The sequence below is a fragment of the Uloborus diversus genome, chromosome 1, assembly GCF_026930045.1.
Source record: "Uloborus diversus isolate 005 chromosome 1, Udiv.v.3.1, whole genome shotgun sequence".
NCBI classification, from domain to species: Eukaryota; Metazoa; Arthropoda; class Arachnida; order Araneae; family Uloboridae; genus Uloborus; species Uloborus diversus.
In genome coordinates, this window is record NC_072731.1 from 151,557,141 (window position 1) to 151,629,229 (window position 72,089).

The following is a 72,089-nucleotide window of genomic DNA, read 5'->3' on the forward strand; positions in this document are numbered from 1 at the left end:
TTTCTATGCAATAAAGGGTATTTCTCAACCTGGAGGGTGCACACTCGTAGGGGCATGGACTGAATAATATTGTGAATGCTTTTAAAAAAAATATTTGTTAAATTTTTTTTTTCATCCATAAATATTTTGGACACTGTAGGCGGTTTTTAAAGCTATTTACATCCACACATTTTTGTGAATCTGGATTTCCACATTAAGTCAAATTATTGAACAAAGCTTTGAAAAGTAACTTGAGGTGTGTTTTTTCTATACAAGCAACAATCTAACATACAAAAACTATGAAGAAACAAACAGAGGCAGCCTTCCCCACTGATTTTGTGAAAGTGATTGGTATAACATCCAACCTCTCCTAGATCACCTCAAATTAGTTCTTATGGAGAATAGTGAAACTTTTTTTTTTTTTGCGCTTAATTTTCAGCAGAAACCAAATAAGCATGTTTGTACATTAAAGCTTTAGTACATTAGATGACCAAAAATGCAAAAAAAAAATGCAGGTACTGCACTTTACTTAAGTTATCTTAATCAGTTCCAGTTTCAAATTCCAATTGTAGTATTTGCCCTTGACCACATAGGGGTAGTAATAATAGGGGAGGGAGTGTGATGTTACTTCAGTGTTTAAAGGAGAATGTAGATGTTCAGAACCGCTATGCCAAAAAACATAAAAAAAACAAAGAAATGTTCTTCCAATAAAGCCAAGTTAAACTAGTCCTAAGTTTTAACACTTTGGCACTATGGTGTGCAAAAAAAAGATTAAAAAACAACAACTTTAAATTCAGTTGTTTCAAAAGTAATGTTCAAGTGATTCTCCTAAATTGTGTACAGTCCCCCCCCCCCCCCCCCCGAATGTGTGCAACTAAAGAGAAGCGTGATAAAATTAATCTGGAGTTTACTATACATGGTTCCGGCTCACTTTTAGCAAAGAAATTTCTGGAGTTTTCCACAAAAAAATTTCCATGAAATTGCACACTTGATTTTTAAATTTGCAGCATTTTTTTATGGCCCCATCTGTAAAAACAATTGCTTTTCTTGCATTTTGACATAGAATTTGATGTTTACCAGGGAACAAAACAATTAATGTAATAATAAAAAAGTTTAAAAAAGTATCAATTGAAAGAGCGTATAGACATTCTATGATGCAAAAATTATTTGCCCTCATGCCCCTGTTATCAAGCTATAAGGTCTTAAAATCTGCCAAAACTTCAAGTAAAATGTCAAATTTAAAGACTTGGCTGAAAATTGAACATACCAGATTTTACCACCTGCATGTTGGTAGAGTCAGCAAAGTGTGAAAGATTTCTTCCATTACTCACCTAGTTGTTAAGTTTGGTGACTTGTCTCACATTTTCAGCAGACTTTTAAGACCTTATATTTTGGTAATGGGGACACGAAGGAGATTAATTTCAATACAAGAACTTTAGCATTTGCGATCAAAACTGAAATATATTTGAGTTAAAATTTTTAAGGGACTAAGCAAATGATGAGATTGGAACTTATTGCCCTTTTAGAAGAATGACAGGTTGTCCAAATAAAAAGCAAAGTATTTATATTTTTCATTGCTATTGGAAAGTAAATACAAATGTTATGACACGTAAAAGCAACTGTTTCCTTAAAAAGGGCTGAGACATTTTCTCCCCTTTCTCATGTCGAGAGTTCTTCCAATACAGAGGGCAAATTGTTAAGAGGCAATCATTGGTGATCAACTTGATTTCGACAAGTGCCTAAAGGGAAATCGCTGAAAGAGTTAATCTAGTTTTGGCAAACACATGTGTCTCTAACAGATGGAGTGGGGAGACCATTATGTACCATTAGTCCAGGGTTTCCTTCCATCATAATTTCCTGTATCAAGAGATGACTTTAGTATGTCTAGTCCCAGTTGGAAAAGGTTATTTACAACATGGATGTTGGGGATGCCAATGAGAAGGGGTCCATGGAGACTGTGCCATTGAAATTTTTAGTAGGGGGTGGAGGATTTAAGAGGAAATTTGACGTTTTAAAAATCTTTTTGATCTGAGGTGTGCACCATCATGTTTGGGAGAGGATTTGGCACCCCTGTGAAAGTTACCCATAAAAGAAATATGTTTACTATTTTCATGACCAACCTAGTGTCCCAGAAACACGTACACAAGGAGAGAAGTTAATTGCAGATATAAGTTTGAGTAGATGTGTTTTTCCCTTTTTATTTATTAACATATACAGCAAGCATTTGATCTGTATTTTAAATACTTCACAAAAGTCTTAATCATGGAAGTTTTTCAGACTTATCCATCCCTTGGGCTAACTGAATAAGTACTCATTATTTTGTGTGCAGCTGCAGTTTGAATATTTTTTTAATAGACTACAAAATTCTTTGAAGGCATTTAAATAATAATTATATGGTTTTTACACATCAAAATTTTGAAGTGGAACAAGAAGCAACTTTTTACATTAGTTGATATCTTGGCAAATATTAATTCCTTATCAATTTTTATTGTAACAGTGAATATAAAATATACTGACCAAGAAACTACATGATAGTGTTATAATGAATAAAACTTAAATACAGAGCAATCAAATGAGTGAATGAGTATTGTAAAACATGTTTCTGGATGCAAAAATGATTTTTCCTTTTGTCTCTGTTATCAAAATATGAGGTCTTAAAAGTCTGTAGAATTTTACAAAAAGTTGCCAAATTATACAAGTTTTAGTGGGTAATAGAAGACATCTTTCTTACGATTTGTAGGTGCATACAGACAGTGAAATTGCGTGATCAAATTATTGCCAAGTCTTTTAAAATTTAATGCTTTTCTTAAAATGTCAGCAGACTTTACGACCTTATATATCTCGATAATGCGCAGATGAGGACCCAACTTTTGTGTCAAAAATATGTCTCAAGATACTCTATCGATTGCTGCCTATTTAAACTTTCTTCATTGTTGCACTATTCGTATGGCGAGAATACAGCAATAAATCCAATAACACTAAAATTTTGATAACCATTTTGAGTTTACACAAAACATGCGATAACTATAAATAAACTTTATTGTTAAAAACCAACAAATGAATTCTTTACAGCCAAATTCAATTAATAAACTAAATTTCTATGCCAAAAAAAAAGCATTTTTAAGGTCATTTTGCTGTTAAGGTGTTTTTGAGCATCAATATAAAAACCAATACTTTGTCAATCAATATTCATTCTCTTGAGAATAAGTCAACTAAAATTAATATTGCATGGTCATCTTAATTTATTGTAGCTGTCCGTAATTTAAAATAGTAATATCCAACATTAATAGTTATGAATAATCAACATGAATCAGGAGCATCATCTCCACAAAATAGTACACAGTTCTAGTATCCGAATGTTTGGGACTCTTTCTTCAACCAAAGACGTTACATATTTGAAAATCATGCTGATAATAAAAGTTACATAAGTTTCATTGCTAGGGATTTTGAAATTAAAATCAATTAACAAAGTATGCATTTCAAAAATAGCTTGAGTAAGAAATTTATTCAACAAATAGCACTTCAAGACAAGTTAATAGCCAAAGGAAACAAAATATTGCACTGTAAATTTAGCTAAGACACATATAAAACTCATGGAAAAAAGAGAGATTCCCAAAATAACAATTATTTACAAGATGTATTTTGTTTAATAACATTACCAAAGATGCATAAAAATGCATTATTTCAAAATATAATTGCATTTTGCATATTATTTGAAGTTGTAAAATGGTGAATTTATAAAAGAAAAACTATATTTGCCATTTGTTTACAAAGAAATTGCTAAAAGATGTAGCACATGTTTATACACTATAAATTCTATAATACACAAAATATTATAGAAAATATAATTATCTGCACTTTAATAGTACACTAATTAATAAAACAAATTAATTATTCATTATATTTCAAATCACAAAATAGACCAAATCAAAAACAGCACCTGAGCAAGGCTAGAAAGTGCATATTGTCTTATACTAAATTTGTAATGCTTTAATATTGAACATTTGCAAATTAACTACATACCTTGCAAACTAGCATATTGATTTATTAAATTGCAGATAGTAATATAAAGCTCAAGAGCAGCAGTACTTAATATTTTATGTCTTATATAACTAATCAATCTGTAAAATAAAATTTTGAAATAACTTAACAATACAATATTAACACTTTAAAACTTGAAATATATAAGACAAGTTCAAATGTAATTTGTTTTAAAAAATTGAAATGTGTAAAAAAGAAAATATTCTTCAAACTAGGTGATGGAAAACAGATAGCAAGAGTTGAGCATTGACAAATAATTTATCAATGGGGTGCTCACTTTTAAAAAAAGTAGTTTTTGCTTTTACATATTAATCTTCCCTACTGAAACATGATACACCATCCAAAACAAACACTTGTGATTAAATATGTTGACAACCTTAATGACCTGAATCTTTCTACATTTTCAATTCAATCATTAATCTTTAAACCATCATAGATGACTACAAGCTTCCCAACTACTACCAGAGGAAAGCATTGAATCTCTAAAGTCTAAGGGAGAACTGATATCACCTACTGATCGGGAATTCTCCCCAAAGCTTCCACTAGCAGAACGGCGAATAGAAGAGGAATGAACGTTTGGGGTGTCATATTCATGTCTAGAAGCAATGGCAACTGAATTCACGATCCAAACTGGAATGTGTCTCACATTTCCATCAACAGAATCTTGTCCTTGAAAGCTATTTCTATTGCTCATAGTCCGATCATTAACTAAAATGTGAGAAGAAGATGCACAGCGAGATTCAGAATACCTGTTTCCATCTGAAGAATGGTTTGAGCGAGGAAGAGTAGTTGGTGAAGAACCAGCAGAACGATGATGTCTCCTTTCTCCTGTTTCAGAACAAATTGATCCAGATCTTGAAATACCTTGTCTATTTAAAGAACGAGATGATTGGATTATGTGAACCTCTGCTTGTGGTCTATGATCTTCACAAATAGAATCTGGGCTTGATGCATTACAACACATAGAGCAGTTGTCACCAACTGTGCTGCCAGAAACTGTGACAACAGAAGAACAACAGGCACCATCTCCATAAGATAAATAACTTGGACCTGCTCCATCACTGCCCCTCAAATGTTGCCTGTATGAATGGCCAGGGATGTTTATACTTGTTGGTCTGATTTGTGCTCTTAAACCACTGCTTGCAAGTTTATGTCCAATGTGAGGATTTATAGCTTCCAATGGACGAGAAATATTTTCAGCAGAATTTCGCAATGCAAGATCCACACTCTCTTCAAACACTGGCTGATGTGTAGAGTGCAAATTATCAGCCAGCGACTGACATACAAAACTACAACTTATTTCATTCAATTTCTCCATACGCCGTTTTTTCTTTTTTCTCTTTATTAGAGAAAATTTCTTTAAATTAGATAAAGTTTTTTGGAAATTAGGAGGCTTCGAAACATCATCTGCTATGTCTTTAGTTCTTGAACTTTCAAACGATATTTCATGAGTTGAAGTCCTGGTAGGAATTGTACAACACGCTGTAGTCCCGGGCAACTTATCCACTCGAGAAACACGTGGGAAATCTGCATCAGCTGAACTTGAGTCACTAGTACTGGGACTTAAAGTTGGCTGATCATAAGTAGGACTAGAGCTGCTTGAAGATTCACTAGCTTCTCCATTCCATGAAGTAGGATCAGGGTATAAATTATTATTTTCTTGATTTCCAGATGGATGAAGACTATAATGTCTGTTGTGCCCAGACTTTCGAGATTTATTTTGCTCATATTCAGTGCATGAATGGCGTTTGTATATCTTGCCTTTCCTGGATGTTAAAGAGCAAGTACAAGAACTGGTTGTTGCTACAGCATTATCATCACAAGAATTACTTGAACATGCAACATTAGTATTAGTTTGATCTTCATCTCTCACATCTGAATCAATGACTGTTATCTCCGGTTGAGATGAACAAGCCACAGCATTACTTAACCCATAACAAGATTCTTCATATTGAATATCAGGAGGTAATACTGCTCTATCAGAAGAATTGGCTGCATTGTTCATTTCAATATCTGCTGCTGTACATAAACTACAATTTGGACCCGGAAAAGTTTCTACAGTTATCATATTACTATTAGCAGCTGATACATCAACTGAATTTGTATTTTGAGGAAATTCTTCCAGATTTTCTGCATGAATGATGGCTTGTTGCTGAGTAACATCAACAGTCTCTGTAGGTGCATAGTTATAGCGAGCACTGCTTGAATAAGGAGCTGTCAGCTGAACAGAAAGATCATATGGAGGAGGTGCCTCTCCAGGAGGAATATACATTTCTGGTGGTTTCCATAATGTGTATGGGGGAGGTGGTTCATCATATCGACTGAAATCTAACTGATCATGGCCAACAAAATAACCAACACTACCATCGTCATCCTCAGAAAACCTTCTAGATAGGTGAGCATTGCCGTTGTCCATTCGCCGAGCATGAAAACCTAAAATTATAACTTCAATATCAATATTGAACATATTACAGTTTAACAGTCAAAATTCATAGAATACAGAACTTATGGAACAAAATTTTTTCTTCCATCAATTTATTCATAAATATGACCGAAAAAAAAAGTGAGACAAAGATAAAGAAGAGATAAATAATACCATATGGGCAATTTTTGTCTTGTAAAACAATGAATTAAGTGTGATATAATAAGATTCATCAATTGTTAATATGACAATGAAATGAATTTAATTCCACTTGAAGGATTCATGACCAATTATAAAAATTCTTCAGTGGCATAAGAGAGAGAATTTTTTCCAAAGTAAGCTCACAATACATTTTCGGTTTACCACCTGACACCTATAGTTTTTTTTCTCTGGAGCTTGCAAACAGTTTTTGACATTTTTATAATATTTTACAACATTTTCTAACTCCTTCCAGTTAAACATGGTTTTAGGTGCTGGCATAGGGTAGAACGGGCCATGTTTACACATGGTGAACATTTACGCAGTGCCCTTTTTCCAAAAAGAGTTATAAGTGGAGAGCTAACAGTCATACCAGATTGATGTTGCTCCTTAGCAAATATTCTCACAAGTTTTTGAGCATCAGTTGAGCTTTGGTTTAGCAGGTGGAGAGAAAACTCTGTTTTCTACCAAGCCAAGTAAATTTTGTGTTGAACGTTTTGAATCTTATTGTGAATAATAATATTTTGCTAAAAACAAATAAATATATAAAAATTTGCAGAATTTTATCCTTTTTTGCGAATTGTAATTGTATGGACAGAAAAGTTATTAAATTTTGTTGCATGTCAAAAATAAATCCGAACTTGTGGACATGGCACGTTTACGCATTTTCATTGGGGGCACATTTATACACGTTCTTACTGTGTCTTACTACTCTGTTATACTTCTAAATGGGTCCCCCCCTCATGAACTCGAATTTACGCTTGTTTTGGGTTTGCAATACCCGAAGGTACAGGCCAATTTGACGAGCGCCAACATACCAGTTTGGCTACTGCGGCTGCAGTATTTTCAGGTTATTTAGTTTTGAAAATCATCATCATTTTTAATTAAGTAACAGATTCGTATCTTATAGCTTACAATCATATAGTGTTGTCTTCATGTCTGTTCAACTTTAACTTTATACACTATTCAGCCTGTAATACATTTTCTTTATTTTAAAGATGGTAAGACACTACGTTCAAAAATACTAACAGAACAACATTAGATGTGGAAATAATGAAAAGGCTTATCGATAGTGCAAGTAATTGATAAATTGCCAAAATCATGAAACTACAATGTCTAAACTTTCCTAGGTTCAAACAGAAAAATTAGAAAATTCGTTAAAAAAATCTGCGTAAATGTGCCCCGGTCGACCCTATTGACTATTCTCAGAATAACTTTGATATGTTAACAAGGATATGTAAGCAAAAGTTACATTACTCTCAAGACTACTACTGTTCAAGTTTTAAGTGACTTTTAAGGACTCATAAAATGCTTTGGCCTTAGACCTGTCATATCCATTCTTAAACCTACACTTTTGACCTACACCCTAAGCATATGTTTCTTTTCTTTTTTTTTTTAACTTAACTTGAAGTTTTGGAAAATAATTATTTTTTTTGTAACTATACTTAAAATTGCATACCAAGAAAAGTGGCAACTGATTGGGTTAATTTGACGTAAGAGATTAGCAGACTTTATTTGTTCACATTACATTACAAACTTAGGCATCCAATTTCCCGCAATACAAATATAGAAAGCAAATCTTTTAATTAATTTTAATTATAACCACTTTGAAAAATTTACGGAATTACGACATTTAAGCTAAAATGCTATAAATGGCAGTTGCAGTGATATCGCCATAAAAATTTTAAACGCCTTCGGCCATTGATTGGCACTATCTGCAGCTATAAACTTGGCAAAGTACCAAGTTTTTAGTATGGTGAATAATACCAGCATATAAAAGAATATTTTTCTTAAAAATCAATGCAGAGTCAAAGGGAAAACGACTGACTCCAATTCCCTTGCCTCGAAATCAGTCTCACTCGAACTCTCCAAGCACTGGCAGAGTTCTTAACTTTGATGGAAAATAAGACTATGACTTGCGGAATTTTTAACCTTTGACTCCCGACTCCAAATCCTATACCTCAAAATCTGTTCTACTCTGCATCCCTGGTAAAAATAATCAATTTTTAGGAGCATTGGTGATATTTACAATTAGGTTTCTTTCATATAAGGCAGTTGAACCAGCTCTTTGAATGGGCCGGGAGTATAGCCAATAGAGATGAGACTGGCCCAGCCCTGGCCCGAAATGGGCTCGGACTCTAGAACCGAAAATAGGTTTCGGGCTCGGGCTCAAGCACAGATATTCAATCACCAATCTCCATACAAATTCAAAGCAAATAAACATTTTCCTATTATGAGAAAATAAAAGAAACATTTAAATCAGTTCAGTCAAATTCCCCCCCCCCCAAAAAAAATTAATTAACGCTTTATTATAGCGTTTTTTGCTATTACTATTGCAATATGTCATACATTAATGCATTTGAAGTGGAGCATTTTAAGAAAATTTAGAAACTTCTCTGTTAATGAAGAACATTTGACGTAACATTTTTCAATGACAGAGAGATCATGTCAGATTGTAGAAGGCTCGGTTTTTGATACAAGAAAGTTTCCTTCATCGGGCTCGGGCGGGCTCGGATTTTGGTCTGAGACAATATCACTCGTGCTCAGGCTGGCTCGATTACACATTTTCGGGGTCGGGCTAAACCGCGCTCTCAAAAATGAGCCCGAACTCATCTCTAATAGCCAAGTAGCAAATGTTAAGGAATCACTTGAACGTTTTCACATGTGGTCAACTCATTCCATACAACAGGCCCTAACGTTCTCATCCCGATTAGTTGAATCAACTAAAATGATAATTCTTAGTACATTAGATCCTCATTTTATGTGAATTTGATTATACATGGTCTACGATTTGACACTTGTATTTTATTTTAGATGGATAAGTTTTGATTTTACACAGATGTAGCATTGAAAACTGATGAATTTGCCCCTCTTTTAAAATCCAAACTCCTGAAACTGCAGATAACACGGAAGCAAGCTTGCATCACTGGAGACATTTTTTGCGATTGATTCCATAGCTCTTTCCAAAAGTAAATTATTAAACTTGCACAATTCAGAGCTCACTGGAAGATGAGCTTTTAGAAGTGACAAAGGAGAATCAAACCAACAAGGATACTGGCATTGATAAGATATAACCAAAAGCTTTCACATTGAAAACTTTGAGTCATTCCTTAACAATGGCTAATAATGTTTCTAATTTGTTAGTGTAGGAAGATAGATCCCATCATGGAATGACACACGTGATGATGGATACCTTCATGCCCCACAAATTACAGAGAAAAATAACCAAAAGAATATCATAACTAGCCCCTTTTTATAAACACTAAGTTAATTCATGTTTTCTTCATGCATGTTATGCATATGCATTGACATATATAAATACACATTACATTTATTATATATATTTATCCATCACTAGAATAAAGTTTATTTTTCCTCTACAGCACCTAACCCCTATTTTAACATTACTATTAAATCTTAATTTACGCAGCACTTCAGTGGAACAAAAGTCCTACTCAAAATGAGGGTCTACTGTATTAGCTCTACATACCTGTCAACTAGTTGAGTCATTTGGTTCATAGTCCAATCAACGAGTGCTCGAAACAGGGGGTGTAGCGTGCATAGAATATGCGATAATTTTTGACTTCAGAATATTGTTGGGGGTAGTTAGTAAGTAAACATGCTGAAAGTCCCCGCCCCTAGGGGGTGAGCTAAAGGTAAGAGGGAGGGGGGAAGATAATTTTGGGTTTTTCGAGAAAACGTCGGAAACGGTGGCAAAAATGCGTTTAAAATAAAAATTCAAGCCAAATAAACTTTCTATTAAATTGTTTTTACACATATTTGTCAAATTTACCATAATTTTCCGGGTATATGTTATGAAAAATAGATGATTTTCGAAAAAATACTCTCTTTTTGTCAAAAATTTGCTCCTAGCGCCTTCCAGGATCAGTACTCATGAAAATTGTCAATAGCAAAGTTTTTGAACTTTAAATTTCCTTCAATTTGATATGCTATTTTGTTTACTCAACCAATCAAAAGTTACAGAATTTCAAGCATGCACTTTCACGGCAAAAAATTAAACACTTACCATTCACAAATTTCGAACTTACTCGAAAGGATCACACACTTTCTCTTTCCTCAATGAATTCAACAATCCTGATGGACAATAAATAAGTATTTGTGGATTAGTACAACACAAATGATGTTTAGGGGGGGGGTCGTGAAATTGTGACAAGGGGGAAGGAAAGAGTAAGAAATGTGACATGAAGCATTTGTTAATACGAATATGTTTATGAAAAGTAGCTTATAAAACGAACTTTGTGACTAAAGTGGGGGGGGGGGGGGGGATGTTGAAAAAAAGTGTGACATTGTTTATAGACAGCCCCTTACCGAGAAATTGGACGAAGATTTGCAGAACTACGTATATGCAGTATGAATTAGGTCCATACCCATGGCATTATTTAATGAAAGTGAACTGAGGAAGTGTAGAAAGCCAGCAAGCACTTCCTTAGTAAGAAATTTGTTAGAAATAAATAATAAGTAAACATACTGAAAGTCACAGATCCTAGGGAGGAGGGGAGTTAAAGGTGGGAAGGGGGAGCCAAATTTTGTGGTTTTCGATTATATCTCGGAAACGGCAAGAAAAATGTGTTCCAAATAAAAGTGAAAGTTAACTAAATTTATTGTGAAATTGTTTTCTTACATATGTGTCACATTGCCAGTGGTTTTTTTTAGGTATGGCGTTCCTGCAAACCAATACTTTTAGAGAGAAAAAAAATTACTTCGTTCTTTTTGTCTCAGAGTGTTGTGCCAAGCAGGCGCTCAAGCGATCTTGTGCAGCAATTATGTAACAAGGACCCTGACGGTTTTCTGTGTCGTGAAAATCTACCGACTGAGCACTTGAACTGCAGATTCAAACCTGATACAGAAGAAATACGAAGTCTATGCCCAATCATCGCAACACCCAGCTGAGAAGCAATCAAAAACTATGAAGTTCTAGCATGTACTCAATTTCATTATTCTTACTGAAATGAATATGTGACGCTATAGCATGATAATGAAAATTTTAATAATAGAAATATGGTATATGTAGCTGACTTGCAGCACTTTTTAATAATTACAGTTTTTATTACATAATTACCAATTATATTTTGAAAGTGTGAATATGGAATAAGGACTGACAGTAATTAGAAAATTAAAATATCATCTTTAAGGTGACATCTTGGTTTTATTCTGAGGCGGAAGGGTCATGTCACCAGCAGTGGAAAAGTTGTTCTAAGAAAGTGGTAATGTATTGATGTCATTGTCGTTTCCTTTGTCCTGGATAAATATTTTGATTCCGTTGTTGCAACTGCCCTTGCAATGCAAGCTTGTGACAGAGAAATTAGACGATGATTTTCTACAAGTGATCGGAAGGTCATTTGCAGAAAAGCAATCGGTCAAAATCGTCAAGATTCCGTCAGAAGCAACATCTGATTCCGAGAGTTTTGGCAAGAGTTGGTGAAAATTCTCTTTTCCCAAATCCCTAATCCGGAACTTTTACTACTACGTTCCTAGCTACAGGTGTACCTGGTGGTACAGCAGAGTTAAGAGATCAGTCTTGATGTTTGCAGCTACTTTGATAAGTGATCTGTAACGGAATTCGTAGAGGGACTTTTCTGTGGCTAAAGCACCATAACATGTGAGATAGATATGACCACAGAAGCCTCAATGGATTTAGGGGAAGAAGAGCTGTTGATATACATCTTAGATACATGTATGATTTTAGATTTCTGACAGAATGTTGTGATCAGTTGATGATTTGGCTATCAAGAGGACAACATCATTTGTGCTGTAGTAATCCACAAATACTTCTTTATAGTGCATCAGGATTGTCGAATTCATTTAGAAAAGAGGAAGTGCGCGATCCTTTCGAGTTAGTTTGAAATTTGTGAATGGCAAGTGTTCCATGATTTTTCATGAAAGTGCGTGTTTGAAATTCTGTAACTTTTGATTGGTTGAATAAAATATAATAAAATAGTATTTCAAATTGAAGGAAATTTAAAGTTCTACAACTTTGATACTGACAATTTTCATGAGCACTGATACTGGAAAGCACTAGGAGCGAATGTTTGACAAAAAGAGAGAATTTTTCCGAAAATCATCGATTTTTCCTAACATATACCCGGAAAATTATGGGAAAATTGACAAATATGTGTAGAACCAGTTTCATAGGAAGTTTATTTAGCTTGAATTTTATTTTAAACACATTTTTCCCACTGTTTCCGGCATTTTCTCGAAAAACACAAAATTTTCTTCCCCCCTCCCTCCCACCTTTAGCTCACCCCTAGGGGTGGGGACTTTTAGTATGTTTACTTACTAACCACCCCTAACATTATTCTGAAGTCAAAAATTTTCGCATATTCCATGCACGCTATAATGTGTTCATTGACTGGACTATTCAGTACACGGACAAGCACATTGTGCAGCAGCTGATCAGGGACATTTGGTTTAGTTCAGAGGTATGGGACATTAGATATGATGAACTTAGCGAACAAATTAAGAGAAATTAAGCCTAGAGGGAAGTGTTAAGCAAATTGAGTCCAACTTAACTAATTACTTGGAAAACCTATACAATTTGATGCCCTCTGGCTGTTTTATGAAAACATTAACAGAGGACATCTTTGCTTGAAGATCGGTTTTATGTTACTTTCAAACAGAATCTGTTGGGTTCATTGACTTGAGGTTATAACCAGGTTCTGGCAAATCCAAGGTGACTGAAAAAAAAAATGCCTTGCTGGCTAGTTTCAAAAAGACAACAAAAAATCCAAATAAACTGGGAGAAATAATTTGTCTTGGGCCTAAAATTTTTTCCAGGCACTTGAAAGTTCAGTTTTTGCAGAACCCTGATTATAACTAATGTGTCTTCAAAAGAGATGTCATTATAAATAAGTTTAACAGTGCATAAAATAGCAGCACATTTATTTCCCCCATAAATTAGCAAAATATTAAGAAAAAAAGGGAACATATGTAGACACTTACGACGAATCATAAGTAGAAGTCTTCTTTGACGCAAACGATGAATCATGAACAACAAAAGAGCAAGAATTAAGAATGATGTAACCGTACTGGCAACAAGTCTTAAACCAAGATTTGTGGTGCTCAAGGCATCTGTATCTAGAAAGAAAATAATAATAATTTTGAATTAAGGCCGATAAAAAAATCACTTGACATAAGCTACTCATGCTTTATAGCTTTGTAACGATAGTAGAGCAATAAATGATAATAAATTTTATTTCACTTTTAAAAAAAAATGATATTTAGAAGAATGAAAAGCTTTTTGTAATACTTCACAACTCACTTATCACTTCATACAAAATATAGGTAAATAAATAATAAATAGAAATAAACATGATTACTTTATATTAAGGAGCTGATGTGTGCATCACATGACTTCCTTTTACTTCAATTTAATGTTATTTCCCCATTGCTGTAAATTTTAATGTGATTCAAGTTTTCTCTCAAAATATCACCAACAGTGGTCAAGTTGAAATCAGATTTAAAAATTTAAAAAAAAAAATGCCAAATTTGTCGCCAAGTTGGGAACCAAAAGATTAGCGATGTATCGCTAAGTGTCTGCCAACTTACAACACCACTTGAGTTTACAACCGAAATTAACAATGATTTCTCCCCAAAAAGGGGCAAAAGACCCCTTTAGAAACATCCAAATGCAACCAAAATGGGAGGTGCACAACTAGACCCCACTAGGAGTCTATGTACCAAATTTCAACTTTTTAGGACATACCGTTCTTGAGTTATGCGACATACATGCGCACATACAGACGTCATGAGAAAACTCGTAATTAACTCGCGAATCATCAAAATGGATATTTCGCGTGTCTATATGTTCTTAGGCACTTATCCACATGTAGTCGAGTCGAAAAAAAAGCTCAACATTCATTCGGGGGTGAGTAAAATGGAAATTAAGGTCGATTTCTGGATGAAAATTTTTTTGCGAATACAATACTTCCTTTTTTGTAAAAGTAAGTAAATATATATATATATATATATATATATATATATATATATATATATATATATATATATATAATAGGGTTATTCTTAAATAAACAAAATTTATATTACCAATCAGTTTATCTCCATAATCCCTTATCAAATATCACTCTAAAAATAATTATACAGGGTAATCCAAAGTCAATCAACTCGTTATAAAATAGTGTAATTAAAAAAATACTATTCATTTTAAATGCAAATTGTTTTGTTTCCTGGCCATCAGAGCTAGATAATGTAGATGCGCAGATACAGTGGCTCCCAAAAGTGTTCGTACACCTTGAAATTTTGTAGTAAAACTAAAATAATGCAAAACTGAATTCGAATATGAAGTCCAATTTTTTTTCACACCATTTCTATGCCATTCCAGGGGTCGATCCAGGTTTTATTTTTTGGGTCCCCTTTTTTTGTGAAAAGGCAAAATATTTTTGTGAAATTTCGTTATTTTTGTGAAAAAGCAAAATATTTTTGTGAATTTTCTTTATTTTTGTAAAAAAGACCTTCTTGTGATTTTTTTCTTGAAAAAGATTATATTAAAGCATTTTTAGCTGTCGTATCGTTATAGAAAAGTCCTAGACAGGTTTCAGGGGTGATTGCAAGTTCTTGAAGAATACCTGAAAGCTGTCAAGAGAAAATGCGTTGGGGGAGGGGGGAAGTAAGACCCTTAACATTTTATTCGTAATTTGACACATACATTACATTTATTGCTTTTTACAAATAAACATATGCAAGGCACACTTTCTTAAGGTGAAAGTCTCACAAGATTTCCTGTTTTCCCCTCTCAAATACTTTAAGAGCAATGAAAATTGCACATGCTGCTGAACGTAATGATAACTCCTAATAAATACAATATGAACAGACTCAAAGATATCACATATTTCTTAACACAGAAGTGAAATACTCATTAAAGATTCCATGTGTGTGTTTGAAAAACTTAAAAGTAATTAAAACCCAAAATAATACTGCACCAGCATTCAGCGTTTAATTTTTTGACTTTTGACGTTCTTACAGAGTAGGTATTTCGTTTAAAACTTTGCAATTTAATGATGTTAATAAATATATAAGAAATTTTATTTGTTTGCCTCTTAACAAGGTACAGTAAACATCAAAAATGCGAAAAATTCGTTTACCATGTCCGATGTAAGGAAATCAAGATCTTCAAAACAAATAAAAATATAAAAACAGCATGTAAAATAATTTTATTTTAAGTAAAGTTATTTTAGAATTGGATTTTGAAACTCAACACAAATTAATACTAAATATATATTGCGTAATCAAAGTAAAATTTAGGATTTTCCTGAAAACAAGCTACCAATCACAAGTGTCCCTCTCCCGTCCCCCCTCTGATGCTCTCAAGCAAAAACACCTCACGCAGCAAGCAAAAAGATAAGATGGGGGAAGGTGGAAGAGGCTCCCGCATAGATGCGTACACATTTGCGGTTAAAAAATATTGTGAAAAGGCTGCCTTTTTATAAATTTTTGTGAAGGGGCTGCTTTTACGACGTGGAATTTTGTGAATGGGGCCGCTTCTGCGACGCGGAATTTTGTGAATGAGGCCGCTTTTGCCATGCGGAATTTTGTGAAGGGGCCGCAAAGCGGTCCCAATTTGGCGCTGGATCGACCCCTGCATTCTGAATAAAACCCAGTAGTTTTTTTCAAAATATTGCCAGATTTTATTTTTGAAATTTGTCAAAAAACGAAGAGAAAGAGAAAAAGTACGCCACAAAAGTCATCGTACACTGAAATATTTTCGGATAAATTCATGAGTAAAATTATCACACGTCATTTTTTATTATTTTTGCATTGTGTTGACCCTTAAAGGTCATTTGGCTTTAATTTTTTGTGTATTTATTCCTTAATATTGTGCTTATTACTTTAAAATGGCTGGTATTCGAAAAGAACCACAAACACCATTCGAAAGTTGAATTTTTCCCCCACAGTAACGGTAAATTGGTTTGAAATGTCTCTAAATTAGTTAATTTATTCTATTCTATAGTAAAGTGCTTGATAAAATGCTTTAAAGAAATTAATCGGATCGAAAACAAGGTAAGAAAAGGTCAACTGGCAAAGTTAACACTGCGTGATCGGAGGTTTACAGTTAAAAAAATTACGAAAAATACACATTTGAGTGCTGAAAAAGTTTCTGCAGAATTGAATGAAACATTTTACATTTAATTTTCACCTAAAATTGTTCTCCAAGTTCTCTGATTAGCTGGATTAAATGGGACCTCTTCCCGCAGAAATTTTCTTGTTCATGCGAAAAACAGTAAGCTTACGCTTTCCGTCATAATATCAATGATAAATAAGCTCAAAAGGTTTTGGAACAACGTCTTACTTATAGATGAAAATATATTCAACATTTTGGGTTAAATTGTTGTACAATTGTAAATAAAAGAAAAAATGAGGAATTTAATCTTAAGAACTTAGTAGGATCATTAATCAGGACGGTGAAGGTGTTCTAGTGTGAGGGTGCATTACAGCATCAGGCCTTGGAAATTTAGAATTTTTTGATGAAATAATAAATTGTGCTGTTCCTTTAAATATTTTTAAAAACAATTTTAAACTATTAGCCCAAAATTTGGTAATCGGAAACAACTTTGCTTTTTTTATCAAGATAACGATAAGAAGCACACGTTTGTGTTTGGTGCCTCAAAAATTGTCCTTAAGCTTAAAAATATCCCCTCAATCGCCAGATTTAAACTTAATGGAACATATTTGTAGATATCTGGTAGCTAGATTACGAAAATACACCACTGAATCGAAAAGCGAACTAGAAATAGTAAGACTTGAAGTACGGTGGAACACTTACTCAGAAAGTGCACAAAAAAAGAAAAATAAATAAAAAAATTAATTTGAATTCCTTTTTTCCTTCTGTTAAAAGATTACTGAAAGGGAAATCTTCCCTTCCTTTCTCGTTTTCATCAATTGGTGATAACTGGCTGAAGCTTCATTTTAATTCTTTATTACCCATGCATTGCAACCTTACATTTGTTTATTTATTTTCTTTTTTTATACTTTTTTTAAACAAGAAAAGTATTCAAATGTTAAGTATTATAAATTTTGAAATGCATAATTTTGTACTTGAAATTTCAATTTTTCGTGAGTCAAAATAAACACACATTTGGAAAATAACTTTTCACTCTTAAAATTTCCAGTTTTTCCCCAACCATTCCCATTTCCAGTCTTAATGCTCAGGCTGCAACATTGTGAAAAAAAAATTAGTTTGTTACTTATTATATTCTAACAAGCAATAATTAATTTGAAACATTGCTATACATAAAATAATAAACAATGAAATAAAAGAAAAAGTTGAGTAAAACCATCTCAATGCAAATGGTTATCTGCAATCAGTTTCTTTACATTCCCAATATGCTTTTGACTTACGAAAAACCACAGTAAATCCTACACTGAATTGAGTTTACAAAAAATGAGTGAAGAGTATGCTTTGACTTGAAAGTGGCCTTATGGTTGCTGGGATTTCAGCAGGGACATACTAATCATTGCTGCTTACTTTGTGACTGGAACAAATGTGCCACTTTATATTACAACCGAAAAAGTTGCCCCTTGCCCTAAAATGTCTGACAGAAGGAAAAATTAATAATCAGAACTTATTGCATTTTTATGTGCATGAAATCATTTAGTTGGTTTTACGCACGGAATCGGTGTTCATAAACCAATTACAGTATGAGACCCCTAATCTGAAACATTCAAGACTAACCTTTCCAGATTGTCACTCAAAAAATAGCGAAAATTATTGTGCATTATTTAGCATTTTTTAAAAAGTTTCCAGCAATGTTAGAAAAATTTCTTTTTTTTTACCCCTTGATCAACCTCAATGAAAAAATATTTTAGTACGCTAAATAGGGAGGAAAAATCACAGATAATTTGCAGCTACATACTGGGGTCACACTCAGTTAGACAGAATTGTAGGCAGGGAAAATCATGTTTTGGAGCAGTAAAAAAATTAGCAAATAACTTTTAATGTTTTCAAAACTTAAAAATATACATAAAAGCAAGAAAAAGAAAGAAAATTGAAAATGTTACAAGTTTCAATATCTGATACAGAAAACAAAACTTTTTGACATAATATCTCAAATGCACATTTTTTTTTTTAGTTTCGGTTTTCAATGATCACATGATTCTTATCATTTCATCATAGTAATTTAGCTTAAAATTTTTTAATGCAAAGGAAACAAATTAAATCAGACTTTATGAAATGAGACAGTGAGAAGCAAAAGGATGCAAATGATGTAAGAAAAAATAAAAATTTGAAGATAATCAGCACAAATGGTAGGAAAGGCTCTTCTGTTTTGGGGAAAGAGATTGTACTTGTAGTCTTGGTAGGTGCTGCTATACAGCATGATTTTGAGAAAATTTTCAATGAAAACCTGCCTAGGATCTTAACTTTAAAAGTATGTTATTTGAAACTTTAAAAAATCCACTTAAATCCCTTTGCTTCTCACGGCCTCAAATGTAATCAAAACCTTATAAGGTTTGTGCTTGCTTGAACTAACTTAAATGCAATTGGATTGGAGTTTGCAAATGGATATGGCAAAACAATTTAACTGCTACTTTTGAATGGAAGATATAATATAAGCTACTTCTGAATTGAAGATACAATACAATGAAAATTGAAAATAAGTTAACAAAGCAGAGAGAATTCTAAGCATTAGAATTGCAAAGCAGATAAAAATCATCAAGTGTTACAGAAGCAGACATAAAACGATTTTGAAAACCATAAAAAACAGTGCTTAACTTGAAAAGCACAACTAAGACCAAAAATACCTCAACATAAAAGTAGGGCAGTTATATTATCTTTAAAACAATAGAATATTGCAAAAAATAATAATAAAAGGTTCATTTTTGAACAGAAAATGCCAAAATAACTTTTGCAGCAGCTCGTAGATTTTTTCTGTTTGGTACTATTTGGAATAGAAGTGTGATGAACCCTGAGCGCATGATCCGAGGATGTTGCATTTTATAATATCAGTCACACTTTTTGCTTCCAATTAAACCACGAAATTACATAAATCGACAACCATACAAATCACCCCAACAATATTTGAGAGTAAGGTCTTTAAAATAGTTTTATATTTCAAATAAATATCAGAATAAGTATAATTACTTCCAAATTACAATTTACTTTAAATCAAGAACTATGCATTGAGTCAAAATTTAGCATTGCACACCATGAACTGTAATGAGAATAATGACGCTTTAAAAAGATTTTAAAAAATATGAAATAAATATTAGAATCAATTTGGTGATAGGATATATATATATATATATATATATATATATATATATATATATATATATATATATATATATTACTCATGGAATTCAGCTTAAAATTAAAATATAATGAAATGAAACTATCTATGCAGTATATCTTTGTTATGCAGAGTCCTTCACTGCATTAAAGTACTAACCATCCTTGCCTGGATATGTTCCATTTCCTGATGCTTTGTTAGGAAAGTCTCGATCCAGGCAAACAAATTCACAGCATTTGTCACTTAAAGCATGATACTGACGACAATTTTCGGGTGGTGAGCAAAAAACGGCTATGCACATCTGAGGTTTGCCATTCAGACAGGTACACTGAGTACACGGATCGCTACCAAGAGGAAAAAATCTATCCCCATGAGATACTTCTTTTCCTTTATGATCCAAACAGGGCTGATAATTCTCAACTTCAGCTGAAACATAATGAAAGCGTAGACTTCAAATATTTTGCAAAGTTTGTGTTTCCTTATGACAGTCAACATAAAAACTGAACTCAATGGAAATGCAAAATTATCACAGTAAAAATGAATAAACATTAAATGCATGGATGTGTATTAAAAGTGTATTAAAAATACTTTATATACATATAAATTGACAAGATAATGAAAACAAATAACATTTTTTTAATAAATATAATCTAAAAAAAATTAATTAAAAATAAACATAATTCAAGGTAGAGTTTAAAATGAGCAAAAAAGGTAAAATTCAAAAAAAAAAAAAAAAAATCTTTAGCAAAATGCAAAAATGTCAAGCTTAATGAATATGTTCACATATTTCTAAATGCCTTAACATGTTTCATCTCTAGTTGAAAACTAATTCAAAATGTGACCATCACATCAATAATAGATAAAGAAGGAAATGCACAGTAGCTTTTTTTTTTTTGAAAGTAAAAAAATTAAAATTGTAAATTTCATCGGAAGAAACCAATTTTATTTTTAAAATGGTACCCATAACACATTTATTGGAGGTACATAATGTGAATTAGTGAATTAGACATCAAAGAAAAACGTGCGAATGTTAAAAACTAAAACATTGATGATATCGATATATCACCACAGAAACAAATAATAATAACAATAATGATAATATAAATGAATTATTAAAAATATCTTAGTTTTAAATCAGTAACTCATGCAAAGTTTTAAAACAAAAACATTGAAAATCAACATAAACTAATTGGAATAATTTTTAGAACATCTTTTAATGTTCCATCCAAGTAATACAAAAAACTAAAAAGAAATCCGTAATATTTTTTAAATTAGGTAACACAAAAAATAAAAATGAAAAAAAAAAGCATAAGAATAAAAATGTGTTTAAAGAAGATTTATATTCTACTGAATTGAATTGTGCAAAATATACTTAAAACCTAAAAAAGAGTCCATGTTTTTTTAATACTTAGAACAATTTGAAATATGTACTGCTTCTCACAGTATGATACATATATAATGCAAAACTATAAGTAACTTATTTGAATCAACAACTTACTGCGGGAAAACTATAAATAGTGTAGAACTACAATAATATTGAATACTATAGTTGACAATGTGCTAGGAAAAAGTTAACTTTTCTTCAATGTAAGTGTACTTCTTCAGACAATTAATTTTAGAAAACTTGGTCTAATGTGAAGCATGTTGTGATTATTCATAATGCAATTTTTATAATTACTTGTATTTACATAAACATCATCGTTCCTTCTTGTTTTTGATATGTTTGGTTTGGCTATAAACATAGACATCAAAGAAATATCAAACACAAAACATTGATTTTAAGAAAAACATCCATGTTTAAACAAAAACATTCATGTTTCAAAAACATCAATATCAAACACAAGTTCAACAATACTTTCATTAAGACTTAAGTATTGTTGAACTTAATAGTAATTTAAACATCTCAGCTAAGATTTATAACAAGATCAAGTTGAATATAGCCATGCTTGTTTCTCATTAAGATCACCCCCCCCCCCCTCTCTTTTTCCCCCATTTTTAGCCTACTTTCCCAGTAAAAGTCAGAAAAAGAAGAAAAAAGCATGAAAGAAGGCTTAATGCTTCTTAAAAATATCGCGAAAAACAAAAAAAAGTCGAAAATAAATAAAATAATTAAATAAATATCGAAAAATTAACAATTGGAAAGTAGGGTATTGAGATGGGGAAAAATGTCTGTCGGTCTGTCCCCCCCCCCCCCCAATAACTTTTGAATGAATAGTCCAATTCGAACAAACTTTTTTTAGTTCGAAAGATCTCGGCAAGGACATCTCATTCCCGTATTTCACTTTTTGATTTGAACTATTTTTTGTTCAATTTTGAACAGTTCGAAAAAACTTAACATTAGCGCCTACGGGGAAATTCAAGGTAATTCCGAACTGTGTGGCGAATTTGCTTCAAACAAACTTTGTAGGAAAAAGCTTTTGATGAAAAACTTGTATATAAAATAGTTTTTTGATTTGAACAATTTTCCGTTCAATTTTGAACAGTTCAAATCCCTTAACATTAGCGCCTACGGAGAAACTGAAAGTCTATGTAGATTCCGTACTTGAAGGCGGATTTACTTCAAACAAATTTTGTTGGAAATAGCTCTTGACGCGAAATTCCAGACTCCGACTCCGAGAATTTAGAGGCACCTGACTCCGACTCTGATTCCTATACCCGACAATTAATTGGACTACGACTCCTCGACTTAAACTCTGACTTCGTAGCTTTGGCAAAAATTTATACACGGAGGACAAATGACTAACTCCGATTCTTGGATATTCGACTCAGACTCCTTTATCTCAAAATGAGATTGACTCCAACTCCGCAGCTATGGTTTTAACTGTGAAGTACTTATTGTTGATATGACTTGTTTTTGTTTTCACGCAAAAGTTTAAATTTAGGTATTCAGTTATCGGCGAATAAACTCGAAGTCATTCATAAAGTCCACATAAAGATATGCGCAGACGATTTTTTTTTTTTTTTTTTGAAAAAGAAATTTTTTTCTTTAAGTTGACATTTTTTTTTTTTTTTTAGTAAGTGCATTAATTCATTTTAAAAAATGTTTTTGGCAACAGGGCAAAAAGAAACGATTTTTTTTTTGATATGATGTATTTATTTTAATGAGCTTATTAATTTTAATTATTAATTTTTCGTTTTGAAAGCTATTAAAGATTTTTTTTATGTAAAAAAGTGTATTAGCTGCTTTGTTTAAAAGTTGCTGCTATTTTATTTGTTCGTTTTCTTTTTTCTTTACGCATCTAATTTTTTTAGATGAGTGAGGAATATTTTATCCCTAGAAATCAGATTAAAGTATTTTAAAAACATGTTTGAAAAAATTTGCAATTTTAGCTATTTTTGAGAATATTGATCAATTACTAGAAAGTAGTATAGGTATACGGGAAAGTAGGCTCGTCTAGTTCTAGATAGAACTTCTTGTTTTCGTTTGAGCAAAGAAACTAAAATACCTTGCTTTATTTTTGTAATTTATCTCCATATGCAAAAAATGTGATTGTAGTGGAAATCCTGATTTGAGGTATCATACATTGAAACTTCCAACTTCAAAAATATTGTAGGATGACAAAGAAATAAAATCTGAAACATGGCATGCTACTTCGGTGAGGCATGCATGAATGTTGGCATGTTTACAAGAAAAAGAAAAAAAAGGCTTCCTATTCTAGATCCCCTGACATTTTCATCCCAGCAACATAAATTTCCACTGATGATGTTTAAAAAAAGTACCATTAAAAAAAATAGTTGTATTTTGTTCATAACATTTATCATTTATTTTAAAATCTTAAAATTTACAGTCAAATTCTGTTTATATAATGACATTCTATTTCCAGGGTTCATATACTATTTGGATGAGAAAATTCCAAGACTTTTTCATAACTTCATCAAAATTTTCATGATCTTGTTACATGAAGATTATAGTATTATTTGCCAATTTTCTGCAATGGGTATTAGCAAAACTATTATGTGAATGCCACTGCCTTAAAAAAAGCATTTATTTATGACAGAAAAAACATACAGAAAGCACACATAGTACAGAAACTAATAACTATTTTTATTTATCTTTTTAATTTAAGTAAAGTAAAAATATAGTGAATGCTATATTATATATAGATGCTTAAATTAATGAATATTTAATAAACAGAGCACAATAGTAATAAATAGGACAGAGGTTGAATGAGTCATAAAAAAGTTTTCAAAAATAAATTTACTTCATAAAAATATTTCTCTTTGGTGTAAACAGTGTATCTTATAATCTTTGTAACTTGACAGTATTTTCGTTCATTTTTTTAAGTATTAGAATTTCCTATTTCTCTGCTCTATTGCCTGACTAAATGTTTATTTTCTAAAGCCTTCAACAAATTAAGATAAATTCTGACAAGTTTAATAATGATTTTTTATGAGTGGTTGAAACAAACTCAAATGTAATTGAATTATACTTTTTGAGTGGGTGTGGTAAAATCTAGAATGTGCAAGTCCAGTTCTAAAATATATAAAATATAAGAAGCTCTGAAAATAATTGTGAATTCCAAATAAGTGATGTCTTAACAGTAAAACCACATTACAAAAAAAAAGAAAAAGAAAGATGGACAGCTGTTACAGAAGTGGATGCAACAGGATTCCAAAACTCAGATTTGTTTTTGGGATGGTTCAGTTTTCCAGTGTAAATAGCTTTTACATGCAATACTGTTAAATCACTGAAGATTCCTAATGTTCTTTTAGCTTCTGTTACTTTCTTACTGCCCAAGACATTTTTCCATTACTTGAAATAAATTTTCAATGAAAATATAAATTTTCCATGACTTTTCAAAATCTGAAATCTGTCCCCCCCCCCCCATGACTTTCCAGAATTTTCATGACCCGTACGAACCCTGTATTTCACTTTTTAAACTGCACTTTATTCAAAGAATTTAAACTGCTATGATATTTTTTATACCTTAATTACCAATACTATTACATTTTAAATAAATTTTGATTTCTCAATAAAACTTAACTAATTTTATAGGATCCAATGTTATTAATAATAATTTTAACTATTAATTCATAATATATTCATTTTATTACGCATTCAAATCCAAAATTTAATATGCTGAGCAGCTGAAGCTTCAATATTTGGTGCTTTAACAGGGTTCATACCCTTTAGGCAGAAAAAAATTCAAGCACTTTTCAAGTACTTTTCAAGGTAAAAAATTTTGTTTTCAAGGCAATATCATAAATTTGTACTAAAAATATTGCATGCAGATTTCATTTACTACAAACACATAGAAATAAGGCAATAATACAAAAAGTATAGGAAAACAAAATTGCTTTTTCTACAACAAGAGACGCTTTGATGAAAGATCTACTGCGTTGACAGTTATTCTGAAAATGTTTGAAAAATTCGATCATAAAGAGAAGCAGACAGCAAAAGGTTCAATTTTGAGGTTTTTCAAAGGCTGCAGCAGTCAGAGGTTTGTATATTTTCTAGAATCAGCAAATTAATACTTTAAAAAAAAACCTTTCATAAGTGCTTTTAACTTTTATAGGAAGAAACTAAAATACCCAAGTTCAATGGCATTGCCAGAGAGGAGTTTTTGAAGTCACTCCCTCCCCCCCCCCCCCCCCCGGGTTTCAACATTTATTTCCAATAGTTATACAGTGGTTTATTACAATATGAGGGCGGTTAGGACAAACACTACCCAGAAAGTTATTTCAGTTTGCACTATTAAGTTCTAAAAATATTAGGTTTGCAAATCATTTATAAGTATGCAAATCAATTATTTGTATGTAGTATGTATTAGTTGTTCAGCTAATAAGGCATTTCAACTGTCTTCGAAAAATTTAAAAATTAGGAAGTAAGAAAAGTTTATGAAAGGTCCACAGTCCAGTCTCTACACCTCAAAATATACAAAAGCAGCTTAAGCAGTGATAAATACTCTGAATGCAAACTTGAGCCTATTCAGCTTTCATTGATTAACTTGCAATAGTCAATAAATGTGCAAGTTCAGATTTATAGAGCCATATTTCAAAATTGAAAAGATTCACAAGAAGTTGACATATATTATGACAAAAGTAGTTTTATTTTGGGAACAAATGGGTTATTGCTGAAATTAGAATTTAAATTTAGAAAGGCAATAATCTTCAGGTGTGATTGTGAAAGGTGAGTTCATAAAAAATTACCTGAAAGTTTCAAACAGCAAAATGGGGCGAGGGGGGGGGGGTAATTTTTAAAACTAAGACCCCTATTACTTGAATATACATACTTACAACAATAACTTTTGCTATGCATACAATTCATAAAATAGTTTATTAAGTCAAAATAGTCTGCATAGAAATACCATGCCCAGTGCCTGTTGATAACCAGCAACAGGCACTGGGCCTAGCTAGGCTGGTCCTGGTCAATTTATTAGATCCAAATGAAGATCAATGACCCTCCTTAAGCTATCTACCCCTTTGCTGATTAAAGCCTCTTTCAGTAAGCTGCTCCAAATACCCACAACCTTAATAAAGTAGTAATTTTGAACATTTGAGGAAAAGGGGAAAATTGGAGATATAGGGAGGTAAAAGCATAAAAACGAACACTACTGAATTTCAAGTGAATAATCATAACACAACCAACCCTTTTATACACCTTAATTATTTTAGCACACATAAAAAAAATGATGTACTTATAAATAAAATTCAACTCAATAAAATTATATAAATCAACTTTATATTTAAAATACAAACTTTAAGTTAATTTGTTAGGTGCTCAACTACTGAAATTTGAATTTTTTTCAAAAAATCTGTTATGACCAAAAATTAGGTAAAGATAATCAAATTCAAAATTGCAAAAATAAATAAGCAAATAATTAAACATGACCAAGGTAATAAATTCTTTAACTCTTTAGTTATTAAAATAAAAAATAAAATAAGCTAATCTGATGTAGCAGTGTCAAAATAACTACTAATTGCCAAAAATATAAAAATATTTACAAAATGCAAAAGGATTGAGATCTCAAACAAGGGAAGCAAATTTTCGCGAATTAAGTTTAATGTTGTCATGTTTCCCATAAAAAAAACTTATATTTTACTAAAATTAAACATAAAATATGCTAATCTAGGGTAGCAAATATGAAAATAACATCTGATTAGTGAATATATTTAAATATTTGCAAGATGCTATAAGATTAAAATTTCAAACACGAGAAGCAATTTTTCGCGAAGTCTGAGTTCGTTCGACGTGGCATGTTTCCCATGAAATAAATTTATTTGTTTTTTATTAAAATTAAACAAAAATATACTAATCTAAGGTAGCATATGCGAAAATAACATTTGATTAGCCAAAATATTTAAATATTTGCAGGATGCAAAAAGATTGAAATTTCAAACACGAGTAATTTTCCGCGAAAACCCGAGTAAGTTCAATGTTGTCATGGTTTCCAAATTAATTTCTTTGTTAATTAATGAAATTAAACAAAAAAAAACTAATCTAAGGTACCATATGTCAAAATATCTTTCGGTTGTAAAAAACATCAAAATATTTACAAGATGCAAAAGGATTGAAATCCCAAACACGGAAGCAATTTTTCGCGATGTTGCATACTGAGCACATGTTCAGAAAATTGCATTGGTGAAATACTTTTTTAAAACTTTTGAGCACAAATCGTTGATTTTTGAGAGAATTTAAGCACTAAGAAACTTTTTCAAGGTTTTAAAACTTTTTCAAGGTTTTCAAGCACTTGAAAATGAACTTTTTTTTTCAAGCACTTTTCAAGGTTTTTCAAGGGCGTACGAACCCTGTTTAAACAAACTGTTTCATCCCATCAACAACAAATACTTGTGTACTATACAAAAATTCATCTATTAATTAAATTCAATCATCTAACCTCAGAAAAATATTTTCATGCAAGTTGAATGTTTATGCAAGTTGAATAACAGCAAAGTGAAGTACAATTACATAGTAAATGTCTTAAACACTTATACATGTCACTAAAAACTTACCTTCCTTTGCCATATCTGCAGTTACCCATAGTAAAATACTTTGTAGAATTACTATAATTAAATTCATATTAATAGGATGAACAAACATTCTTCATGCAGTAATTCTAATCCAGCTGCATTTCATGGTAATTCTAAAACAAAAGTATAACATGTTAATCTTAGTTACAAATGATAAATCCACATAATCTTATTTGAAATATTATCTCTACCAATTACCAGGGTGAGTATAAAAATTGTTTTTCTTTTCTTTTTTTTTTTTTTTTTTGAAAAAACCAAAAACCTTTTTTTCTAAAATTTAAACTGGGTATATTTGGTTTTTATTACTATTTGTAAAGAAAAACAATTTTATTTCAGGAAAATCATGAAAACTTTATGCATTGAGTGTTAAGGAATGTTTGATGTCCATGTTTGTACCTAATTTCTTTGTAATTAATTAAATAATTAAGAGTTAAATCTTGTAATTTCATTTCCTCATACTTAGAGATTTCTATAGGAGAATATTGTATGAAAATCTTTTAACTACGCTCTTTAAAATTAACTATGTTCATTTATCTTTCACATCAGTGGTGGTCACAAACACAATGAGTTGAAAAAGAAAACTTTGTATGGCCCCAAAGCTTTCGACATAAAATTTGGTACCTAGGTTTGCAAATTTAGGCCTCAAATAAAAAATTTCAGTCTTGAAATAAATGACCGCTTATTTCTAATACAGCATAAACTGCTTTACTTACCTCCCCCCTAAAAGGATTAAAAAACATACTAAGTCGTACTTTAAAAGTTAATGAACAAAAATTAAAAAAAGAAAAGAAAAACTTCATTTCTTTCAGTTTGACCTCAAATATCATTAAGATTTTTGTTCTAAAAAAATAAATAAATAAAATAAAATAAAAACCTTGGTTTACTTTTCTATGGAATAACCCAAAACAATATTTGAGGACTGTGTCAAAGAAAAACTGCTTGTTTTGCAAAACAAAAAAATTATTCATAGCAGGGTTGGCAAGGTTTTGGACACTACGGTAAAAACCCTGGTTTTTACCGTCCTGTCCAAAACCCTTGTGTCCAAAACTGTCTAAAAGTGTCCAAAACTATGTTTTTAGAAAAATTGTATTTTGTGAAAAAACATTAAAAACAAAATAAAATGTATTAAAGTAATGCTTTAGATTGAACATTTATTCAATAAGAACATTCAACTTATTTGTGCAGCTGATTTTAATCTAGTTACATAGAAGTTGAAAAATAGTTTTGGACACTTTCGGACACAAGGGTTTTGAACAGGATGGATAAAACCTTGCCAATCCTGCTTTCATTTGCACACATGCATAAACATAGGGAAATTGTAATTACAATTTCAATTTGTATGCATGAGTTTATGTTATTTTTTATTTATTATTTTTTTGATAATAGTAACCAAATTTCCCTATGTTTATGCATGTGTGCAAATGAAAGCAGGATTGGCAAGGTTTTAACCATCCTGTTCAAAACCCTTGTGTCCAAAACTATTTTTTGAGAAACTATATTTTGTGAGAAAATATCAAAAACAGAACAAAATGTGTCAAAACTATTTTTTGGACTGTTTAATACATTTATTCAATGTGGATATTCAAGTATAAATATATAACTTATTTATGCAGCTGATTTTAATCCAGTTATGTAGAAATTAAATTCTTCAATAAAAATTTCAATTTGTAAGCAGGAGTTTTTTTCTTCATTAACCAAATTTTTCCACATTTATGCATATGTGCAAAAGAAAGTGTTCAAAATATAGTTCAATAATTGACTTAAATGCAATAAATTACAATTTTTGTAGTTACAGAATGTATTATATTTAAAATATGAACTAAAAAAAGAATAGCACAAGAGTTTTATAATTAAGTGTTTAATAATCAATTTCTTGTTCTATCTATGATTAAAAAATCATAGATAGAATGTATGTAATAGAATGTAAAAAATGTATCTATGATTTAAAAAGTAATTTTTATTAAAACATTACATAAAAATTATTTCCAAAAACCATTTAAAAAAATTAAACTTTTTTTTCATCACAGTTTCGGACACTTTTGGACGGTAAAAACCACCTGTCCTGTCCTAAACCAGTTTTGGACAGTCTAAAACCCAACCCTGATTCATAGCTTTCTTGAGAAATGATTTATTCTTCATCAGCAAAAGAAGTGAAGGGGGGGGTGAGGGTTTAGTTTAAAAAAAAAAAAAATAATGAAGATGGGAACAAAATGGCGACGATTGCACACCTTTGTGGCAGAAAGCTGCCGACACGGGGACAATGTCGCAGAATGAGAGAGTTTGTGCAAAGATTTTGCACTAAGGGGGGAAAAGTCGGCAATAAAACCATTCTGCAGAAAAATACCTAAGGATAGCTGTTTCGTGGTAAAAAGTGTAACTCGAATAAAATTAAGGAAAAGGCCTGATTTTCTGCGAAAAATAAAATTATATTATTTTACAAAAAAAAAAAACTTTGAAGAGCCCCAAACAATCGATCATTGATGACCGTGGTAGTCTGTAACATCAGATTGTGGGAAATAGCATGGATAAATAAAGGTTCTATCCAGAACTTCTCCCCAAGTGGAGCGATTTTGAAGCAACCTTGTGTTGATCCAAGAACAGTGGTTCCGCATTGGCTTCTCAAGGCACATGTTTGTGTTTGTATTAGTAAAAGACATGTGCTGACTTATTTTCAAGCTTTTTTTCACCTTTGTTGAAAAATTAATTTAAGCCCTTAAAAAATGGCTTATTTGCAGTGTCGTAGGTTTGCGGCAACAGATGGAATACTTGATAAATTGCGTGGTATTTTGGGCTGACCAATCGTTATTCAGAGAGAGATGCTTATATGAATGAAAATCTTTTCTCTTCGGAGGAGCTATAGATTTTTTTCTATACATGCATATTCTAACTATTTTTTTTCCTTCGTATGGAAAGGGAACTTTTGTTTGCTTCCGTACTTGATTTAAATTCTTTTTTTCACATGAGGGAGAGGGCAGAGTGGGATTTCTTTTCTGCTTCAAATGCATAATAAATGTTGATTTTAATAAATCCTATTTTCTTCTGAGGGGGGGGGGGGGTGAATTTTCGATTTGTTCTAAGTAAAATGTGTATTTTAATTAAATTTATTTTCCTTTTGGGAGGAGGGGGATACTTTGTTTATAATATTATGCACTACATCCATTAAGGTTGGTGACCTTTACTCATTTCCCCCCCCCCAAGTCACATGCATGTTTTAGTTTCTTTTTTCTATCAACCTGTAATGCATATTTTACTTAAATTCATTTTCCTTTTGGAGGGAGGGGGATACTTCGTCATATTTCTGTAATGCATATTTTAATTTAGTTTTTATGGGAAGAGGAAGGGTGATCCTTATTTATTTTTTCAAATCACATGCATGTTTTAGTTTTTTTTTTTTTTCTTTGGCGAAGGGCTTCTTCCCCCTGAACGGTAATGCATATTTTTTTAAAAAAAATCCTTCGGATCTCATTTCTTAGAATACTGAATGGATGTTGCATCTGTATTTTTCTGGTATTAAGAACTACCTGATATGTGCTAAGAGATTAGATTAAGACTGAAAACTTAAACATGAGAGTAGCAACTCTGTTTAAGCAATCACCCCTACTATAACCTAATAATTTACATTAGCATTACATAAATTACCATAATAATGTACATTGCTTTTAGTTAGCTTTGATTTTTTTTTCTCCATTTACCAATTGCTGTTACCATAATGTTAATATTTTTAACCATATAGATTTAGCTCAAGGTCCCTTTTTTTCTCTAGCTAAAACTGAAAATCTGTTGGAAGCCTTGATACTGAGCTTTGGCTTTAATGCTTTTCGTTTTTGTCTTAATGAATTTACTTAAAAAAGAAGTTGTGAGAAATTTGTTATTAAATAAATAAATTTTTCACTTTTGAAATGAATTGCACTTAAGTTGGTCTATTAGTTCATTTTTCACTTCATAGAGCATTCTTGCCGAAAGAAATTAGGTCCAGAAAATTTGTCACGGAAAGTAAAATAAAATTCTGCCACAGGGTTGCACACCTGGTTGTATGTAATTTATGTATTTATCCATATGCAAGTGTGCTTAATTTATTTTTCAAGTGGTGAAAATACTGCTTGACATTTTTCAGAGCTGTGCAATTCAGTTTGGAGGCATGAAATGTACGAAAACAGTAAAATAGCCATTATAGTGATCCATTACAAAAAAAAACATCAGGGCCGTAACTAGCCTTTTGTTTCAGAGAGGGTTTTATCAACACAGTTCTCATGAAATCTATAATATGCTCAACAAAATTCAATTTCATCCATATATTCTATTGGTTCTTGTTACAGTTAAGTTGTTTAAATGAAGAGATGCTACTTTAAGTGCATTTTTATGGGCAAATATAAGAATGGACATATCTACTAAATGACAAAAAGATATGTATGTTTCGTAACTTCACCCCTGTAAAATATTTGATACCTTTTCAATAAATAATAATAAATGCAAAAAAAAGAGATGGTGTACTCATGTACTTACATTTGAAATAATTTTTCTGAAGTCATATTTTTTAACACATAAAAAATGTGTAAAATGTAGAGCTTGGCCCTTTCAAACAAAGAATTTTGATAGTTTTGTTAGAGTCAAGTCTTCAAATCTGACTTTTCTCATTTTTCCAACATGATAAAAATGCTCATTGTTTAAAATACAAAGAGCATGAAAATGCACATGACTAAATTTATGATTTTCAATGGGCGAAAATAAGTTTGTAGGATGAGAAAAATATCATTAATTGAATATGTATGCTATATATAGAATATTGAAATGATAGGCCTATGTAACGGATATTCTCATGTGCACTTTTATCAGTCAGTCTGCTCCATCCCTGTGGACTTTTTTCTTTTCCTTCATTTAATGCACACTATAAAAACTAAACCATTAAAAATATTACATTAGAGCAAAAAATGCGAGCAAATACAGTATGTAATGCGAGTTTAACGGAAATATTAGAATTAAATGCCATCAATATTTAGACAATACTAAAACTGAAAAACACAAAGGAAAGCTACTGCATATGATAGGTACGCATTATGAAAATCATTCAAATATTTACATTGCTGAAAGGATACATAACACTAATAACCAATCAAGTGCTATATTTTCCTAAATAATATTTTTCATCGCAGTTCTTAGGTAAAAAATAATCACTTTTAACAACAGGCATAGACACGTTAAAAATAAGCAGTTTTTCTTTTTAGGAAAAATAAATAGAATATTTTAACTTACACTACAAAATTAGCTGCCTTTGAGTAGCAAGAAACAATTATGTATTCCATCTCGTTTACCAAAAATAGAACTAAAGAGCAACTAATATCATGCGTAAAAAATATGAATTCTTCATATATTTGAATTGGGTTAATATGAAGAGAAACAAAAAGAATAAAGAGCTGAACTAATTCCGAAAATCTAGGCTGAAGAAAATCAAAGCCACACTGACATTTCCGATCCCTAGCCTAGCTTTCACAGACACTCGAACAAATAAGAAAAAACAAACGGCTTCCTAAAATTTTTTGCGTTCTGAAATGAACAAATTAGAAAAGAAAACCGGGAATGAAATCTAGCAAAGGCAACAGTTTTTAATCTATAGACAAATGATTAAAAAAATTCAGCAAAGATCCATTGCATAAACAAAACAAAAATCAGCATTTTGATTGTTGCCAGCTGTAAAATTAAATTTATATTTTTAATATTTAATATTACCGCCCCCCCCCTCCCGCCCCCGCTGGAGAAATAGACGAGATCAATATAAAAAGTTATAATAGTACATTGACATGCTTCACATTAGTCGTTTTTTTTTTAAACTGATTAACAAACAGCAACTAAAATAGAGTCCCAATTTGAAAGGGGACAAATGCGGAAAAAGAGGGGAACAAACACGAAATAGCATTTCAACGAAATTACCTGAAATAAGCATTTGTTCGAAATTAGAATACATTATATTTTTTATACAAAACAGTAAAATTGTGAATAATTTTCAAAAGGTCTCACAACTGACTACAACTGTATTTATATCGAGGACTGCATACTAAGTGCCTTGCCTCCATTATTTTATATACCTATAGATGGCAGCACCATCACCGGATCGAACAGTTAATGAGAATTTAGAACTAGTCTAGGAGCTAATAGCTACCTGGAGGCAAGGCACATAGTATGCAGTCCTCGACATAAATACAGTTGTAGTCAGTTGTGACTCTGAATAGGAATAGGAATAATAGCTACCTAGGGACTCTAGTGCTAGCACCCCCAGAGGTATCGTTTCACTTGGAGGACATTGAGACCACGAGCATATTTAACGTCGGCCAGTCCCCTTTAATGACGACGGTGGCCCAAGTAACATAAATCACGTACATCACGTGGCTCTGAAGCGTTGACATCACGTTACTGGTAACGTTGATAGAGCGAAAATAGGTCTCGTTGCGAAACGCAAAAGCAACGGTTTTAGCAACGTTACATCAACAGTTTCAGTAACGTTACATCAACGATTTTTGAAACGTTACATCAACCTTTATTTATCACGTTACATCACGTTGCTTTTAAACGTTGTATTAAGAGTTTTTTTTTTTTTGTTTAAAAGCTTGAATAAAGTTTTTTTTCCTTGGTGAGAATGGAGGTGAATTCATTGAACCCTTAATTTTTGATACAGTAAGTATTCTGCATTTTTTGTTAATGCAATTATTGTTAATATACTTTTATAAAATCTTTACATGTTTTATTTTTCTTTTTTTTTTTTAATTTATAAAATGTCTCATGCCGTTTAAAGGCGTTCGAGAATTCTCACACTGTTGCTTCATGTACAATATTTTGTAAGAGCATTCCTGACATTTAAAAATAAACAGAGCATGACATAGCATAGCCGAATTTACATCAAGTGGAGTTCTATTAATCGTCAAAATTAACGGTATAACTACAAATTAAATAAGAACTTCTTTCATACATAAATCCTTGAAAAAAAAAATTATTATTATTACTAAAGAACTCCAGAAATATTTTTCGAAAGGCATGAAAGTTATGAAAAAATCCTCTTACATCAGTACTTTAACAAAAATTTGCAGTATTATTACTAAAGAAAATTTCAGTTACATAACAAAAAAATTTTCAAAAAATTGCTAAAATTGTTTCGTCAAAATCATTCTGCAAAAAGTCGATTAAATGAGTAAAAAATGGTATCATTTATCGCTTTTATAGCTTATTAATGGAACATATCGCCAAGCTTCAGCATCTTTTTAAGAAATCAATGAATAAATACTCAAATAAAAACATCAAACATTATTCTTCCAAACAATATTTTAAATAAAAGTACGGTGGGAAAAATACTCAAACTCCGACCAACGGTGGTTCATTAACTTCATAAAAATATGTAATAACAATTTTTTTAATTAAATAAGTATATCAACAATAATACACTAACAATAATACAAAGTACTTACCGCTAAAAGTGATGAGAGATCGCGACTGCGAAGCTGCGAAACAATGGCGGCATAGCAAGCCAGAAGTTGTTTACTGAAAATGGCCACTAGGATTCGGAGGTTGCCGAAGGCGAGGAAAGGTGCAACGAAAAGTAACGATAAGTAACGTTTCTTTTGCAACTGTTTGTCAACGTTACAAATTTAAGAAATTTGCAACGTGATGTAACGTTTCAAAATTACGCTTTTGTAACAAATCGATAAAGCAACGTCATATCACGTTGCGTGGGAAACGGTAACGATATTTCAACTAATTGCAACGTGATGTAACGATGACGTAACGTTTCAATGTTACTTGGGGGATCTTCGACCATCGAGGTTCGAACCCAGGACCCTCCGGCCCCGAGTCCGACACTCTACCGATCGGGCTACCACGGCCCCAAAAATATAAACCAAAGACAAAATCAAACCTTGCGTTCGACGAACCTCACCGGTTGACCGGAAAGTAGCCGGTTACTAACCGCAGCGTTCTATGATCAACCGGTTACCGCATCGTGATCATTAGCTGTCACGTGATTAACTAACCGGTTGCTACCGGTTGTGCTCGTCGAACGTAAGCAATGTGAGGACAGACATTACAGAAAAAAAGCAAAATTTGGGATTGAAAAACTGAGCAATGCATCACAAAAAATCTGGATCTCAGACTTTATGCTCATAAGTGCCCACTAGAGTGCCGACCATGGGCTTCAGGGGGGAGGGGGTCATTCACCCCCTTCACTCTGCCTTCGCTTTTATTTTTTCAATTTAGCTTTTTAAATTTTGACATCATAAAATGCACTACTCTTTTAAATCTGCTGCCATAAATCAACGATCAACGGCTAAATGATTTTCAGTAAATCATTATTTTAATTTTTATCACAGATAGGGGAGACTGGGGTTACTTAATACCCAATTTCGTTTCCAATTTTTTTCTCTGCTGCAAATTATCAGTTTAAAAAAAAAGTACGTGAAGAAAGGTAATTTTTTCCTCTATCTGACAGCATTTTTTTTGGTCGAAAATAAACAAATAGTTTTGATAAAATATTTTTTTTTCAAAAATTTCATAAAGGGATCATGTATCTCCACATCTAGGAATACATGATCCCTTCATGGGGGGGGGATGCTTGATCCCACTGAGAAAATACATAGACTTTTCATTATTTACTTGTTCTTTCAAACAAAGATTTGACATGTATTTCAGCTTGTTCAAGCTTATTTGGCTGATCAGAACATAATTTATCAGTAAGTTAGTTTACGTTTAGATGTTTGAGGCAGGGATGTCCATCCCCCTAAAGCTAAATGGCGCAAATCCCCCCCCCCCCCAAAAAAAAAAAAATTCTCGCTTTCGAATCGAGTTTTATAAGTTTTTAAAGTGTCTAATTTCCAGTCGAATTCACGCGAGGGGGGGGGGGGGTAGCGCTAAAAATACCATTTGAACTTAAATATTGTTGGATTGTTCCGCCTCGCCTTCCCAAAATTTACAACGTGGACCTCGAGTAAACAAGTTTTGGAGACCCCTGAGTTTTGCTGCACCTTTTTTTTTCTCTCTCTCAAACGTATGAATAATTACAGGGAGAGTGGATTCAGCTTTATGTTTAGGGATGGAGTCATTACTAGATGTATGCAATATGAACCTTGAAACGGAAATATAATAGTCATTTAGCTAGGGGGTCCGGGGTGTCTTCCAAGGAAAATTTTCGAAATTGTAGTTTTAAAACCAGTTTTAGACGATCTCTGGTGATGTTTGGGGGATAAAAGGTTTGATCGCCTCTTTCCGGTAATTTTTCAATATTGAAACTTCAAATAAACGCAATTGTAGATAGTCTACCGTTGTGTTAGAGTGAGTGGGGGAGGGGGCTGGAAGGGTTTCGGGGGCTCTCCTTTGATAAGTTTTCAAAACTGTAGTTCTAAAAACGCAGTTTCTGACTATCTGTGATAATGTTAGGGAAAAAACGAGATTCGGAGGCTCGCTCCCGAAAAATTTTCGAGATAAAAAAGTTTTAAAACCCCTATTGTAGGCTATCTATGGTTAGAAGAAAGGCAGTTTTCTGAAACTGATCCTCTAAAATTACAGTTGTAGCCGACATTTGTTACGATAAGAAAAAGAGTTTTCGGAAGCTCTCCCGGAATTTTCTCGAAATTGAAGCCCTGAAAATGAAATTTAAGACGATCTTTAATAATGTTGACGAGAGTGGGGAAAGGGAGAGGGGAGCTCCACTTAAATTTTCGAGCTTGTAGCTTTACGTAAAAACGCAGTTTTGATAGATCTTGATAATGTTAGTGGAAAGTGAGTTTCGGTGTCATTCAACCTGCAATTTTTCGAAATTGCTACTCCAAAAGCGCAATTCTAGGATTGTCTTTGATTGTGTTAAGGAAAGGGAGGGGGGAGGGAATCAGGGGCTTGCTCTTATAAATTTTTCCAAATTGCAGTTCTAGAAACGCAGTTTTAGATGACTCTTGATGATAGAGATGGTGTTATTCGGGCGTTACAGTGAGGGGCGCTCTGAAAGTTTTCCAAAATTGAAGTTACACAGTCAAAAAGGATGGATAGCACACAGACGCCCTGTGACAGATATTCTTCGGAAATCCTTAAAAATGGATTCAGCTATTCAGCTCACATGGAAAATCACAACTCGAGAATCTTAACGAATCAAATATCCTTCTATGCATATCACATACCTTTTTTGCTTCCATCAGCAAAAACCAACATCACTGAAAGTTTTAATAAAAATCATCTAACAATAAATTGTACCAATAAGTTTAAAAATGGCAGAGAAGATGATAGTAAAGTGAAATGAAAAATTCTACATAAACTTCACTTAGTTTATGAAAAAACAATAGTAATTGTCGATCATAGGGATTAAAAATATGTTATTCGCCAACTTGAAAACTAGTTTTTAACGATTATCAAGGGCAAATGAATCAATGAAAGACTAGTGCATAGTGGTCAGAATTATTACACACAATAAATTAAGGAGAGGGGAAAACTTTTTATTTTAGTCATTTTTTATCTCTCTCCCTCTCATCACTGTCACACACGTATTCATCATGCAGAATTGTGCTACTTCCGGCTAGATTTATAATAAATTAAATAGAAAGCAATTCGTCTGATCAAGCTTTGAAACGGGCACCAACTCCATCCCGTCTCTGATGTCCCCTTTATTGAAAAGAGACAGGGGTATTAAATTTTAGACAGAGTACGTGAAAAAAGTATTACTTCTGCATCTATTACTTGTTGAATGAGTTTAAATATTTTTTCCTTCCAAAAATCAAAAATTTCATGTGTTCTAAAGAAAATCAAAACTTCTGAAACCCCCCCCCCCCCATTTTGATGGCGCAATTTGAAATAAATAAAACAAAAATAAAATAAATTTAAAAAAAACCAAAAATAAATAAACTATTTTTTAAAAATTTTTTAGCGATTTACATGAAGGTGTACCCTTCTGCATATGATTCTGCCGTCCCCCATGGACCAGATTCAGAACTTTTATGCAAACAAAGACAAAAAATAACGAACTCTTTTTATTTTCTTCAAATTATTGATAACTTGTCACATTTCCTTTGAAACTAAATGAGCAGTAATTTAAAACAAGTAATAATTTCTGTGTAACAATGAGAAGACATTTGAAGACATTTTTTGAATTAAAAAAAATATTCTTGTAACGATACATGCACATACGTTCACACACAACACACAACAGTGGTACAACTAGAAAACAGTTTTTAAGGGGAGGGAAGGGGGAGCATAACAGGAAAAAATCTCATCAGTTTGATTTAATTTGCTCATCAAATAATTTTGAAACTTGTAGTTTTAAAAAATCGATTTTAGACGGTCTTTGGTGATGTTAGGGGAAAGAACGGTACAGGGGACTCCGCGGACATTTGTAGAAGTTGAAGCCTTAAAACGCGGTTATAGGTCATATTTTTTAACGTTAGGGTTAGGGACAGAACTCCATTTATTCTCCCCAATCGTTTCTTTTTTCTTTTAAAAAATAAGTAGAAATCAATTCCTCTCCCCCCCTCCCTCCAATTTTTTGAAGTTGCAATTCAAAAAACGCAATTGTAGACAATGTTTGAACATTTTTACGGGAAGGGGTTCTAGAGCTCTCCCCTGGAATTTTTTTTCAAAACTGAAGTCCTAAAAACTTAAGCACAATATTCTATGATATTATGAGGAGAGGTTCAAAGACTATTTCACTTAAATTTTTCATAAGTGGCTTTTTAAAAACCCCATTTCATGATGACATTAAAGGAAGACGGTTAGGTGGCCCTTGCCCGAATATTTTCTGAAAATGAAGTCTTAACTACGCGAATGTATTACCATATTCGGTAACATTAGGGGCAGCAATCTATTGAAATGAAAGCCCCAAAAACGCAATTTTAAGCGAATTTCGAACGCAATTTTAAGTGATGTTGTAAGATATTCGGAGGCTTTCCTTGGAAATTTTGCGAAATTGAAGATCTGGAAATGAAAGTTGAGATGTTCCGTAATACTTTTAGCAGGAGGGGCAGGGGGATTCGGTGTATAGAAAGACATTTTCAGATGAAACTTGAAAACAGAAGGAAAGAAATAGGATGGGGGGGGGGGGCAACTAGCTGGCCAATTATCTCTAACTATATTTAAAAAATTTAACTCAAAGATTTCTTTTTGAAAGAAATTAAGAATTGCCCTAACATTTTTTTTCCAATTAAAATCTCTTATGCTCTATTTGTGTTTCTCATATACGTTTTTAGAAGTTTCAAAAACGGCAAAATGCTCTTTCGCTAGAAGCAGATGTTCCAGAATGCGTAATCGGAAAGCTCGGAAAGAAGAGTAAAACTTGCCGAATGTTCTTGTTGTTGAAAAAAGACAAACTTGAGTCTCCCCTCCCCCCTCCCCTTCTAATATCGCATATACAATCCTTTTTTTTTTAATTCAAGTACGCTCGCTCGCACAAAAAGGAAACGAGATGATGTGTACATCACATGACTTCTTTTTACTCTAATTTAATGATAACACTGCCTTGGACTTGGAGTATAAGCAAAGAAACACTTCAAATATTTTGAACCCAAGTAATACCGAAGGAAAAGAAAAACGTTTCAAACAGATTAATTTTCCCAATATTGGCAATTTTAATGTGATTCAGTGGTTAACTCTTAAAATAACGACAATAGTGTTGAAACCAGATTTTTTTTTTTTTAAAGAGAGAAAAAAAAAAAAAACGCCAAATTTGTCGACCCTCAAAACTAAAAAATTCACCATCGCCGAATTTTAAAACACCGTAGTTGATTTTTAATGAATTTTTAAAAATCCTCGCGCAAAAGTGCGCTCTTCTGAAACGTCACGAGCCTACGTCACAGGGCGGGAATGGGCAGCCTTCCGCCGAAGATCCCTTGTTTTCGCTAGGAACATTTTGAGCGCGCTGATATTTTTATTTTTTAGAAATTGAATAATCCTTTTGAACACACTATGGAGGCCGGATTCGTTAAAGAACAATCTAAATAATCTTCCTCAAGTAACACTAATGAGATATTCGAATATTTTCGAGAGGATGAGAGGTTTAATGTTCCAGAAACGCGAGGAGTTAAATGCGAGGAGAAAGCCTCTTACGTTTCGTCTTCGAAGTCGAATGCGTGACCTTCGCTTCTCCCCTATCGGAAGAGGGGATGACGTCACTTCCTATGCCATTTGACGTCACAAGCGCTTGAACTTTAAAAATTAATTTAAAAAAAACTACGTATCGTATCGCAAAATTTTTTTCACCTATGATGTTCATACATGTTACTCTATCATATAAAAATAAAATTGAAAAATTGAAAACTTCCCTATTGTCAAGTGTTTGCCAAATTATAACACCACTTGAGTTTGCATTGAAATTAACAACGATTTTCTCTCAAAAGAGTGTGAAAGACCCCCTTTGGAGCATCCGAATGCAACCAAAAAGGAGGTGCACAACTAGATCCCACTAGGAGTCTACGTACCAAATTTCAGCTTTCTAGAATATACCGTTCTTGAGTTATGCGAGATACATACACACATACGTACATACGCACATAAGCACATAAATACGTACATACAGACGTCAAAACTCGTTGTCATTAACTCTGGTATCGTCAAAATGGATATTTTGGACGTCTATATACGTTCTTAGGCATATATCCACGTTTGGTCGGGTCGGGTTGAAACAAAAACTCAATATTCATTCGGGGACCAGCAAAATGGAAATTAAGGTAGATTCTTGAGTGAAATTTTTTTTCAGGAATACACTACTTCTTTTTTGGTAAAAAGAAGTAAAAAAGGAAACTAAATAAAAAGTTACAAATTATTGCCTAAAAAAGTGAGGGGGCCCGGGCCCCCTCTGGGCCCTCCCACGAGCCGCCACTGAGTTGAATCTCAGTCATCAAATTGTTATCATATTTTTATGTCACAAAAAGGTGTTACATGTATCAATTTCATAATTTTTCATTCAGTCCCTTTTGAGATATTTGACTTTAAACTTTGCCAAAATTCGATTTTTTTCATTTTTGAAAAATTTTCCAAAAAAAAAAGGACAAAGTTCTCAAGTTTTAAATTTCTACAACAAGTAGTCCTATATTATATCTACACAAGAAAAAAAATAGAGCTCAGACTCTCCTCCTTTTACTAATTTTGTAGCACTAAAACTCGTATTTTATGCTAATTTTCAGTTTGTAATTGTTAATTTTTTTCTTCACGTTTCTCACACCATTTAAATAATATTTTGCAAACAAATCATATCTAGGGCATCCTTCTGGTGATGCAGGATTTTGTTTTGTCTTGATAGCTGTAAAATTAACCGAGTTAGATGCATTTACGTAAATCTTGTTTTTGGTCCAAAAGCGGCAACTATTAAAATGGTGCGTTAAAAAAAAGTATGAGCCTAAAAAATTTTCTTTTAATACTTTTGAACTCACTTAGTAGTGGATAATAACTAGTAAAAAAATTAGGAAAATCAAAAATTTGAAGCAACAAACTTGATTCTTTTTTGGGTGATTTCAAATGGAGAAATTGGCCGATTTTCAGACAAGTTTTTTTTTTTTTTTTTCGAAAATGAAAATTATTTCTTTAAGTTCAGATTTTATTGCTTTAGTTTATTTTTGAAAGTACGTTAATTCATTTTTAAAATTATTTTTTGGCAATAGGGAAAAATCAAAGGTTTTTTTTTGGACATAAAGTATAGTTATTTTAATGAGCTTATTATTTGTTATTTTTTTTAGCCTACTTTCCCAGTAAAAGTCACAGAAAGAAGAAAAAATGAAAGAAGGCAATGCAACTTAAAAATGTCGCGAAAAAAAAAAGTCAAAAATAAATAAAATAATTAAATCTTAATGTATAAAAATCTTCTGTGCGGACGTTTGTCACCATAAAGCTTTAATACGGCTGGACCAATCTTGATCAAATTTTTTGTGTGTAATGGGGTTGTTTCCTTTAGTCAAAAGTAGTACTTTTAAGCACTGAAATTGATAGAATAAGCAAAAAAAAAAACATGGACCCAGAAAAATTTTTCATTTTCCCAGCAGCCATTTTTTAATTAAGTTTATAAACTGTCTGATCTTGCGAACAAGGCGTGGTCTTGATGACGTCACAAATGATGTTCCTTGGCGCATTTTGTACCGCGTTTCCACGTTATGATACTCTAGAAGCGAATTAAAATTTCGCTCTACGCTTGCTATCAACCATATCGTTGCCAATACACGTGAGAAAAGATGCGAATTAAATATTTTGCTCTGTGAATGGCAACACAGAATGGCATTTCATCATTTGTGATGTCATCGGCAAGAAATGTAAACAATAAAAGAGCACCGATTTAAGTAATTTTTTTAAAAATATTAAACTTAAACAAATAATTAAAAAAATGGTTTGACATTATGTTTTTAAGCATGTTCTTTCAGAAAAAAATACTTTTAAAATTTTGGAAACACACCCCATTAAGTTGTATCAAGCATGGTTTTGAAGCGCGATGAATCGACTCGGAAACGTTTTAATTAATTAATTAATTAATTAAAACATTGGATGGTTATATCTCCCAAATTATTAATATTTATTTTAACCTATTGTTGAGGGAGAACTGAAATAAATATTCAACTCGTTGCCAAAGGACAATAAGAACACCAGCTCTGCTTTTTGTAATGAAATTTCCTACTGTGATATGTCAATTGAGAATAGATAAAACATAGAGAAAGAGAGCGTGTGAAGCCTTCATTTCTTAAAAGCAACGATTTTAGGTCCCGTGATATACAGTGGCTCCCAAAAGTGTTCGTACAGCTACGACTTTCAATGAAATTGGCTATTATCCATTGGTTAGAATTAATATTTCGGAATAATTATTTTATTATAAGATCTATGATCTATTTTTAACAAAACTACATGAAAATTTTTAATAAAACTTTAAAACATAATTTTTAAAAAATCAAAAATCAAAAATTGCCGGAAATTTTATCTCACAAAAGTCTTCGTACACTTTGAAAAAATGTCAAAAAATTGGTAAATAATCTAACTTTTACAAAGTTATTATTTAGTAGAATATCATGCAGTATCAGCAACAGCTTTGAAACGTCTGGGAATAAATTTCATTGTTTTTTCTTTCTTTTTTAGGCAATTTCTGAGTAAATGTACAGCCGCTCTTCGAGTCTTACTGTTTCTAGTTCGCTTTTCGTTTCAATGGTGTATTTTCGTATCTAGCCACCAGATATCTCCAAATATGTTCCATTAAGTTTAAATCTGGCGATTGAGGAGATATTTCTAAGTTTAAGGACAATTTTTGAGGCACCAAACGCAAACGTGTACTTCTTATCGTTATATTGATAAAAAACAAAGTTGTTTCCGATTACCAAATTTTGGGCTAATAGTTTACAATTGTTTTTTAAAATATTTAAATGAACACAATCATTTATTATTTCTTCTAAAAATTCTAAATTTTCAAGTCCTGATGCAGTTATGCACCCTCACACAAGAACACTTTCACCGTCCAGATTAACTGATCCAACTAAGTTCTTCAGATTAAATTCCTCATTTTTTTCCCCATTGACAGATATGCAACAATTTAACCCAAAATATTGAATTTATTTTCATCTATAAGTAAGACGTTGTTCCAAAACGTTTTGAGCTTATTTATCATTGATTTTATGACGGATAGCGTAAGCTTACTATTTTTCGCACGAACAATAAAATTTCTGCGTGAAGAGGTCCCCTTTAATCCAGCTAATCCGAGAACTTGCTGTACAATTTTAGGTGAAAATGAAACATAAAATGTTTCATTCAATTCTGCAGAAACTTTTTCAGCACACAAATGTGTATTTTACATAATTTTTTTAACTGTAAACCTCCGATCACGCTTTGTTAAGTTTGCCAGTTGACCTTTTCTTACCTTGTTTTCGATCCGATTCTTGTCTTTAAATCATTTTATCAAGCACTTCACCATAGAATGGTATAAAATAACTAATTTGGAGACATTTTAAACCAATTTATATCTACTGTGATGGGAAAAAATCAAATTACGAATCGTGTTTGTTGTTTTCTACGCATACCTGCCATTAAAAAAAAAAAAGGCAGAATATTAGGGAATAAATAAACAAAAAATTAAAGGCAAACGACTTTACAGTGTCATTACAATGCAAAAACAATAAAAAAAACCACTTATGATCATTTTAATCATGAAATTATTCGAAAATATTTCAGTGTACGATGATGACTGTGGCGTATTTTTTCTCAGTCCCATCGTTTTTTGACAAATTTCAAAAATAAAATTTGGCAATATTTTGAAAAAAACTACTAGGTTTTATTCATAATGGCATAGGAATGGTGTGAAAAAAAAATGGACTTCATATTCGAATTCAATTTTGAGTTATTTTGATTTTACTGCAAAATTTCAAGGTGTACGAACACTTTTGGGAGCCACTGTATTTTAAAGTAAAGTACTGGAAGGTTCGCGCAAAACGTGTCGCTGTAGTTGAACCATGTGACCGGATCGCATTTAAGCATACGGTACTCGAGTTCGGACATGTGAATAACACGCGCTCTTCATTGGTCGAATCGTTTGTCAATCAATTGCCTTTCGCTCCGCCGCCGCTGAAATGCGCGCCATGTTGTTCTGAGATGGCCGATATGGATTCGCTTTCGTTCTCCATGAAAATAAAAAGCGAACTTCTAATTGCTAAGTTTCACAATATTATTGTAAAAAATTATGAAAAGATCTTAATAAGAAGCAACGTCACGTCCACGTTGGACATAGATACTTGGGTCCAAGAATTTTGAAAGAAAACAAATACTAAGTGGAACACGAGAAATTCAAACCCATCAGGTCAAAAGTTCGTTTACTGGTGAGTTAATTTTTTTCCTTCGTCCTTTTTTAAAAATACTTAATTTAACTTTGAATACCTTGATTTTTTTAAAAGATTTTTTTAAACATGTTATGAACTTTTAATTCAAATTGTGCAGATATGTTTTCTATAGATTTGTAGTGTTAATAAATGATTAAAAAACAATTATTTATGGCTAATTTATATATATATATATATATATATATATATATATATATATATATATATATATATATATATATATATATATATATATATATATATATTTCAAAGTCAATTTTGATTAATTAAGCTGTTGAACTACAGTGTGATGTATTCCAGGATTTATTAGTACAAAACTTGCCTTTGGTGTTCAAATATTTAAAATTGTTGTTGAATCAATCAATTGCAAAATATTTAAATTGACAAAGGGAAATACAGCTAAACATCAAAATTATGTATAAAATTTCTTATAAAATGCAGTTAAAACAGGAAAAGGAGTTATTTTTTATATTTAAGCAATTGTGGTTATTTTTTGCTTATGCTTGACTGAAAAAAAAAATGTTCCTACGAAAATAATTACCATGCTAATAATAATAGCTGTAGCTTGTTGTTTTAAAGCCTTATTAAGAGAGATTAATTTTCGTTAGGATGGTTACGAGTTATCTGTGGTAGCGTACCTTTTTTTTTTTTTCAAAGCTTAACTAAACCAGAATTTACATTAAAAAACGGGTTCGTTTGTTTCAAATCACAGGATTTCAGAAATCACATACCCAAGGGCGGCTACTAACTACTTTTTTTTGGGGGGGGGGGGGAGTGGAGGATGATGCTGACAAATTTTTAGAGTTTTGACCACAAAAAATTTTGAAACTGCTTAAGTGTCAATAAAAAGCACCAAATCAGCTAGCAATAAGGCACCAAATAACTTTACGAAAGAATTTTATGAACAATTAAAAAAAAGGTTTCAACCTTTACAACTCCAGATAATTCATGAGTTGAATCAATTATTCAGGGTGGCGACAGATCAGGGAAATCAGGGAACTTTATTAATCAGGGAAAAATCATTGAAATATCCCTACTAGCAAAATTTCTTGCATCAACCTTGAGAGATCTCGATATCATACTGACGGCGTCAATATTGACGTGTTTCATACTGCATAAAGCTTGCATAAAGATTAAAAAGCAATATTACAATAACAACACGTATGCAACATTGCATTCATCTTAAAATATCAATATTGATATTACCTTACAATAACAACATTGCATACATGTTGACGCCGTCAAGATGATATTGATTTCATGCTGTCGCCGTCAAGGTAATTAGTACACAATCGAACAGGTGGACCTTCGTTGATACTTGGGCGCACAGTTCTTTCTACCCAGCGTCCCTCGCATTGCTAGCACATCGATTCAGTCGGTTCAGAGGAATTGCACGTGGCGTTGCATTTTTTAGGCTTCGTTAAGTTGGTTGCTTAGTTATTTGTGTGGAATAGTATTGTTTTAGGAATAACTTATGAATGACTGATATTTGTATTTGTTTATTAATATAGTGCTAAACAAGTCATATCGCAGACGATGTGCGATCAATGTTAGAAATGGCCGAAAATAACTTTTTTCGTCCCTAGACTTCGAAACAAAGGACATGAAGCCCAGAATTTCGTATTATCACTTCAATCTCACGAGTAAGATTAATTTTATTCAATGGTTATTTATGTTATTCTTTAAGATAAATTCATATGTTTTGTCCATGGGATATTTTCAATGCTGACATCCATTTGAAAATGTACTTTATTGTATTTATTTATTTATTTATTATTTTGCTATCTTTACTCATAAATGTGCTATAAAACCTTCCGCAATTATTCCAAACTAGGCATTTTATGTCTTTATAGTACAATTAGAAGCATGAATTTAAAAAATAAGTCAAGTATTACGCAAAACGAAGAAAGTTTCATTTTTTAAATTAAATTGCGAGTACTATTAATATCTTTCTATGAATTTCCGATGAGATGTCAGCTTTAAGAAAATATTCTTAGGCTAGAAAACTATCTTGAAGAATAACAGAAATAATTAAAGAATGAAATTTAATTCTCGAGTTTAAAGTGAAAATAATACAAATAAATAAATGGATAAAACACCTTGCAAACGTGCTGATTTCATACTGTCATGTCAATGTATCCTGACATTTTCCTGTCATATCAATACGTATGCAATGTTACAAAAACAAGATCATCTTGCCTAGACCTTGATTTCATGCTGTCATGACAACATCTTGATATTATCCTGTCATATCAATACGTATGCAATATTACAAAAGCAGCATACCTTGATATTTTCCTGATATTATGCTGCATACACCTTGTCAGTCAATATTGTGGCAGCATGCTGACAGCATAAATGGAGTAACATAACAATATTGAGGCAGCATTAATGCAAGATGATTTTTCTTGCATGTCAACCTTTATGCAATGCTGAGGCAAGATATTTTGCTTACTGGGATCAGGGAATTTTGAAAAAATAACAAAAATTTAGGGAAAATTGATTAAATGAAGGAAAAAAAAATTTTTTTGCTTTGCATAATTAAGTACCCTAATTCCCTTTGAGTCTTCTGCGAATTATCTGTTGAGAAAAAAGTAAATTTAATGAGGTGCGATTATACACTGCCGCATATTTGTGCATCTTTTTTTCTCAACATCAAAGTATTGAATCTTAACTTATTAAACATAGGATGAACTTCCCATGATTGCTTCTGTGTCTGTAGAGTTGTTTATTTTATGTAGCTCGAATTTACCTTTGACGAGTTCCATGCTACGTAGCATAAACAACCCTACAGGCAAAGAGGAAGCCGTCATTAATTCCTTAGCTCCCTTGCCTTTACTCATTGTCTTGAAGTAATTATTGTGCGTTTATGAGGAGAAGAGACTTCGGAACGCCTTCCCGAAAGCAAAGCTAAGTTTAGCGCGGGGGTGATCGCTACCGCTTTCAATTGAGACAACCCTAAATTTGGCGGACATTTAAATTTGTAAAAATGTCTTTGTGTTCTTTCTTTTCGTTTCTAGCTTCGCGTAATTGTCTTCTACGGGGAATCTATACTTTATAAACTGAAAATTTCAGAACAAAAATATTGTATTTACAAAAAAAAAGTAAGGTATTTTGTTTTCCGAATGAAACATTTTTATTAAGGATAAGCTTTCTGAATTTTGAGCGATATCCTTTTAAACACTAACACGTCCTATATTCGAAATTGCAAGTGCGCTGATGAAAAAAAAGGGGGGGGGGGGGACAGGAAAATTTCATTGCCACACAGACTGTGGCATTGAAATGCTTAAGGGTTGCGTTCGTTTTGAAGACTTAATATCTCTCTCCATCTCCCTTTTCTTGAGGGGGGGCGGGTGACTCAGTAGCTCTTACGGGTTGGGTATTTTTGATGCATCTGTATGGATTGTACAAAATTTCAGATCATATAAAGCAGATATACAGTCAGTAAATCTACAGTAGCAGTTATTTTTGAAAAATGATGAAAACATTAATCGAACAAAAGTTGCCCCCCTCTCCCCCCCCAAAAAAAAAATTGGTTGAACCAAAGGCGGGGACTGGGCAATTGTTCCAGAAAGGATTTACATGTGAGAAATAAAAGTAAATGAGAAAACAATAAAAAATCAATCTGAAATATTTAAAGCAATTGACTATTAAAATCAAGGCTCTAAGTATTGCATGAATATTAATTTTTAGAAATATGTAATAATTTGCGATGCGTTATAAAGAGTGTCTTTGGTTTGAATACTGTTTTAAAATTATAGGTTCATCGGTTGGGTCGGCTTAAGAGATGATGACTACCCCCAGGGCGAGTATTTTCAAGGCGGGGGGGGGGGGAGGTAACCAACTTCGTTTCTGGGGGGGGGCAGAAACGAAGTTAGTTATAACACTTCAGTACACAGTAGCCTAACGTAAACACGGATTGTCCATAAAGGACGTTACACTTCACCTTAGCCTCTCCCCTCGTTACATCTCACGCAATGTTCGATGAACATATTGCTATAACGAACGCTTTTATTTGGACCAAAATATGTGAAGTCATATTTCTTATAATCCCCTCCTTCCCCCTTGAGACTAACTGTCCGAAGTTCATGAACCCCGAACCCTCTCTCCCTACCCCTTTCAAGCGTGACATCATTTGTGAACGACTCCTTAGGTTTGCTCTAAGTCACCAAAATCGCAGTAACAATTGTTTTAAGGAAAAAGACCGGCTCCCCCCCTCCTTCCTGGATAGCTCTAGTCATAATTTGTTTATGATCATGTATGTTTTTAATAAAGAATCATATCGCACTCCAGCAAGACAAGTGACACAATTCAAAATCTGGGAAAACCGTACCGGCTATTGATTTAAAATCTAAATTTAGTGTTATTTCTCGACACAAAACCCCTCAAAGTTAGCTCACCTAAATGGTGCGGGGGGGGGGTCGTAGAAATGATTTCATCAATAATGACACATCATTAAAATTTCATAATTTGGAAGAATATTTTTCGAGCTTAAAGTATGCATTATGTATCTATACTTCAAAAACTAATTAATAAACATCACATAATAAGTTGACTGCTCATATTGTAATGTTTGAGACTAAATCACTTAAAATTACTATTACGTCAAACCTTAATTTTTTCCATTGCTGTTTTTTTTCTTGTGGTTGAGTCAGTTTCCTTGCCAGTGTGGGATGTTTTGAACAACTGAATAGGTTGACTATAGCAACGTTTCTTGATAAAAATAACGCACTTTACATTCAGAGCCAAGGACGGATCCAGAAACTATTCAAGGAGGGGGCGATTGATTTCACACCCTTACCCTTTTATAAACTCGAAAACCTCCGCCCCCCCCCCTTCCAAACACCATGAAAGATCGTCTCATTTCAGTTATTTTGGGAAGGGGAGGGACTTCCTTTTCTACAAAATTGCGGAGGAGTGTACCAAACCCCATCCCTTACCTTAACGCCATCAAAGGTGTCCCATTAAAGTTCCTCTTTTTTTTTGGGGGGGGGGGGGACTTCAATTTTCCAAATTTTCCTGAGAAGAGCCCTTGAACCCTATAACCCTATTTAATATCATCTAAAATCTTCTGAAATTGAGTTTTTGGAACTTTGAAATACTTCCTATACAAAGTTCAGATCTCTATCAGTAATGTGTTAAGAATAAGATATGTGCTACACTTTCATTTTCCAGACAGCAAGAGCTTCGTCAAACTATTGAAGATAGGCTAAAACAATTTTCAACTTCAGTATCAAAGACATGCCGTGGAAGAGTTCTGCATCTCGACTCAAGGAAGGGGCGGTCGCCCCATCGCCCCTCCCTTGTGTCCGTCCTTGTTCGGATCTGTATTAGAATACGGGCAACAAACTTTTGCCTATTTTATGATCCCCACACGTAACACTGTTCTGTAAAAGTACTAGAAGAACTGAATTACTTTTAGAGTAATCGAAAAAACTTGAATAAAAAAAGCATGTATATTTTTTCGTATTTACAAAAATAAATAGGTTAAAACAGTAACATAAAACGTTGTTTCAGGCACTTATTCAATTATTCTGTAAATAACCATATTGGCATGTGAAAAGTTTTAATTTTTGTTTTGTTCCTTTTTTCATTTCTGAAGAATAAAAGCCATATTGGAAAAAAAAATAGTACTAAAGTATTGAAATGTGTCACACAGAGTGCAACTTACCTACTGAGGCTTCCAAAATTGTTCGTAGGCTTTAAATGTGTATGGTTAAAAATGAAGTGCCTAGGAATCGAAATAGTAGTTCAATACTTTTTCATACTGTCTCTACATGATTACATCAATTCAACATTTTTTTTTACAAAATATTGACTGTTTGAAATGGGCCAAAAATGAGGTGACAGAGAAATATTTTCAGAAAAATTCGAAATTAAAGTTATCGTCTGTCGTTTTCTTTCTTTATTTTTTTTTGCTATTTTTTCAATGCGGTAATAGTTAAAAAATCTTTTGGCATTAATTTTTGCTTGTTCACTTTACAAATCTACGTATTATTTTAAAAATGACTCGTATTCGCAAAGTAACAACAAACACAATTCGAAAACGCATTAATTCTTCATTATATTCGAAGTAAAACAGTTCGAAATATTGCAAAAGTAGTTCATTTATCCCTAAGCACTGTGTAATATTTAATAAACGCTTTAAAGAAGAAAATCGGATCGAAAATAAGGTGAGAAATGGTTGACCAGCAAAGTTAACAATATGCGATTAGAGATTTATAATTAGAATACCTATGAAAAACCCACGTTCGAGAGCTGTGAAAGTTTCAGCAGAATAGAAGGAAAAATTTTCCTTCCAATTTCACCTGCAACTGTTCACCGTGTTTTCAAAAAATGTTTACTTAGCGTGAAATACAGAAAGTTTAGGATTTCCTTCGCAAAATCAATGATAAATTAACTCAAAACGTATAGAAATACATTGCAAATCTTAAAATACTTTTAAGTCGAACAAATGTCTTAGTAGCACACCTTTTTTCGGGAAAGAAAGTGGGAGGTAATTTCTTAGAAAATTATAGAACACTCGTCTTCTACAGCGCGATAACGATGGCCAATTGCAACCTTTCTCAGTGTTGGTCTGAAGCCTCATCCCCAAAAGACGCATATAGAATCTTCCGATACCACGTGTTGGGGGCGTGGCCAAGTCTCAACTAGTGAAAAACGGACAATAGCATACTGTAATCATGATTTCAAGAAAAAATCTTTGTTTTTTAAACTAATACAGATAAAAGCTTAAAAATTATTACTTCATCGCATTTTTAATTTAATTGCTAAAATTGAATGTTGAATGAGAGTCAACTTTGTTTTTTGCCATCGTATTATTCGCTGTCGCCTCAGATTATACGAAGGGTTTTTTTTTTCAGACTATAAAATTATTTTATTTTAAAATCAATTTATACATACATATAAATATATTTTGAAATTAATTTGTTTTTTTTTTGCATTTCAATGTTGTTTGTTACAAAAGTAATCTAAGATTTTTTCCCTCAACAAATAAGAAAATCATTTGAAATTGAGTTACTTTGTGTACATATTTTTTTTTTTTTAATTATTCTTGCAGCAATAGTTATACCGCTTGAAAAATTTGTTTAAAATTTTTTCTATATTAACTTTTTAATTTATCATGATTAGACATTTCTTTAAGAGTGTTTGTAATATTTTTGTAGAATTCTTATGTTAACTAGTTACTGATAGTAAAGTATAATTGTTTTAGATTTCCTATAACATTTCCCTATAGACAATATAACATACTATTTTTAGTAAAAAGGGAGCATCTTTTCAAATATATTTTTAATTAGCAGCTTAAAACGTTTTAAACACTGCATTTTATTTAATATGCAATGGTTTTCAAGTAGGACAAAGCAAGGAAACTATTATCATTGGCAACGTAAATAAGGGAAATTTGGTGAACTTAGTCAGGGAAATCATGGAAAAGTCAAGGAACTTTTTTTCACAGTTTCTGTCGCCATCCTGTATATTGTAATTGTTTACACTTTATTCATAAAATATTTCACCACAAGGGATGGATAGTATTGTGGTCAATTGAAGGGGGAGGGGCATGCCCTATGGCCTCTCCTGTAACCGGCCCCGCGGCATTTAAGCATACGGTACTCGAGTTTGGACATGTGAATAACACGCGCTCTTCATTGGTCGAATCGTTTGTCAATCAATTGCCTTTCGCTCCGCCGCCGCTGAAATGCGCGCCATGTTGTTCTGAGATGGCCGATATGGATTCGCTTTCGTTCTCCATGAAAATAAAAAGCGAACTTCTAATTGCTAAGTTTCACAATATTATTGTAAAAAATTATGAAAAGATCTTAATAAGAAGCAACGTCACGTCCACGTTGGACATAGATACTTGGGTCCAAGAATTTTGAAAGAAAACAAATACTAAGTGGAACACGAGAAATTCAAACCCATCAGGTCAAAAGTTCGTTTACTGGTGAGTTAATTTTTTTCCTTCGTCCTTTTTTAAAAATACTTAATTTAACTTTGAATACCTTGATTTTTTTAAAAGATTTTTTTAAACATGTTATGAACTTTTAATTCAAATTGTGCAGATATGTTTTCTATAGATTTGTAGTGTTAATAAATGATTAAAAACAATTATTTATGGCTAATTTATATATATATATATATATATATATATTTTCAAAGTCAATTTTGATTAATTAAGCTGTTGAACTACAGTGTGATGTATTCCAGGATTTATTAGTACAAAACTTGCCTTTGGTGTTCAAATATTTAAAATTGTTGTTGAATCAATCAATTGCAAAATATTTAAATTGACAAAGGGAAATACAGCTAAACATCAAAATTATGTATAAAATTTCTTATAAAATGCAATTAAAACAGGAAAAGGAGTTATTTTTTATATTTAAGCAATTGTGGTTATTTTTTGCTTATGCTTGACTGAATAAAAAAATGTTCCTATGAAAATAATTACCATGCTAATAATAATAGCTGTAGCTTGTTGTTTTAAAGCCTTATTAAGAGAGATTAATTTTCGTTAGGATGGTTACGAGTTATCTGTGGTAGCGTACCTTTTTTTTTTTTTTCAAAGCTTAACTAAACCAGAATTTACATTAAAAAACGGGTTCGTTTGTTTCAAATCACAGGATTTCAGAAATAACATACCCAAGGGCGGCTACTAACTACTTTTTTTTTGGGGGGGGGGGGAGTGGAGGATGATGCTGACAAATTTTTAGAGTTTTGACCACAAAAAATTTTGAAACTGCTTAAGTGTCAATAAAAAGCACCAAATCAGCTAGCAATAAGGCACCAAATAACTTTACGAAAGAATTTTATGAACAATTAAAAAAAAGGTTTCAACCTTTACAACTCCAGATAATTCATGAGTTGAATCAATTATTCAGGGTGGCGACAGATCAGGGAAATCGGGGAACTTTATTAATCAGGGAAAAATCATTGAAATATCAGGGAATTTTGAAAAAATAACAAAAATTTAGGGAAAATTGATTAAATGAAGGAAAAAAAATTTTTTTTGCTTTGCATAATTAAGTACCCTAATTCCCTTTGAGTCTTCTGCGAATTATCTGTTGAGAAAAAAGTAAAATTAATGAGGTGCGATTATACACTGCCGCATATTTGTGCATCTTTTTTTCTCAACATCAAAGTATTGAATCTTAACTTATTAAACATAGGATGAACTTCCCATGATTGCTTCCGTGTCTGTAGAGTTGTTTATTTTATGTAGCTCGAATTTACCTTTGACGAGTTCCATGCTACGTAGCATAAACAACCCTACAGGCAAAGAGGAAGCCGTCATTAATTCCTTAGCTCCCTTGCCTTTACTCATTGTCTTGAAGTAATTATTGTGCGTTTATGAGGAGAAGAGACTTCGGAACGCCTTCCCGAAAGCAAAGCTAAGTTTAGCGCGGGGGTGATCGCTACCGCTTTCAATTGAGACAACCCTAAATTTGGCGGACATTTAAATTTGTAAAAATGTCTTTGTGTTCTTTCTTTTCGTTTCTAGCTTCGCGTAATTGTCTTCTACGGGGAATCTATACTTTATAAACTGAAAATTTCAGAACAAAAATATTGTATTTACAAAAAAAAAGTAAGGTATTTTGTTTTCCGAATGAAACATTTCTATTAAGGATAAGCTTTCTGAATTTTGAGCGATATCCTTTTAAACACTAACACGTCCTATATTCGAAATTGCAAGTGCGCTGATGAAAAAAAAAGGGGGGGGGGACAGGAAAATTTCATTGCCACACAGACTGTGGCATTGAAATGCTTAAGGGTTGCGTTCGTTTTGAAGACTTAATATCTCTCTCCATCTCCCTTTTCTTGAGGGGGGGGGGGTGACTCAGTAGCTCTTACGGGTTGGGTCTTTTTGATGCATCTGTATGGATTGTACAAAATTTCAGATCATATAAAGCGGATATACAGTCAGTAAATCTACAGTAGCAGTTATTTTTGAAAAATGATGAAAACATTAATCGAACAAAAGTTGCCCCCCTCTCCCCCCCCCAAAAAAAAAAAACTTGGTTGAACCAAAGGCGGGGACTGGGCAATTGTTCCAGAAAGGATTTACATGTGAGAAATAAAAGTAAATGAGAAAACAATAAAAAATCAATCTGAAATATTTAAAGCAATTGACTATTAAAATCAAGGCTCTAAGTATTGCATGAATATTAATGTTTAGAAATATGTAATAATTTGCGATGCGTTATAAAGAGTGTCTTTGGTTTGAATACTGTTTTAAAATTATAGGTTCATCGGTTGGGTCGGCTTAAGAGATGATGACTACCCCCAGGGCGAGTATTTTCAAGGCGGGGGGGGAGGTAACCAACTTCGTTTCTGGGGGGGGGGCAGAAACGAAGTTAGTTATAACACTTCAGTACACAGTAGCCTAACGTAAACACGGATTGTCCATAAAGGACGTTACACTTCACCTTAGCCTCTCCCCTCGTTACATCTCACGCAATGTTCGATGAACATATTGCTATAACGAACGCTTTTATTTGGACCAAAATATGTGAAGTCATATTTCTTATAATCCCCTCCTTCCCCCTTGAGACTAACTGTCCGAAGTTCATGAACCCCGAACCCTCTCTCCCTACCCCTTTCAAGCGTGACATCATTTGTGAACGACTCCTTAGGTTTGCTCTAAGTCACCAAAATCGCAGTAACAATTGTTTTAAGGAAAAAGACCGGCTCCCCCCATCCTTCCTGGATAGCTCTAGTCACAATTTGTTTATGATCATGTATGTTTTTAATAAAGAATCATATCGCACTCCAGCAAGAAAAGTGACACAATTCAAAATCTGGGAAAACCGTACCGGCTATTGATTTAAAATCTAAATTTAGTGTTTTTTCTCGACACAAAAACCGCAAAGTTACCTCACCTAAATGGTGCGGGGAGGGGGGGGGGCGTAGAAACGATTTCATCAATAATGGCACATCATTAAAATTTCATAATTTGGAAGAATATTTTTCGAGCTTAAAGTATGCATTATGTATCTATACTTCAAAAACTAATTAATAAACATCACATAATAAGTTGACTGCGCATATTGTAATGTTTGAGACTAAATCACTTAAAATTACTATTGCGTCAAACCTTAATTTTTTCCATTGCTGTTTTTTTTCTTGTGGTTGAGTCAGTTTCCTTGCCAGTGTGGGATGTTTTAAACAACTGAATAGGTTGACTATAGCAACGTTTCTTGATAAAAATAACGCACTTTACATTCAGAGCCAAGGACGGATCCAGAAACTATTCAAGGAGGGGGCGATTGATTTCACACCCTTACCCTTTTATAAACTCGAAAACCTCCGCCCCCCCCCCTTCCAAACACCATGAAAGATCGTCTCATTTCAGTTATTTTGGGAAGGGGAGGGACTTCCTTTTCTACAAAATTGCGGAGGAGTGTACCAAACCCCATCCCTTACCTTAACGCCATCAAAGGTGTCCCATTAAAGTTCCTCTTTTTTTTGGGGGGGGGGGACTTCAATTTTCCAAACTTTCCTGAGAAGAGCCCTTGAACCCTATAACCCTATTTAATATCATCTAAAATCTTCTGAAATTGAGTTTTTGGAACTTTGAAATACTTCCTATACAAAGTTCAGATCTCTATCAGTAATGTGTTAAGAATAAGATATGTGCTACACTTTCATTTTCCAGACAGCAAGAGCTTCGTCAAACTATTGAAGATAGGCTAAAACAATTTTCAACTTCAGTATCAAAGACATGCCGTGGAAGAGTTCTGCATCTCGACTCAAGGAAGGGGCGGTCGCCCCATCGCCCCTCCCTTGTGTCCGTCCTTGTTCGGATCTGTATTAGAATACGGGCAACAAACTTTTGCCTATTTTATGATCCCCACACGTAACACTGTTCTGTAAAAGTACTAGAAGAACTGAATTACTTTTAGAGTAATCGAAAAAACTTGAATAAAAAAAGCATGTATATTTTTTCGTATTTACAAAAATAAATAGGTTAAAACAGTAACATAAAACGTTGTTTCAGGCACTTATTCAATTATTCTGTAAATAACCATATTGGCATGTGAAAAGCTTTAATTTTTGTTTTGTTCCTTTTTTCATTTCTGAAGAATAAAAGCCATATTGGAAAAAAAAATAGTACTAAAGTATTGAAATGTGTCACACAGAGTGCAACTTACCTACTGAGGCTTCCAAAATTGTTCGTAGGCTTTAAATGTGTATGGTTAAAAATGAAGTGCCTAGGAATCGAAATAGTAGTTCAATACTTTTTCAAACTGTCTCTACATGATTACATCAATTCAACATTTTTTTTTACAAAATATTGACTGTTTGAAATGGGCCAAAAATGAGGTGACAGAGAAATATTTTCAGAAAAATTCGAAATTAAAGTTATCGTCTGTCGTTTTCTTTCTTTCTTTTTTTTTTTTTTTGCTATTTTTTCAATGCGGTAATAGTTAAAAAATCTTTTGGCATTAATTTTTGCTTGTTCACTTTACAAATCTACGTATTATTTTAAAAATGACTCGTATTCGCAAAGTAACAACAAACACAATTCGAAAACGCATTAATTCTTCATTATATTCGAAGTAAAACAGTTCGAAATATTGCAAAAGTAGTTCATTTATCCCTAAGCACTGTGTAATATTTAATAAACGCTTTAAAGAAGAAAATCGGATCGAAAATAAGGTGAGAAATGGTTGACCAGCAAAGTTAACAATATGCGATTAGAGATTTATAATTAGAATACCTATGAAAAACCCACGTTCGAGAGCTGTGAAAGTTTCAGCAGAATAGAAGGAAAAATTTTCCTTCCAATTTCACCTGCAACTGTTCACCGTGTTTTCAGAAAATGTTTACTTAGCGTGAAATACAGAAAGTTTAGGATTTCCTTCGCAAAATCAATGATAAATTAACTCAAAACGTATAGAAATACATTGCAAATCTTAAAATACTTTTAAGTCGAACAAATGTCTTAGTAGCACACCTTTTTTCGGGAAAGAAAGTGGGAGGTAATTTCTTAGAAAATTATAGAACACTCGTCTTCTACAGCGCGATAACGATGGCCAATTGCAACCTTTCTCAGTGTTGGTCTGAAGCCTCATCCCCAAAAGACGCATATAGAATCTTCCGATACCACGTGTTGGGGGCGTGGCCAAGTCTCAACTAGTGAAAAACGGACAATAGCATACTGTAATCATGATTTCAAGAAAAAATCTTTGTTTTTTAAACTAATACAGATAAAAGCTTAAAAATTATTACTTCATCGCATTTTTAATTTAATTGCTAAAATTGAATGTTGAATGAGAGTCAACTTTGTTTTTTGCCATCGTATTATTCGCTGTCGCCTCAGATTATACGAAGGGTTTTTTTTTCAGACTATAAAATTATTTTATTTTAAAATCAATTTATACATACATATAAATATATTTTGAAATTAATTTATTGTTTTTTTTTGCATTTCAATGTTGTTTGTTACAAAAGTAATCTAAGATTTTTTCCCTCAACAAATAAGAAAATCATTTGAAATTGAGTTACTTTGTGTACATATTTTTTTTTTTTTTTAATTATTCTTGCAGCAATAGTTATACCGCTTGAAAAATTTGTTTAAAATTTTTTCTATATTAACTTTTTAATTTATCATGATTAGACATTTCTTTAAGAGTGTTTGTAATATTTTTGTAGAATTCTTATGTTAACTAGTTACTGATAGTAAAGTATAATTGTTTTAGATTTCCTATAACATTTCCCTATAGACAATATAACATACTATTTTTAGTAAAAAGGGAGCATCTTTTCAAATATATTTTTAATTAGCAGCTTAAAACGTTTTAAACACTGCATTTTATTTAATATGCAATGGTTTTCAAGTAGGACAAAGCAAGGATACTATTATCATTGGCAACGTAAATAAGGGAAATTTGGTGAACTTAGTCAGGGAAATCATGGAAAAGTCAAGGAACTTTTTTTCACAGTTTCTGTCGCCATCCTGTATATTGTAATTGTTTACACTTTATTCATAAAATATTTCACCACAAGGGATGGATAGTATTGTGGTCAATTGAAGGGGGAGGGGCATGCCCTATGGCCTCTCCTGTAACCGGCCCCGCGGACACAAAACGCGGATAGGCACAAGCCAGTACTAGCACACAATGGTGACACAATTCCAGCTTTAAATCAGCGTTAAAGTTTGTGACAGCGTGGAACAGAAATTAAATATACTTTAAAGGATATGTCTAGCAAACTATTTCACATAACTTTTCTAAGCTATTTTGCAGGTATTTAAATCATCATCTTTTTAATGTCTCTTTTAAGTTTGCTTCTAGTTATTGCATCACTCGAGTTTCAGTTGCTATAACGATTCATAGTAACGTTGGAAAATAATTATAGTAAGATTATTTTCTAGCAAATTTTAAATTCGCAATGATTGAACAATAAGATAAAAATGAATATTCTTAATGATCCAATCAATGCGTAAAACAAAACGCCACTTATGCTTAAAATTCATTAAAAAAAAGGTAATGAAGAAGCATACTCGAATCGCAAGCAACAGAAATCCACAATGTAAACAACAAAATAGTTGCCACTCAAACATAACCTTCTTTTTAAATTCAGAACAAAATTGCGGCCACTATGCTTTAGAGAAACATAAAAAGATTAGCAAAACAATTTATTTCTCAAAAATGAAAAATAAACAGCTTATAACACGATGTTTACATTCGGACTTAACGTTCTCGCATCTCTTCCAGCGAAAGGCGATTGATTGACAAACGATTCGACCAATGAAGAGCGCGTGTTATTCACATGTCCAAATTCGAGTACCGTATGCTTAAATGCGACCGGATCATCGGTGCTTTAGGTTTTCCTAACCAAATGATCAGAAAGTACCGTACTTAGCAACATTTGTTTCCCGGATGCATTTAAGCATACGGTACTCGAATTTGGACATGTGAATAACACGCGCTCTTTATTGGTCGAATCGTCTGTCAATCAATCGCCTTTCGCTGGAAGTGATGCGAGAACGTTAAGTCCAAATGTAAACATCGTGTTATAAGCTGTTTATTTTTCATTTTTGAGAAATAAATTGTTTTGTTGAGAAATAAATTGTTTTGCTATCTTTATATGTTTCTCGAAAGCGTAGTGGCCGCAATTTTGTTCTGATTTTAAAAAGAAGGTTATGTTTAAGTGGGAACTATTTTGTTGTTTACATTGTGGATTTCTGTTGCTTGCGAATCGAGCATGCTTCTTCATAAACTTTTTCTTTAATGTATTTTATGCATAAGTGGCGTTTTGTTATACGTATGGATTGGATCAATAAGAATATTCATTTTTATCTTATTGTTCAATCATTGCTAAGGTGAAATTTGCTAGAAAATATTCTTATTATAATTGTTTTCCAACGTTTCTATGAATCATTATACCAACCGAAACTCGAGTGATGCAATAACCAGAAGCAAACTTAAAAGAGACATTAAAAAGACAATGATTTAAAACCCTCAAAATAGCTCAGAAAAGTTATCTGGAATGGTTTGCTAGACATATCCTTTATAGTATAGTTAATTTCTGTTCCACGCTGTCACAAACTTTAACGCTGATTTAAAACTAGAATTGTGTCATCATTGTGTGCTAGGGGCAGTGGCGTAGCCAGGATTCTGATTCGGGGGGGGGGGGGGGCCCAGGCGATTTTATCAATGTACTACCAAATTAACTATTTTTCATTAAATCGCGAATTACGTTATTCAAAATAGACTTCATCATGCATTATGCGCATTATAGATTATTACTAATAATTCATTAAAAATCAATAAAAATTAATTGCACTCATATTTGTGGTGCTGGATATTTTCGATGATAAATAACATCAAGATTAATGTAAAGTATGTGGTTTCACATACACAGGCAGTGCCGGATTAAGCCAGCGCGGGGCCCGTAGCAAATGTTTCCAAGGGGCCCTCGTTTTTACATGATATAGTAAAAAATTGTGCACTTCTTCATGGATACGGGAGATGGATTTATAACACGCATGAATACATAAATATGGATATGATTTTAGAGCTTTACGAGGGTTATAACACTTTTTCGACTAATATTGCCCCTCGTCTTTCCCATCACTACATGTTTTTATCTTTAAATTCCAAAAACGCAATTTTTGAACGATATATAAAAAAAAGGGGGGTCAGGTTCGGGGGCTTGCCCCCGGAAAATTTTTGATATTTCAATTCTGAAAACTCATTTTTAACGACTTCTGATGACATTTGGAAGAGAGAAGGTTCAGAGTTCTTTATTCGGAGATTTTTTGAAACTGAAGTTAAAAAACGCGATTGCATCCCATCTTAGGTAAAATTAAAGGGAAAAATTTGGATTTACAGCGACACTCCCCATGCAATTTTCAAAATTGAAATCTTAAAGAAAACTGTTGATTATCTTTAATGATATTGTAGAGAGAGAGAGGGGTGTCCAAGGAAGCCCCATTGGAAAATTTTCAAATTTATTACCCATTATTAATCTAAAAACTAAGTTTTAGGTAGAACATTTTTAGACTCTAAAATGGTAATTTTATACGATTTTTGCTGAGTTTGGGGCGGGGTGGTTAGTTCACGAAAGTCATCCCCTGGAGATTTCTTGAAATCGAAGTGTTGAAAACGTGATTGTAGACCATCGCTGGTTACGTTTGTATGGGATGGAGTTCAGGCACTCTCCAACGCAACCCGGAAAATTTACAAAATTGATGCCTTAAAAGTACATTTTAACCCATCGTTAACAATGCTAGAGGGAGAGAGGTACAATCCCAAAGAAATTTTTTGAAATTATAGTCCAAAATACGCATTTTTTGATCACCTTAGATGATGTTATAGGAAGGGATCGAGCTTGGGATTTCACCCATGGACATTTTTCAAAACTTGAAGTTCCAGAAAGCAGTTTTAGCGGGTTTTCGATTATGTTCAATAATTTTATCCCTGAAATTTTCTGAAATTTAAGTTCGAATAAAAAATTTTCAGCTTCCTTTGGTGATGCAAAAGAAATGGGTTTGGTTCTGGGCATTGGCAGCAGCTTTTTAGTTCCCTCCCACTCAGAGGAAAATAGTTAAAAACGAGATTTAAAGTCTTTCTTCCACGCACAATTATTTTAGTTCTTCAACAAATTATACTCTATTAACAATTTATTTATTTTGCTCAGCATACGTGTAAACAGTCAAAGAATCTTTTCTTCTCTTTTGTCATGATCTCTTAATTTTGCTCCTTGTAGTGTCGTGAGCGGCGATTTTTGAGGGCGACAAACTGACATGAAGTTAAGCGAGCAAAGAGTTTAGGATAGCTAATTATTACCTTTTCAGGACACCAATTTCGAAAGCTTTAAGACGAAAGACACTTTCAAACATTTTCTGGATGGTAACCCTTTCCTCCTTGTCTAATATCGCCCCAAAGAATGTTTTTAGGATTTGTGCTTGGGGAATTTCAAAATCCTCCTTCTCCTGCGTTCCCACCAAAAAATTGCTTAAAGTTGCATTTTAGGCACTAAATTTCGAAGAGAATCCTTGAACCGTCTCGATTAAAAAAAAAATTATAGCCACCTATTTCCCTAGCTTATCCATATTCGGAGGAAATGATCCAAACCACCACTCTTTACCTAAAGTTAGAACTAAAGATAGCATGCGTCTTGAAGATTCCAGTTTCCAACATTTTGTGAAGCAAATCCGTATCCCCCCCCCTCCCAAAGATAGCCCGATAACATTTCCAGTGATAATCCAAAATCGCGATTTGAAAATTTAAGTTAGAATTTTTTCCAGCTCCTCATCTCTTTCTCTAAACTTCTCACATAGCTTGAAACTTTGTTTTCAGCTATATTATAGGTAGATCCCTCAAACCCTTTCTTCCCAAAGATAGCTTGAAATTGACTTCAGTTTTGAACACAATTTCAGGAAAGAACCCCATCCTCTTTCCTCTACTCTAATCAAACAGCCTAAATTTGCTTTTTTTAGGCTTGAACAGCTGAAAGTTTCAGGAAAGATCCCTAAATCCCTTAAATTTAATAAAATACTTTTTGAAAAAAAAAAATCTAAGAGAAAACTTTATTATCCGTTCTAATAAAACTACCAAACATTGCCTAAAATTGTAATTTTTAGGTCAGTTTTTAAAAATTTCTAACCCAACTGAGCTTTTTCTCCTAGCACTAAGAAAGATTAACTAAAATTGCGTTTTAAAACTTCAATTAAGAGAAATTTCTGGAAAGCAATCAGCGATCCCCCACATCCCCTTCGTGCTTCCTCTGACGTGACTAAAGATAGTGTTACCTACCGTCCCTAAATGACGCAAAAAGCCCCCCCCCCCCCTCCCACTTTCCTCTCTGCACCAATGATACTGGTCAACATGGTATTATTCCATAACAAGTCTGCGCCTTAAGGAAAAATATAAAAATTTTAATTTGCTTGAACATTTAGAAAAGTTAGATCTAAATAGAAAAATGTAAACGGGTAAAAGTACGGAAAAGTAGTTTTTTCTGGAATTTTTTTCTCATGGCGCGGGGCCCCCGAAGCGCGGGGCCCGTAGCATTTGCTACTTCTGCTCTATGGCTAATCCGGCCCTGTACGCAGGTAGCGCAGTGATACTATATATATATATATATATATATATATATATATATATATATGTGTGTGCGTGTGTTCCATAAAATTGTTTAAAATCATTTTCATCATGCATTAAATAAAAACTATATTCATGAGTATGTACCCTTGATCAATTGAAACAAGATTCGGATCAAAATTAAATAGTTTAGTTTACTAAGGAAGTATCGAGAAGGCTTCATTCAGCAGTTCATTTTTTTTTTTTTTTTTTTTTATAATTATTCTTAGAATCCTGTAAGAGATCTAAAGAAAACTTTAGATTTGATATCTAAATTGAAATCTAAAGAAACTAATCTTTTTAATTATCTCATTAGTTAGAGGAGAGCTGACGAAGAAGGAAGCTACGTAAAATAATATTTGTTTAAAAACTAAAATAAACAGAACAGGGGCTATTATGTACCATTAATTACTTCGCTGTTAGTGTAGAATTGGTAAAATATATTTCGAAGAATTTTATGATGCTTAAGAAAAATATTTAGACGTATTTAAATAAAATTTAGGGAAAAGAAACTCACATTAAACTGAATTATAAATATTATGTAATACGTTAATGAATTCTTTTGTTCGTCACTAGATTGTTTTGTCTGAAGTTTTCTCACTCCACTTCCCCAGTAAAAAAAAAATAACTGTTTGGTCAAATGTGCAGCTCTATTCATTTTTATTTGAATTGTCGTATGGTTTGTAAAAAAAAAAAAAATTGTGTTTGTTTTTAAATCTGAAAGGTAATTCATTATCAATTATTGAATAGTAAAGCTAACTAGAATTATTAGCTAAACCTAATTTTCATTTTTGGTACGTTAAACTATTGTATGGCTTCACATCTGCCAGAAAAAAAATTTTGTGTCAATCAATCATTTTTTTTACTTATTCTATTTTTTTTTTTTTTTAGTTTATGTAAATTTTGAATAATGCGGTATCGGCAATAGCAAAATTAGTTACTTGTTAAAACGATACTTTAAAAAAAAAAAAGTCATTTTGTCGACTATTTGCAAATAAGGAGTACAAAAATTGCGAACTTAGAGGGACAAAACCAAACTCTCATTCTTAAGAATGAAATATGATAAAATAATTAAATTCAAAATAAATAAATAAATAAAAAGCTCAATAATTATAAACAGTCGGTTTTTTTAAAAAATTAAAGAATCTTTTTCCTTATCCTCAAGCATAACTGCAAAATGTTTTATTCGTGACAATCTTGATGGGATATGCATTTTTCAATGTAAAAGTAGCTAAAACAATAAATCTCCTCTCGAAATTTAACATATGATTTTTTTCTTGAAACCAAATCCCCCCCCCCCTTCTTTTTTAAGAATAACAGCAATGAAATGTGAAATAAAAAGTTAGCAGTTCATAAAATATTGCAGGATAATTTACCTCATTTATTTGCAGAATCCATCAAAAATTTCTCTTTGTACACACTTTTTCCTTCTGAACTGAAAGAGAACTTGAACGTACAGCGGAATCAAAAATAAAACTTGTGTTTAGGTAGAGAACCGAAAACGGACTGGTTCTTATCCCACTGCATCCAAATAAATTTCTGCCTTCCGTTATTGTAAAGTGATTAAACTAATGTTTTCTGAAAAACGATCCCTCTCCACTGGATACTTTTTGTAGATGCTTCAGGACAAAAAGACCGAGCCAAGAAGGAACAATTTGGAAGTTTTATTAGGCATCAATCTTCAAGGGAAAGTGTCAATGGATTTCTGTGACAAGTTGTTGTCGATTTGGGTAATTTGCGCTTTCATAAGAGCCGAAAGCGCTTCCATGGTAGGGGCAGGGTCCGTATTGTGGTCTGGTGATTAGTACAATCTGTTTTGTATTGTCCAGCTCGAGGACAGAGTGCGGGTGGCGCAGACAATCTGACAGATAACTGGGCAGTAAAACTGGGCCATTATCAATCTAGACGCCGTCATTCCTGGAGCATACATTGCATAAAGGGCCCCGTTGTTTACAATAGAAGACTGAAGAATCCGCTTTAGGGCCCTTCTACACTACACTGGACTGGTAGTACGCAGTACGCCAGGCTAGACCGATTAAGAATCCCCATCATCAGACGGGGGGGGGGGGGGGGTCAACAAGTCATCCGACAAGATCCAGTACGGATAGCTCAGGCGACTTGAAGCGCTGATATCAAAGGCGTAGCACTTTAAATTTTGTCCTTCCTAGCCTTGGTTTCTCGGAGATTCGGGAGGGAGGACTTTAGGTGGGGATAATTGCCTCCTCTCTCCTTGACTTACAGAAACATAATGTACTTTGTTCGTGTCTGGTATTAGTTTTTTTTTTTTTTTTTGCATCCCCCCCCCCCCGTCTACACTGCTGTCATACAAAGAATTTTTTTTAACCAACTTTTTCACCACGAAAAAGTTGGTTTAAAAAATCATTTTTACATGAAATATTACTATGTCGATAACGAAAATTTCGGGGGGGGGGGGGGGGGGGGGGGGCCGGGCCCGGTGGGCCCCCCCTGGCTACGCCACTGGCTAGGGGGCTTGTGTGTATCCGCGTTTTGTATCCGCTGGGGCAGCTACAGGAGAGGCCAAAGGGCATTCCCCCCCCCCCCCCCCAATTGACCACAATACTATCCATCCCTTGTGTTGAAATATTTTATGAATAAAGTGAAAATAATTACAAAATTAAGTTCAATTCATGAATTATCTTGAGTTGTAAAGGTTGAAACCTTTTTTTTTTAAAAAAATAGTTCATAAAATTCTTTCGTAAAGTTATTTGGTGCCTTATTGCTGTCTGATTTGGTGCTTTTTATTGACACCTAAGCAGTTTCAAAAAATTTTTGTGGTAAAAACTCTAAAAATTTGTCAGCATCATCCTCCACTGCCGCCCCCCAAAAGGTAGTTAAAAGTCGCCCTTGGGTACGTGTTTTCTGAAATCCTGTGATTTGCCACAAATGAACCAGTTATTTAAAGTAAATTCTGGTTTACTTAAGCTTTGAGAAAAAACAAAAAATGTACACAACCACAGATAACTTGTAACCATCCTAACGAAAATTAATCTATCTTAATAAGGCTTTAAAACAACAAGCTACAGCTATTATTATTATCATAGTAATTATTTTCATGGGAACATTTTTTTTCAGTCAAAAGCATAAGCAAAAAATAACCGCAATTGCCTAAATATAAAAAATAACTCCTTTTTCTGTTTTACTTGCATTTTATAAGAAATGTTATACATAATTTTGATGTTTAGCTGTGTTTCCCTTTGTCAATTAAAACATTTTGAAATTGATAGATTCAACAATAATTTAAAATATTTTCACACCAATGGCAAGTGTTGTACTAATAAATCCTGGAATACATCACACTGTAGTTCAACAGTTTAATTAAAAATTTACTTTGAAATATAAATAAAAAATAAATAAATAAATAAATATATATATATATATATATATATATATATATATATATATATATATATATATATATATATATATATTAGCCATGAATAATTGTTTTATAATCATTTATTAACACTTCAAATCTATAGAAAACATAACTGCACAAATTGATTTAAAAGTTCATAACATGTTCAAAAAAAACAAGGTATTCAAAGTTGAATTAAGTATTTTTAAAAAAGGACGAAGGAAAAAAAAACTTATCAGCAAACGAACTTTTGACCTAATAGGCATCAATTTCTCGTGTTCCACTTAGTATTTGTTTTCTTTCCAAATTCTCGGACTCAAGTATGTATGTCCACCATGGTCTTGACGTTGCTTCTTATTAAAATCTTTTCATCATTTTCTACAATAATATTGTGAAACTTAGCAGGTAGATGTTCGCTTTTTATTTTCATGGAGAACGAGAGCGAATCCATATCGGCCATCTCAGACAACATGGCGCGTGTTTCAGCGGCGACGGAGGGAAAGGCAATTGATTAACAGACGATTCGACCAATGAAGAGCGCGTGTTATTCACATGTCCAAACTCGAGTACCGTATGCTTAAATGCTTCCCGGATCAAATCCATCTGAGTTTTGGCACCAATGTCAAGAATACTTTAAGGATTATCAAACTAATCAGTACATTATTAAAGGGAAAGATGACGGAATTTAAAGACGAAACAAATTTTATTTTCATCCAGATAAATTACAAGGTCGTTCTGTACACAAAAGATCAGTGCAGTGGAAGATTTTTATCTTTGGTGGAAAGAACAAATTAGGCAATATATGAAGTTTTAAAATTTTTGCTTAAAAGATCGGACCGCTAATCGGTCGGAGTTAGTTTCGCTCACTGATCGACTGGATTACAGTAACATGGTGGCTTGGCGACTTGGGCTATAAACAATAGAGGGGGGGGGGGCGGAGATGAGTGATTTTCGCTTATTCAGAGAACTGTTTTTACCTTTATCTTTTTTTAACTGATATCTTTTCGGTTGTTTTATTCTTTTTCATATGGGGAATGTTGCAGCGGGATTTTCCGTTTGTTCTAGATGGGTAGTTAGTTTTTTACACTTAGTATCTGAGGACGCTTTATATCCTCTGAGTATGACTATAGGAAAAAACCATCAAGTATGGGAGAATAAATAGTAAATAAAACAACTGCTCAGTGGTCATTAAATAAATCAAGTTGTAATAGATATACGCATTCTGACACCAAGCAGCTTAAAACATTTTCTTTTTTCTTGTTTTTTTCAACAAAACGGTTCAAACACTTGACAGTTTATTGAAATTTTTCAACCTTTCAATTTACAAAGTTTGAACAGAACAACGTCTGTCGTGTCCTCCAGTAAATATCGAAAAATTAAAAATGGGAAAGTAGGGTATTAAGATGGGGGAAACTCTGTCGGTCTGTCTGTCTGTCCTCCCCTAATAATTTTTGAGTGAATAGTCCGATTCGAACGATTTTTTTTACGAAAATTAGACAAGGACACCTCATTCCCATATTTGACTCCTTGATTTGAACAATTTTTCGTTCAATTTTGAACAGTTCAAAAAAAAAAAAAAAAAAACTTAACATTAGCGCCTACGGGGAAATTCAAGGCAATCCTGAATTTAGAAGCTAATTTGCTTCAAAAAACTTGATTGGAAAAAGCTTTTGATGAAGAACATGTACAGAAAATATCTTTTTGATTTGAACAATTTTCCGTTCAGTTTTGAGCAGTACAAATCCCTTGACATTAGCGCCTACGGGAAAACTGGAAGTCAATATAAATTCCGAACTTAAAAGCGGATTTACTTCAAACAATTTTTGTTAGAAATAGCTCTACGAACAACTCTTGACTTCGAGTCCGACAGTTTTGGGTACCTGACTCCGACTTCGAATGTGTTCGAAAATTAGTCTGACTCCGACTCCCGGACTTTTATCCCAAAATGAGATTTACTCCGACTCCGACGCCATGGTCTTTACATCGAAATAATTATTGTTGATATGATTTGTTTCTATTTTTACGCTAAAGTTTTAATTTATGTATTCAGTGTTTGGCGGAGAAATTCGGAGTTCTTTATGTTTCTATTGTAAAGATATGCTCAGAGGATTTTTATTTATTTATTTATCGTTTTATTTTATTTATTTATTTTATTTTATTATTATTATTATTATTTTTTTTTTATTTTTGATAATGAAAATTATTTCTTTGAGTTGACAATTTCTCGTTTTTTATTTATTTTGAAATTACATTAATTGTTTTTTGGCAACAGGGGAAAAGCAAACGATTTTTTTTCGGATGTGATGTATTTATTTTAATGAGTTTGTTAATTTATTTTCATTTATTTATTTATTTGGTTGCTATTTTATTTGTTCGTTTATTTATTTATTTATTTATTTATTTTTACGAATCTAATTCTTTTGATGAATAAAGCATATTTTATTCCTAGAAATCAGCTTAAAATATTAAAAAATTATGCTTGAAATAATTTGCGATTTTAGCTAGTTTTGAGAATATTGATCAGATACTAGAAAGTCGATATTGGTATACGGGAAAGCAGGTTGGTTTCAGAGGCGTAGGAACTTCGTGGAAGTAGGGGGAGCTGAGACACATTATGCCACAACCAGAAAATAATTTAAGGGGGGGGGCACTTAAATTTTTTCCCCATAAGAAATTAGCTTCTCAAAGCTTTTCTCTCCATCTCTCTCTCTCTCTCTTTTTCCCAGCAAAATTTTCCATCATATTTAATAAATACATTGTATATGGAGATAATGAGGTGATAAAACTGGTTTTGAAAGGGGATCGGTCAGTACTCAAAGATGAGCGCGTATAAGGAAAAATTTTCAAAATTCTTGTTCTAAAAACGAGTTTTTCGGCGATTTTTGGAATGTTAAGGAGGGAAAAGGTTCGAATAAACTTCCCTGAAAATTTTTGGAAATTAATGTCTTAAAAACGGATTATATACCATATTTGTTGACGTAATTGAAACTAGTAATATGACTTGAGGGATTGTCCTCGATCGAATTTTCAAATCGATTTCCATTTCCCTCTCATCTCAATATTTCGAATTTGAAGATTCAAAATCGCTATTGTAGACAATCTTCAATGATGTCAGGAAAAAAGGCTGTACTAGGGCTCTACTCTGGTAATTTTTCAAAGTTGTCCTATAGGGAGCGTTCTTCAATGATGTTATCAGAAAAGGTTCAGAGATTCCTTCTCCTTATTTTTTTCGAAATTATAATCTCTAAAAAACACGACTGCGGATGATATTTGTCAGCGTTAGGGGCAGGTCCCGAAAAACAAAATGTGAGGCCCTAGGCCTGCAATAATTTCAGGGCTCCCTGAAGACTATCAGCACTGTCGGAATGCATTTTCGAGGCTCAGAACCATGTAAATTATTTATCATGTGCATTCACGAATCCCATTCGGGGCACTCGAAATTGTGGCATGGTAAATTCGCTAGTGGCAGAATTAATAAAAATTCTCCTTTAAGGAAGTTCTTTTCTAAACAAAATGTCATTATTTTTTTATTATTACTTTTAAAAATACATGGAATTTTTTCGTATAGTTGTAATATTATGCATAATTCTTTCAGTAATTTGGGGTCCCTTAGAAAGATAGGGCCCCTTAGGCCAGGCCAATTAGGCCGAGGTCTAATTAGCCTGTGAGGTAATCAGGCCCTGGTTAGGCGCCGAGCAATTTTTTGAAATTGAATTCCCAAAAAGGGAATATTATTTAATTTCCCATGTTGTTGGAGAACAAGGTATTCAGGGACTCTCTTTCGGAAAATTTCAGGGAACCCAGTCCTGAAAACAAAATTTTAGGCGCTCTGTAATAATTTTGAAGGAAAGGGAGGAACTTCGGCAGCGTAGCATTTAGAAGACTCTTATTTTCTGAGAACCAGAACGTTGGAAATGTGCTAAAATGAAGTGTTCGTTATATATTTTATACTTCAGATAAATTTTAGTAAAAGTCTTTGAGAGAAACTAAAAAATATTGTAGGAGTTTTTTTAATAAATGAAAAATAATAAATGAAAAGTTACAATTTTGGCATGAAAATATATCTGTATGTGACAAAAAAATCGTAAATTAGGAAAGCAAAAAATTGAATAACTCTAACTTCGTAAAGTATTATGATCAAAATTTTTCATTTCAATGAACTCGCATTATTTAAAACTGATTTTTACGTAGTAACTGTTGTTATAAACATTGAAAGATTTTAGGAATATTATAATAGTGAAGATTTCACCGATTTTGATTTATGTGAATTTTTGTTCCTGTAGTGTTCCTGTACCTTTAGTATTCTTTGAATAATATTTATCTTTGCAGTTTTATAACTTCATGAAAAAATCTATCCCTGACGGTTTAAAATGAAACAAAGTAACGGGCACATTTTTTTAAAAATTTTTTACAGTGGGACATTTCTAAAAATTGCGTTTTTTATCACAGCAA

At 32.7% G+C, this 72,089-nt stretch overlaps 1 protein-coding gene across 1 annotated transcript; it reads right to left on the reverse strand.

Annotated features, from left to right (window-relative positions):
- Positions 1-4,393: 4,393 nt before the first annotated feature.
- Positions 4,394-27,868, reverse strand: LOC129216310 (uncharacterized). The gene is made up of 4 exons (XM_054850522.1): positions 27,856-27,868; positions 20,062-20,328; positions 13,601-13,735; positions 4,394-6,453 (listed from the first exon to the last, which is right to left on the reverse strand). The coding sequence occupies exons 1-4, from the start codon at positions 27,866-27,868 to the stop codon at positions 4,451-4,453; spliced, it is 2,418 nt and encodes an 805-aa protein (XP_054706497.1). The 3' UTR covers positions 4,394-4,450.
- Between the last annotated feature and the right edge of the window lie 44,221 nt (positions 27,869-72,089).

Excerpts from the sequence above, each read along its gene's own strand:
- LOC129216310 (XM_054850522.1), bottom strand. Across the intron at positions 13,736-20,061 it reads AACATATCCAGGCAAGGATG|ATACAGATGCCTTGAGCACC; the intron begins GTTAGTACTTTA and ends TTTTCTTTCTAG. Across the intron at positions 6,454-13,600 it reads ACTTCTACTTATGATTCGTC|GTTTTCATGCTCGGCGAATG; the intron begins GTAAGTGTCTAC and ends TTATAATTTTAG.